This window comes from Scyliorhinus canicula, chromosome 7 (assembly GCF_902713615.1).
Source record: "Scyliorhinus canicula chromosome 7, sScyCan1.1, whole genome shotgun sequence".
In the NCBI taxonomy this organism is placed as follows: Eukaryota; Metazoa; Chordata; class Chondrichthyes; order Carcharhiniformes; family Scyliorhinidae; genus Scyliorhinus; species Scyliorhinus canicula.
The window spans coordinates 174,362,440-174,434,528 of record NC_052152.1 but is presented as its reverse complement, the minus strand read 5'-3'; the positions used below and the strand labels follow the sequence as shown (position 1 = coordinate 174,434,528).

General features: G+C 43.1%; 1 long non-coding RNA gene across 2 annotated transcripts; it reads right to left on the bottom strand.

Moving 5' to 3' along the window:
* Positions 1 to 12,826: 12,826 nt before the first annotated feature.
* Positions 12,827 to 36,075, bottom strand: LOC119969557. Of its 2 annotated transcripts, none has more exons than XR_005461407.1 (4): positions 35,906 to 36,075; positions 30,452 to 30,701; positions 26,758 to 26,850; positions 12,827 to 13,169 (listed from the first exon to the last, which is right to left on the bottom strand). It is a non-coding gene; the product is annotated as an uncharacterized LOC119969557 (long non-coding RNA). The 2 variants fall into 2 exon arrangements; XR_005461408.1 differs by lacking the exon at positions 35,906 to 36,075 and adding an exon at positions 33,473 to 33,663.
* Positions 36,076 to 72,089: the final 36,014 nt, after the last annotated feature.

Sequence of the window (72,089 nt, the reverse complement as noted above, 5' to 3'; positions counted from 1 at the left end):
GCTCTAGGTCACTGTCCGTGTGGAGTTTGCACATTCTCCCCATGTTTGCGTGCGTTTCACTCCCACAACCCAAAATGTGCAGGGTAGGTGACTTAGCCATGCTAAATTGCCCCTTAATTGGAAAAAAATGAATTGGGTACTCTAAATTTAAAAAAAATGAAAAGATTAGGAGGTGGGCGGTGGGGGAAGGATCGGTGTAGGGAAAGATGCAGGAGGCCTCGTGCAAGGGGATGGGTTTAAGGGCAGTGTTATTAGCACCTCTCCCATTTTCGCAGGCCAGGTACTCCACAAACCCGGTGATGGTCTCATCACTCAGAGTGTGGAATCAGTGCCGGCAGCATTTTAAGATGGACAGCATGTCACTATGGGCGCCGATATGCGGAAATCATTGGTTTGTTCTGGTGAGATTGGAGTCCACATTCAGAACCTGGCAGAGGGTGGGGATAGAGAGCTTTGGGAAACTGTGGAGACTGTGGAGCTAGGACAGCTGGAGCAAGATTTCAACTACCGAGAGAAAATGGGTTTCGGTACCTGCAAGTCAAGCACTTTGTCAGAAAGGAGCTAGCTACATTTCTAAATCTCCAGCCCCAGTTACAAGATAAGAATCTGTCTGGGAACGAGATTGGGGAGGATAGGATGTCGGACATATACCGGGACCTGATGGAGAGAGGGGTCATCGGTGGAGGAAATAAAGCAGAAATGGGAAGAGGAGCTGAAAGGGACATAAGAAGCAGGGCTACGGAGTAAGCCCCTGCGAAGGGTAAACTCATCGGGCGCGATTCTTCGCTCCCGGGAAAAATCGGGAGGGCCATCGTGAACTCGGCCGAGTTTCACGACGGCCTCGGAGGCCGCTCCTCGCCCCCTATTCTCCCCTCCCGGCGGGGCTAGGAGCAGCGCTCCGTAACTCTCGGCCTCCGGGCGGCACGCCGAGAGTGATGCGACAGCGGCGCCTATGTGACGTCAGCCGCGCATGCGCAGGTTGGCTGGCTCCAACCCGCGCATGCGCGGCTGACGTCACGACGGCTGACAGCTCCAACCCGCGCATGCGCGGTGGCCGTCTTTCCCCTCAGCCGCCCCACAAGACGTGGCGGCTTGATCTTGCGGGGCGGCGGACGGGAAATAGTGCGTCCGATTGAGACGCCGGCCCGACGATCAGTGGGCACCGATCGCGGGCCTGTCCCCTCCCGAGCACAGTCATGGTGCTCATTCCCCACCAGGCCCCCTACAAGACCCAAACGGGCATCTCACGGAGTTTTCACAATGGCAGTGACCAGGTGTGGTTGCCGCTGTCGTGAACCGGTTGCGAACGGCAGGCCGCTTGGCCCATCCGGGTCGGAGAATCGACGGTCGCCGTGAAAAACGGCGGGCGGCGATTCTTCTGAGCGGGGGGGGGTGGGAGAATCGCGGGGGGCGCCAGGTGGTCGTGAAATTAGTCGGGGGGCCCTCCCGTGATTCTCCCACGCAGCGTGGGGAGCGGAGAATCACACCCATCCTCTTCATGTGCGACACTAAGTCTCACTCAGTTTAAGGTGGTGCATAGAGCTCATGTGACGGTGTCAAGGATGTATCTGTTCTTCATGGGGGTGGAGGACAGGTGCCGGCAATGCGCAGGTGGTCCGGCAAATCAGATCCACATGCTTTGGGCATGCCTGAAGTTCTGGGAGTTCTGGGAGGCCTTTGCGGGAACCATGTCGAAGATTCTAGAGGTGAAAGGTGGCTCCAAGTCCGTGGGTGACAATATTCGGGCTGTCGGAATATCTGAGAGTGCAGGAGGGAGAGAGGCTGTCGTGTTGGCCTTTGCATCCTTGATATCCCAGAGGTAGATAGTGTTAGGGTGGTGAGACCCAGCGCTGCCAAAAGCAGAAGGGTGCGATGACCTGACGGAATATCTGCACCTGAAAAAGATCAATTTTGCTATTAGGGATTCAGAGGAGGGGTTCTTTTCGAGGTAGTGGTTGTTCATCGACTTCTTTAAGGAATGGTAAGCTGTTATAAGGGGAGGTGGGTTTGGGTGACGGGGGATTTCCTTTTGGGTATTATAGTTAGAAAAAGGGCAGGTGATGTGGGTTGGGATATAGGGGTTCTTTTTTAAATTTGGAGTTTGGTTTGGTGGCAATGGTTATTGGTGCTGTGTGTTGTTTGTAAATAACTGAAAAGATCTTGAATAAAAATATTTTTTTAAAAAGACGTCCTTTCACATATATTATGGGCAAAATTCTCCGACCCTCACGACGGGTCGGAGAATAGCGGGAGGGCCTTCCCGACATTTTTCCCGCCCTCCCGCTATTCTCCCCCACCCCCCGCCCAACTCCCGACCCGAATCGCTGCCGCCGTTTTTTTACGGCCGGCAGCGATTCACAGCTGTTCGATGGGCCGAAGTCCCAGCCCTTTACGCCGTTTTTACGAACGGCAAACACACCTGGTCTGGCCGTTCGTAAAAACGGCGTCACAAACTCACTTTTCATAACCATGGCACCGATTGGCACGGCAGTACCACGGCCGTGCCAAGGGTGCCATGGGCCCGCGATCGGTGCCCACCGATCACGGGCAGCGGGCCCGATGCCCGCGCACTCTTTCTCCTTCCGCCGCCCCGCAGTATCCATTCGCGGGGCGGCTGAGGGGCAACCCGGCCCGCGCATGCGCGGGTTTCGCGCAAATACGCGATGACGTCATCCGCGCATGCGCGGGTTGGAGTCTTCCAATCCGCGCATGCGCGGCTGACGTCATATGACGCGTCAGCCGGCGCTAACTCCGGCAAGTGGGCTTAACGATATTCGTTAAGCCCATCATGCCGGAGCCTACGGCGTCGGGCTGCTAGCCCCGACCGGGGACCAGAATCGGTTCCCGGTCGGGAAGGGGCGCGCTGGCGTCAAACCCGCCCGGGTTTGACGCCAGCTTTACGATTTCTCCCGTTTTGGGAGAATCGCGCCCTATATATTCCAGCATTCTCCATGGCCTGCAGTTCCCTATTTTCTCTTTACTGTTACTCCTGCCGCCAAGCAGGAAAGTGTCAGGTACGGCGGTGCATGCGCAATCGGCCCGCACTGCAGCCACTGGCACATATACAACTATTGCTGACACCTTTCTGGTCAGTGGGTGTCTGGAGTTTGGTGAAGTTTGAAGTCCACTGAAGACTACAAAGAACTGTTCCAAACTACCTTGTGAAGAAGGTTTGTTGATCAAACCAGCGGCGGGGAAAAGTTTGAAAAGTTTCAGGCAGTAAGTTGTGCAGCTGCCAATACCTTGTGGACCAAGTTCCTGTACAACCTGACTAGCTCAGTTTAAAGTTAAAAAAAAAATTTGCCCAATGATTTTTCCTCCAATTAAGGGACAATTTAGCAGGGCCAATCCACCCACACTGCACATCTTTGGGTTGTGGGGGCGAAACCCATGCAAACACGGGGAGAATGTGCAAACTCCACACGGACAGTGACCCAGATCCGGGATCGAACCTGGGACCTCGGCGCCGTGAGGCAACAGTGCTAGCCACTGCACCACCGTGCTGCCCTAGCTCAGTTTAAAGTTAATGGGATTCTAAAATCGCAGGGTAACGGTGTCCAGCATGATGATGACTTTTGTTTAAAGAAGGTAATAAATTGTGCTCAGTTAACTGAATAAGAAACTTTTCGGATGAGGTAGTTTGGGCACAGTTTTATTGGCAGCTATGATTTGTTCCATTATAAAATGTTATAGCTGACATATTCATTGGAAGACATCTGGATTTAGCATTTGAGATGTTTCCCAGAAATTGTGAAAGGGAAGACTGGCGATTGGGACAGATATGATTGTGGGTGGTGGTGGGGAGAGAGATTATCAGGAAGACCAGAGATCACGGTGGGGGAACTGGGACGAATGGCCTTGGAATGGACATCGTGCTTGAGCTGGGACATCTCTCATCATAGCAGGAGGGAGTGAGTGACTGCAATTGGCAGAAGAAATCTTCCATGAGGAGCCCCTGCACCTCCTGGTCCACAAATAGTGCTGTCGAAAGCTTGTGGAGATGGCAGCTCCCACCTCCCATTTCAATGCTGTTTTTTCCCCAAACCCATGGAAGCCCACATGGCAACTGGTAAATTTAATTCAGGGGCTGGAATCTCCGGTCCCCCAGCCATGTGTTTCTTAGTGGTGTCCCATTCGCTGGTGGTGGGATTCTATCTGCCCACCGCTTGTCAATGGGATTTCCCATTGATGTCACCCCATGCCGTTGGGAAACCTGTGGGTGGGGGTGCGCTCCAAGTGGGAAAAGAGAATCCCAACAAGCGGAGTATTCTGGCCCAGACTACAGAATTGTGGTGTGGGGCCCTGATATCAATATGCTAATTAAATGCCCTACCTCTCCATGGACATGAAATAGAAAACAGTGAACATGAACAAGGTAGGAGTGACAAATGGAAACCAATCAAAGAGCAGAGCTTCTTCCGGGTGGGCATTACCTGGAAGAGAAGTGACAGTGAATTAAACACTAATACAAATGCAAAATACTGCAGATACTGGAAAACAGAAAATTCTGCAGACACACAGCAGGTCAAGCAATGTCTGTGGCAAGAAGCCGAACTAACGTTTCAGGTCTGTGACTTTTCTTTTTCTTTTAATTTAAAGTGTCCAATTCTTTGTTTTCCCAAATAAGAGGCAATTTAATGTGGCCAATTGACCTACCCATGCACATCTTTTGGGCTGTGGGGGTGAGACCCACACAAACACAGGGTGAACGTGCAAACTCGACACGGACAATGACCCACGGCTGGGATCGAACCCGGGTCCAGGGTACCATGAGGCCGCAGTGCTAACCACAGGTTTGCAACTTTTCATCAGAATTAATGAAAGTTGGGGCAGCACGGTGGCGCAGTGGGTTAGCCCTAATGCCTCACGGCGCCGAGGTCCCAGGTTCGATCCCGGCTCTGGGTCACTGTCCGTGTGGTGTTTGTACATTCTGCCCGTGCTTGCGTGGGTTTTGACCCCATGACCCAAAGATGTGCAGGGTAGGTGGATTGGCCATGCTGAATTGCCCCTTAACTGGAAAAAATGAATTGGGTACTCTAAATCTATTTTTTAAAAGGAATTAATGAAAGTTGTCAGAATCAATGCCAGTTTGGAAGGAAGATCACAGATCTGAAACAATTAATTGTGTTTCTCGCTATCGATGCTCCTGACATGCTGAGTATTTCCAGCATTTTGTATGTTTATTTCAGATTTCCAGCATCTGTGGTATTTTGCTTTTTAAAAATCTTATACTCTTAATTGCTATAAGTATTTCAAACCTAGCTTCAATGCCATCACAAAATAACGGGTATTCAAAGAATCATCGAATTTACAGTGCAGAAGGTGGCCATTTGGTCCATCGAGTCGGCACCGGGCCTTGGAAAGAGCCCCCTACCCAATGCCGTGCCTCCACCCTATTCCTGTAACCCAGTAACACCACCCATCCTTTTGGACACCAAGGGGCAATTTATCATGGCCAATCCACCCAACCTGCACATCTTTCGACAGTGGCAGAGTTTCTAAAAGTATTTTGGCTTGAAAGTTCTATTCAGTGCTGGCAACTCGAGTGGAATCACGACTTCTTGCCATCATGATAGAAAGATGACATAAAGTGCAACCACCAAAAACACTTCTTAAATGGAAAGAGGGAAATTGCTACCAGTTTATCCAAGCAGTGATGTTTGATAAAACAATATCCATGCACAATAAAATTATATAATCTGATTATGCTTTAGCTGGGGGAAATTTAAAATCTTTTAATCAAAAATGGAGTCTGAAATGTTTTATACATCCATTGAGTTCACCATCTACATAACTCCAAAGTAGGCAGAGATAACAGTGTTGTCACACTTGTACATCTGTAAGTCACAAATTACAATTCAAATGGAAATCTTAAGAGACTCTGTAGAATGGACGATGAAGGATTAGAATCAACAGTCAATAGGGAAATATAATGCTGGCAAACCATATTAAAGAAGATGAGACCTTCTGCAAACATCAGGGTGGAAGTTCCCCTCGAAACTATTTCCCTAGAAACAATTACAATGCTCTCACTCTACACTATTGACTGACAACTTTCACAAATATGGATTGATTGACTTTACTTTTTCATTTTTCCCTCTAATATTCTCCCTTACTCTCTGGAAGGTACTTACTGACTTGTACTGGGTACAATTCGATGACACCAGCTGCCCGAGTCTCCATTCTCATTTTAATCAGCACCAGCGAATATTAATGGTTATTCATTCATGGGGGAGAAACACAGCTAAATCCAACCCGATACATCCGCATATATGCATTTACCAGTGAGGGTGGGGTGGGGGTGTGTGCAGGTGGATCGTGATTAAAGGAACCATTCAAGCAAATGGAAAGTAAAATTGGATAGGATATTAAGCAGATAGTCAATCTGATCCTGAAAAATTCCCAAGGGTGGGTTAAGTTAAAATTACCTTCATAAATTGTAATTTTTTTTTGCTGAAAAGCCTGCTTTCAAATCAGCGAGACATCAGTATTCATTGTGCAGGACTTCTTTATAAACCTTTTGAGTTTAAATTCAGCAGAAAATGGACGATAGCATATCAGCTGCCCATTTTGCACTCTGAACTATTTTCTTTCACAATTAAGTCAAATTTATACCCCCTTTTGTGTCGAACTAATGGATTTTGATAGTCCAAGTAAATTATCTTCATCTAATTACTTTATCCACTGCTACCTCCCCAAACAGTTTCAGCAGATTAGTGCTGTATTAATAATTTCTTCTAAATCCAGATTCACTTTTCATGCTTAGAGCTATAGTTCACTCATAGTTATATTATAATATGCCAAAGTATTTCCTTCACTAAAATGAAGATGAACTGATTTGTAATTTCCTGGTCCAGGTCTCTTTTCTTTCAATTGAGTAAATGCACCATGTGGTGAGGCGCTGAGGTATAATTGTATCGTTCATTGTCGAAAAGATGTGCCATGGAGATTGTCTGTTTGGAAATTCCCACAATCAATCCTGGATCTATGCTGAGTTAACCATTCTTGTAGTGGTAGTGAGGGTGCTATAACTGGGTTAATACCTCATGACCCAAGGACAGATAAAACAATAAGGTTACCTGCTCCTAATCCTATCCAACAATCCCTGCTCTAAATGTAACCGTTTGCATATTAGCAGAAGCCAAGATTGGGTAAGGCCTACCAGATTCATGGTTAAACAACCTGCTGACTCGCCACACATGTTCATCCACGGAAATGGTAATTTTGGGTGGAATACTACCTAGGGAACTGTATCTCAGGGTGAATGGCTAATTTCAGGAAAGGAAATTAGAGAAAATCGGAAGGAAAAAGTGAAACAATTATAAGAGTCCTATCCCTAAACTGGAGGAACAGTCGCATGTATGAGAATACGCCAGACAAATTTGTAAATCTTTACAGCTCTTTGAAGTGAAGACTTCCCAGTACCCAGTTACCCTGGCAACTGTCAATTGCTCCACAGGAACATTTTCTGTATGTGAATTGGATAAAAAAGAGAAAAACAGACAATTTTTATGTCATGTAAAAAAATGACTAAAAACAATATCTAATTGTTAATGCAGTAGGTGTATTCTGTGTATTTTACTCTCTTAATCTGTCCTGCCTCTTCCACAAGGAAGATTAGGCTCATTGACTTTCCAGTATGAATTTGGGCACTTCTAATGGATGTTCAACATTGTATTTCAGCATCAGTTGTCTTCCTATTCTTTCTTTCTTCTCTCCCTGTTCATTAAGCATTGGAGTCCAACAGATTTTTTAAAAAATGGTATTTATCGCTGCGATTGGTTTCATTGAGTTGGTCACATTATACAAAAGAGGCTCAGATTTGAAATAATAATGTTTTTAAATTATTGTTCTACAGCCTATATATTTAGCATTACAACATTTAATCTTGTGAACAAATGGAATATAAATGACAGCATATTCCAAGGAGAGTGAATATCTTGAACATTATCAATAAAAAGTGAACAGGCTGGTCCGTCAGGCCAGAGCCTGAGTTTTGTACAAAAAATTTAAAACCTAATTCTTAAAAATTGAACTTTAAATCTTCCACCAACTTTTCTGCAACAGGATTTATTGACACTAAAAAGATCGTGTTCATGTGCTACGCCTAAATGTAGGATTTTATGTAGCTCTCCCTACTGATTTAAATAATCACACGATAATTATGTTTGAGATAAGCCATCCAATCCATAGAAATTCCAGATAGCTCCCTTTTATTGTGTTTAATTACTTATTAAATGATTCCAGGATGATAAGCATGCTGATGCAGTTGTTAGCACTGCTGCACCATGGCGCCAAGGACCCGGGTTCGATCCCGGCCATGGATTACTGTCCATGTGGAGTTTGCACATTCTCCCCATGTCTACGTGGGTCGCACCCCCACAACCCAAAAAGATGTGCAGGGAAGGTGGATTGGCCATGCTAAATTACCCCTTAATTGGAAAATAACATTGAGTACTCGAAATTTTAAATCCTGAATCATCTCCTCCATTGTGCTGCCTGGAAGTTCATTCTAAGTGTTGATCCCATTTTGTGCAGAACTTCTGAATAACACTCCTCCTTCACCTCCTTCCTTCTCACACATTTTTCCATGACGGTGCAGGAGGTGTAATGCCTGTCCTTTTACCTTCTCCCTTCTCACCGTCTGGGGCCTCAAACAATTGCAGGGGAAACAAATATTTACTTGTACTTCTTTCAATTCAGTATATTGTACTCGCTGCTCCCAATATGGTCTCCTCTCCATTGGGGAGACCTGATGCAGTCTGCGTGAGCACTTTGCAGAACGTCTCCATTCCGTCTGCAAGCACGACCTTGAGCTTCCGGGGGGGCTGTCGTTTTAATTTGTCACCTTGCTCCCATTCTGACCTCTCTGTTCTCAGCTTTCTATTGTGCACCATTAAAGCTCAATGCAAGATCAAGGAACGACTCGGCACTTTACAGCTTTCTGGGCCTCAACACTGAGTTCAACAATTTTAGATGGTAATTTCTGCTCTGACTTTGCTTCCTTTATCTTTGTTGTTTGTATTTTTCTCTCTTGTTTCTCTCTTTCCTTTTGATTGACAACTGTTCAGAATCCTGCCTTTCACACCTCCTCCAGGCACATCTTTTGTTTTGTTACTTGCCCCATTACCAGTCTCGTTGGCCTTGCACCATGGACCCTTTTATTATTTATTCTCTCTGACACAGACATTCCTTTTGTTCTTTTTCCACTCTCTCCCCTTTCACTTGCTCAAAGCCTATTACATTTTTACTTTTCCCAGGTCTGATGAAAAGTCACAGACATAAAAGATTAATTATCTTTCCTTTCCACAAATACTGCCAGACCTGCTGAGTATTTCTCACATTTTCTGTTTTTATTTCAGATTTCTAGCACCTGGTTTGCTTTGCTGCTGAAGTTGCCTTTTACTAATTTAATTCTATGTCTCCTCATACTACACCCCCAAGTTAATTAAAAATACTATTGCTGAGTTGTTTTTATTCCACTTCTTTAACTATCGTATATACCTCAATCTGATCACCTTCCTTGATGTCTTCTTTCCAGGATGAAAAGCCCAAAAGTGTCTGCAATTCAGATACCTGGCATTAGGGGGCAGTCTCCTCTTGAAGGTCGCTGATTCAAGTGCTCCCATTCCTGGCAACCAGACCTGTTTGGAATAATAAAGGGTTGACTGACCAAAGCGCGATAGCAATTGCTTGTATTCATGATCCAAGAATTCCTTCCTCCATGTTAACAGGGTAATGCCACTTCATTTCTATCATGCCACTTTGCATACAGTCCTTAACTGATTGTTTCAGGAAACAACAACACCTACAAGAAGTAAGCCTTTAAAGGGGACATCTGCAATTTTACAGACTTCACATGGATGGCCTAAGGGCTCATATGGTAGCACTCTGCCCTGGACATGAGAGATGTCCGTCAGCAGCATATTTTCAGTACCACATTGGTGAAGCCACATGCTCCCCACTCCAATTCTTTCTGTTTAATCCCAAGTTGGTAATTTGCACCCATACTTAGCTTGTATCTTCCTTTCCCACAGATCTACAACAGGTAGCATTGGGAGAGTAAGAAGACAGATGTATGATTTCAATTATATTGATGAAGAAAATTAAATGGTTGATCATGAAGAGGGAGATTAATTTGGCCTCAATTCCACCCATAATATCTTGCAAGTATCTCCCACCCATGTGTCTTTCCTGAAGCTGCATATAATCGTAGGATGATCCAGAAACACCATAGCTGGATGCCGACTCTGATGTCATCCTCTTCGGATGTGCAGCACTGACAACTGTGACTCTAGAGTCTACAATCTTATTTTTGTGACGAGGGATGGCAGATGACTGTCATTTTAGGTTCTTGGGTTGGCATTGACATGAGCTTGCCAAATGTCACATTACTGTTGTACTCTACTCTCACACAGAACAGCAGCTCCCAGATTGACAGTATGTCTGCTATCCTGCCACTCGTTCCGTTGGTGCTATTACCACACGAGGGAACTGTCTGCCCAAGTCAAGATGCTGCAGTCTGCTTTTCAAGGTCGAATGCTGCTCAAGATCACCCACCGTGGTCTCCTTATGGTCCTTAACACTAGCCACTATGTAGCCAGTGGGTGCGCGAGGAGAGACAAACAATCACACAAGAAAGCTTGTAGGTGGAGGGAACTAATTGAAAGAGAATTGCAAAAGAACCAAAAGCAACATGAGGGAAACCTTTTTTTAATGCAGTGACTGGTTAGGATCAGGAATCGACTGCCTAAGAGTGCAGATTCAATTGTGGCTTTCAAAAGAAAATTGGATATTTATCTGAAGAGTAAAGATCTTCAGAGCAATGGAATAAAGCACAGGAGTGGGACAAGCAGAGTTGCTCTTGCAGAGAACTGGGCAGGTACAACAGGCTTATTTCATAGAATTTACAGTGCAGGAGGCCATTCAGCCTATCGAGACGGCACCGGCCCTTGGAAAGAGCACCCTACCCAAGCCCACACCTCCACCTAATTCCTGTAACCCAGTAACGCCACCCCACCTTTTGGACAGCAAGAGCAATTTAGCACAGCCAATCCACCTAACCAGCACATTTTTGGACTGTGGGAGGAAACCGGAGCACCCAGGGGAAACCCACGTAGACACGGGGAGAACGTGCAGACTCCGAGACAGTGAATCGAACCTGGGATCCTGGAGCTGTGAAGCAACTGTGCTAACCACAATGCTACAGTGCTGCTTAATGGTCTTCTGTATTGGAACTATCTGTGACTGAGTATTTTTGGTCAACCTTGCAATTATTTATGCATTTATGTTATGGGTGTTGTTGTTAGGTTCTTTAGAGGTGTTTGGAAAATTAATATGACCGCTCATTAGGGGCTGATTTAGCACAGGGCTAGATCGCTGGCTTTGAAAGCAGACTGAGGCAGGCCAGCAGCATGGTTCAATTCCCGTACCAGCCTCCCCGAACAAGTGCCGGAATGTGGCGACTAGGGGCTTTTCACAGTAACTTCATTTGAAGCCTACTCGTGACAATAAGCGATTTTCATTCTTTCATTTTTCATTTCATTCAAACCAATTTGATAAATAGCTTTCAGTCGTTTGATTATTTCACCTTGTGTTTGTTTCTGAATGTTCACAGGTAGGTTCTTAGTGAATGTAATTTTTTTAGGAACAATTGTGGTGATTTTCTTTTGCAAATAATTGGGTATGATTTGTTTTTAAAGCTAAATGTTGCTTTTTGTCCAAACAGCATTTTTCCACACCCTCTGCTGGACAGTAAAAGGGAATATTTTCTGCTTCAGTGATGTCAGGAAACATTCATTTTTGTCATCTTATTTAACACCCATCTGACACAATATGCAGTGCTCCTAGTTGCCCTCTCCACTTTTTCATGCTTCCACAGGTTGTAAAACGTATCTGTAATTGTACTGATATCCAATTTCATACTTCTCAAAGTAGTCAATGAATGACTAACTAACATTCTGAAATAATGGTAAATTGAGCAATGCATAGGGTGGCATGGTGGCTTAGTGGTTAGCACTGCTGCCTCACGGTGCCGAGGGCCCAGGTTCGTTGCCGGCCCCGGGTCACTGGCCGTGTGGAGTTTTACATTCTCCGCGTTCCTGTGTGGGTCTCACCCCCACAACCCAAAGATGTGCAGGGTAGGTGTATTGGCTACGCTAAATTGCCCCTTAATTGGAAAAAAAGATTGAGCTATGCATGGAGGAAAACCCAAGGCTGACTAATGACCGTGTGTAGGTTGTAAATCTCAATTTTCAGACAGTGAAATGACTGTCAATATTGGCACCTTGTTAAATAAACTTGTTGGCTTTTTGGGGCAAAAGGCCCACTTTATTCGGGAACAGAGTCAGGCTGGATAAGGTTGTTGGCTTCATCAGCTCCGGCACAAAAATATCAATGTCTGAAAAACCACAGAAATGCGAATGTTGGCTGCCTTAATATGGGTAGCACGGACTAAATTTAATTGAAAGCTTGAGGCACTGTAAAATTAAGTGGTAGAAAGCTCAGTGCTGGACTCAAACAACTTAACTGAGGGAAATCTCGAAATGAAAGGTGAAGTTATTAGAAGGTTTTCTTGTGGTATTTGCATTGAAGCTGCTGTGACAGCAGATAAAATATTGTTTCAATTTTGTTGAACTCAGCCTGTGCTAATGCCCATTTATGTTGCTTGTCCAAAATAAAAGACCAAGACCACCAGCAGAGAGAGACCTGCCATGAAGAGTGTCGTAACGGCCTTTAAACAAATGATGATGCTACCATTCCCATTGAGGTAGTGGAAGGCACTGCTGGAGACCAGATGTTAAACATTTAAGGAACAAACTCGTGATTGTAGAACCATTAACGTCAATGTTTTTATAGTCTCTTGTTTTACACTCAGAACAATATTTTTGAAGTTCTGTACATTCAAGGCCGACGCGCATTGGGCAAGTGTGATTATACACTCATGAAAGAATCCCTTTGCTTTTCTTCATGGTTGATGGTCTAGAAGAAATTGAGTTGCAGAGGAAATCTAAAGATTGCCTATTGGCGTAATACTCTCTGTCACCACTGGGTGCTGCATAGTGCATCCTGAAAATGCAGAAAAGTGCTGACTCATAGGTGACCAACAGTTTCAAAAAGGAGATGAAAAACAGAAAAGGCTGGAAAACACTCAAGAGGTCAGGCAGAATCTGTGGAGAGAGAAGCAGAGTTAATATTATGGGTTGATGACCTTTCAAAAGAAATACCTATTAGAGATTAACAGTTTTTAAGCAAGTACAGAGGTAAGGAAAGGGAGCAAGGAAGGAAAGAATGAAACGGAAGGTGATAGGATAGAGGTCAAGAATGATGACATGGTTAGGTGGATGAATGCTGATCTAGGGCTGTAAAATGCCTAAAAGAAAGACAGAGGAGGAAGGTAGCAAGTAGGATCTTGTAAATTGAAGGTTCCCGGGACCAGTCATGAGGCAGAGAAAGATTTTGGTTTTTTTAAATTTAAAGTGTCCAATTCTTCCCCCCCCCCCCCCCCCCTCAATTAAGGGGCAATTTAGCTTGCTTGTACCATTTGTTTTCTGCAGAAATATGTTGTGAACTGCTTTACTAATCAGAGTATCATCCCCCGGCCCCGTATGTTGGTACTGAGGGGAGGGTACCCTGTTTCTCCAACACAAAATTAGTGTTTGTGTTGTTTGGCCTTGTACATATTTTTTACTGTTTTAATAAAAAGATATAGCAATCCACCTAGCCTTTGGGTTGTGGGGGTGAGACCCACACAGACACGGGGAGAATATGCAAACACCACACGGACAGTGACCCGGAATTGAACCCTGATCCTCGGCGCCGTGAGGCAGCAGTGCTAACCACTGTGCCACTGTGTTGCCCCATGAGGCAGAGAAAGATGCATAAGACCCTAAATATTCAGACTGCTTTGCCAGTTGTGTACCAATAAGAGATCCCTTCCTCAAGCCCCACCCAATACCTCCTCCACTCCCAGTGGCTCTAATGGTGTCTAATGGTACCGGCCTCCATTACCAACATCTGATTTCCAGGAAAATGGAAGCAGTGGTTTGAATCTAAAGTTGGGAAGCATTGTAGCAAAGTGGTTATCACTGCTGCCTCACTGCGCTGAGGAGCCGGTTTGCTCTCGGCCCCAGGTCAATGTCTGCGTGGAGTTTGCACATTCTCCCCGTGTTGCGTGTCCAACCCTCACAACCCTAAAGATGTGCAGAGTAGGTTCAAAATTTTTTACCCTTATTTTGAAACTGCTGAAGGACTTGGCTGCCAAGCTGGCCCTGCTCAAGTCGGAGAGAGAACCAACATGATAGAGTAGCAATTCTTCAACTTCGTTTGCAATGGGTGGAAAAGCTGTTGGGGGTGGAAAATCCAACAGGAGTTCCCAAATGGCTTTTACGTTGGCGGGATTTCCTGTCCGTATTTTCCACACATCCCCCCACCCCCTACTAATGTCATAACGGGTTTCCACTACGAAAGGTCGGGAACCCAATGACCACACATTAACATCTCATTAGTACCCTGGGTGTGTGTGGGAAGAGTGGTGTGGGCGTGGGGGGTGGCCTTGTGTCCGTAGACGGGATCCATTTATTTATTTTTATTTTTTGTACATTGGGCGCTCTTTAAAAGGGGAACACGATTTCTTGAAGGCTGAAGTTGCTGATGGGGCAGGCTCATTCAGAACCCATTCCGTTCCTCGCGTGACATTACAGGACCACCTCTAGGATTTTCTTTTAGCAAAATGTCAAAAAATATGGGGGGAAGAAACAGCCGTGTGTGGCATACTGCTTTTTCCGCCTGATTTAACACTTAGTTGAAAAATAATGAAATTCCACCCTTTATTTAACTTAACATCTCCAAATGCATCCAGTACTTTTCAGATACTACCTTGTTTTGTTTGCACTGCGTGCTGAATTTGGGTGCATTTGAGTGCTATAGTGAGAGTTTGGTGACTGAGGGAGTTAGGTGAGGAGGGAGTAAGGAGCTCCTTTTCATTTAATTTCCTACATTTCCTCAAAGACGGTGAAGGGAGCCGGGAGTTTACCGAGAGTAGAGTTGACTGGTGCAGAGTCGGGGGGTGGAGTTCCAGTTGGTCCACAGGGCAGCTATATTCTGGAAGGTAAGAGGGGATGGAGGCTAGGGCAGTTGCATTCTCCTCCTGTAGGATGTGGGTGGTGAGAGATACCACCGGTGTCCCCGCTGACTAGACCTGTGGGAAGTGCACCCAGCTCCAGCTCCTCAGAGACCGTGTTCGGGAACTGGAGCTGGAGCTGGATGAACTTCAGATCATCCGGGAGGCAGAGGGGGTAATAGAGAAGAGTTACAGGGAGATAGCCACACCCAAGGTACAGGCAGACAGTGCAGGGATCCCTCATGGCCGTTCCCCTTCAAAACAAGTATACCGTTTTGGATGCTGTTGGGGGATGGCCTACCGGGGGAAGGCCCTAGCGGCCAGGTCTCTGACACTGAGTCTGGCACTGGGGCTCAGAAGGGAACGGGGTGAATAGAAAAGCAATAGTGATAGGAGACTCAATGGTTAGGGGATTAGAGAGGAGATTCTGTGGTCACGAGCGAGATTCCCGGAAGGTATGTTGCCTCCAGGGTGGCAGGGCCAGGGATGTCTCGGATTGTGTTTTCAGGATCCTTAAGGGGGAGGGTGAGCAGCCAGAAGTTGTGGTGCACATTGGTACCAACGACGTAGGTAGGAAAAGGGGTGTGGATGTAATAAATGAGTTTAGGGAGTTAGGCTGGAAGTAAAAAGCCAGGACAGACAGAGTTGTCATCTCTGGTTTGTTGCCAGTGCCACGTGATAGCGAGGCTAGGAATAGGGGGAGAGTGCAGCTGAACACGTGGCTGCAGGAATGGTGTAGGAGGGAGGGCTTCAGTTATTTGGATAATTGGAGCGCATTCTGGGGAAGGTGGGACCTGTACAAGCACGACGGGTTGCATCCGAACCAGAGGGGCACCAATATCCTGGGAGAAAGGTTTTCTAGTACTCTTCGGGATGGTTTAAACTAATTTGGCAGGGGAATGAGAACCTGGCTTGTAGTCCAGCAACTAAGGTAGCCGATGTTCAGGATGTCAAAGCCTGTAGTGAGGCAGTGGGGAAGGTAACATTGACAAAGGAGAGCACTTGCAGGCACGGAGATGGGTTGAAGTGTGTATACTTCAACACAAGAAGCATCAGGAATACGGTGGGTGAACTTAAGGCATGGATCGGTACTTGGGACTCCAATGTGGTGGCAGTCACGGAAACTTGGATAGAAGAGGGGCAGAAATGGTTGTTGGAAGTTCCCTGTTATAGGTGTTTCAATAAGATTAGGGAGGATGGTAAAACAGGTGGTGGGGGGGGGGGGGAGGGTTGCAATGTTCATTAGAGATAGTATAACAGCTGCAGAAAGGCAGTTCGAGGAGGATCTGCCTACTGAGGTAGTATGGGTTGAAGTCAGAAATAGGAAAGGAGCAGTCACCTTGTTGGGAGTTTTCTATATGACCCCCAATAGCAGCAGAGATGTGGAGGAACAGATTGGGAAACCGATTTTGGAAAGGTGCAGAAGTCACAGGGTAGCAGTCATGGGTGACTTCAACTTCCCAAATATTGAGTGGAAACTCTTTAGATCAAATAGTTTGGATGGGGTGGTGTTTGTGCAGTGTGTCCAGGAAACTTTTCTAACACGGTATGTAGATTGTCCAACCAGAGGAGAGGCCATATTGGATTTGGTACTTGGTAATGAACCAGGGCAAGTGATAGATTTGTTAGTGGGGGAGCATTTTGGAGGTAGTGACCACAATTCTGTGACTTTCACTTGAGTAATGGAGAGGGATAGGTGCGTGCAACAGGGCAAGGTTTACAATTGGGAGGAGGGTAAATACGATGCTGTGAGACAAGAACTGAAGTGCATAAGTTGGGAACATAGGCTGTCAGGGAAGGACACAATTGAAATGTAGAACTTGTTCAAGGAACAGATACCATGTGTCCTTGATATGTATGTCCCTGTCAGGCAGGGAAAAGATGGTCGAGTGAGGGAACCATGGTTGGCAAGAGAGGTTGAATGTCTTGTAAAGAGGAGGAAGGATACTTATGTAAGGCTGCGGAAACAAGGTTCAGACTGGGCGCTTGAGGGATACAAGATAGCCAGGAGGGAACTGAAGAAAGGGATTAGGAGAGCTAAGAGAGGGCATGAAAAATCTTTGGCGGGTAGAATTAAGGAAAACCCCAAGGCCTTTTACACATATGTGAGAAATATGAGAATGACTAGAGCGAGGGTGGGTCCGATTAAGGACAGTAGCGGGAGATTGTGTATTGAGTCTGAAGAGATAGGAGAGGTCTTGAACGAGTACTTTTCTTCAGTATTTACGGATGAGAGGGGCCATATTGTTGGAGAGGGCAGTGTGAAACAGACTGGTAAGCTCGAGGAGATACTTGTTTGGAAGGAAGATGTGTTGGGCATTTTGAAAAACTTGAGGATAGACAAGTCCCCCGGGCCTGACGGGATATATCCAAGGATTCTATGGGAAGCAAGAGATGAAATTACACATTGATGCAATGATCTTTTTGTCCTCACTGTCAACAGAGGTGGTACCAGGGGATTGGAGAGTGGCGAATGTCGTGCCCCTGTTCAAAAAAGGGAATAGGGAGAACCCTGGGAATTACAGGTCAGTTAGTCTTACTTCGGTGGTAGGCAAAGTAATGGAAAGGATACTGAGGGATAGGATTTCAGAGCATCTGGAAAAGCATTGCTTGATTAGGGATAGTCAGCACGGATTTGTGAGGGGTAGGTCTTGCCTCACAAGTCTCATTGAATTCTTTGAGGAGGTGACCAAGCACGTGGATGAAGGTAAAGCAGTGGATGTGGTGTACATGGATTTTAGTAAGGCATTTGATAAAGTTCCCCATGGTAGGCTTATGCAGAAAGTAAGGAAGCATGGGATAGTGGGAAATTTGACCAGTTGGATAATGAACTGGCTAACCGATAGAAGTCAGAGAGTGGTGGTGGATGGCAAATATTCAGCCTGGAGCCCAGTTACCAGTGGTGCACCGCAGGGATCAGTTCTGGGTCCTCTGCTCTTTGTGATTTTCATTAATGACTTGGATGAGGGAGTTGAAGGGTGGGTCAGTAAATTTGCAGACGATGCGAAGATTGGTGGAGTTGTGGATAATGAGAAGGGCTGTTGTCGGCTGCAAAGAGACAGGATGCAGAGCTGGGCTGAGAAGTTTAACCCTGAAAAGTGTGAGGTTGTCCATTTTGGAAGGACAAATATGAATGCATTTCACCCCCACAACCCAAAAGATGTACAGGGTAGGTGGATTGGCCATGCTAAATTGCCCCTTAATTGGAAAAAATGAATTGGATACACTAAATTTATTTTAAAAAAGGAGATTTGATAGCAGTGTTCAAAATCATGGAGGTGTTTTGATCAGAATAAATAAAGAGGAACAGCAGGTTCAATAGCCAGAGGACACAGAATCAATATGAATGTCCAAAGAGGCAATATGAGAAGATAAAATATGCAACATTATAAAAGTAAAGTAAAAGTCGCCATAGTCCTTTTGAGAGAGAACTGACTGGTGGTGTTTTAACCCGAGGGTCAACACACCTCAGGCGAGGGCAAGGTTGAGAAGGCGGGGCCTTCATGAACAACCTCAGCCAATACACGAATTGAATCCATGCTATTGGCCTCACTCTGCATCAGGAACCAGCTGCCCAGCCAATTAAGCTAAACAAGTCCCCTCTGGAATATATTGCCTGAAAGGGTGGTGGAAGCAAATTCAGAATGAACTTTTGCGATGGTATTACTGATAGAAATGAGGCTATGACAGGTGAGGACTTTGAGAGGCTTGTTATCACTAAGGAGGGAGTGATGGGCAAGCTAATGGGGCTAAAGGTAGACAAGTCGCCTGGCCCTGATGGAATGCATCCCAGAGTGCTAAAAGAGATGGCTAGGGAAATTGCAGATGCACTAGTGATAATTTACCGAAATTCACTAGACTCTGGGGTGGTCCCGGTGGATTGGAAATTAGCAGACGTGACGCCACTGTTTAAAAAAGGAGGTAGGCAGAAAGCAAGAAATTATAGGCCAGTGAGCTTTACTTTGGTAGTAGGGAAGATGCTGGAATCTATCAACAAGGAAGAAATTGCGAGGCATCTGGATAGAAATTGTCCTATTGGGCAGACGCAGCATGGGTTCGTAAAGGGCAGGTCATTACCAGTGCAGTAGATAACGGGGAGCCAATGGATGCGTTATATCTGGATTTCCAGAAAGCCTTTGAAAAGGTGCCACACAAAAGGTTGCTGCATAAGATAAAGATGCATGGCATTAAGGGTAAAGTAGTAGCATGGATAGAGGATTGGTTAATTAATAGAAAGCAAAGAGTTGGGATAAATGGGTGTTTCTCTGGTTGGCAATCAGTAGCTAGTGGTGTCCCTCAAGGATCCGTGTTGGGCCCACAATTGTTCACAATTTACATAGATGATTTGGAGTTGGGGACCAAGGGCAATGTGTCCAAGTTTGCAGATGACACTAAGATGAGTGGTAAAGCGAAAAGTGCAGAGGATACTGGAAGTCTGCAGAGGGATTTGGATAGGTTAAGTGAATGGGCTAGGGTCTGGCAGATGGAATACAATGTTGACAAATGTGAGGTTATCCATTTTGGTAGGAATAACAGCAAACGGGATTATTATTTAAACGATAAAATATTAAAGCATGCCGCTGTTCAGAGAGACTTGGGTGTGCTAGTGCATGAGTCACAGAAGGTTGGTTTACAAGTGCAACAGGTGATTAAGAAGGCAAATGGAATTTTGTCCTTCATTGCTAGAGGGATGGAGTTTAAGACTAGGGAGGTTATGTTGCAATTGTATAAGGTGTTAGTGCGGCCACACCTGGGGTATTGTGTTCAGTTTTGGTCTCCTTACTTGAGAAAGGATGTACTGGCGCTGGAGGGTGTGCAGAGGAGATTCACTAGGTTAATCCCAGAGCTGAAGGGGTTGGATTATGAGGAGAGGTTGAGTAGACTGGGACTGTACTCGTTGGAATTTAGAAGGATGAGGGGGGGATCTTATAGAAACATTTAAAATTATGAAGGGAATAGATAGGATAGATGCGGGCAGGTTGTTTCCACTGGCGGGTGACAGCAGAACTAGGGGACATAGCCTCAAAATAAGGGGAAGTAGATTTAGGGCTGAGTTTAGGAGGAACTTCTTCACCCAAAGGGTTGTGAATCTATGGAATTCCTTGCCCAGTGAAGCAGTTGAGGCTCCTTCATTACATGTTTTTAAGGTAAAGATAGATAATTTTTTGAAGAATAAAGGGATTAAGGGTTATGGTGTTCGGGCCGGAAAGTGGAGCTGAGTCCACAAAAGATCAGCCATGATCTAATTGAATGGCGGAGCAGGCTCGAGGGGCCAGATGGCCTACTCCTGTTCCTAGTTCTTATGTTCTTATGTTCTTATGTGTATTTTTTAGAGTTCTGCGTTTGTTTATATATATTCTCTGTAGGTAAGGGTAAAGCTATATCTCTGTGTCCCGGGTTAATCAAAGGAAATGTTGTTGGAGTTAGATTGTCTGTGCAATCTAAGGGATTAAAGAATAAAAGTGTTACCTTTCACATTTTGCAATGATACCTTATACTTGCAAGTAAACGGAGTAGATTTGACATTTGCATTTGGGGATAAGCATTGAAATTGATGTGTAGTTGCTGCATTTCAAAGGACACTCAAAGGTGACAAAAATAACAGCTGCGTTTTTGAGGAGAATTGTGAATAAACAGGCGTAGATGTTTTGAATTTTGTTGACCCAAATTAAAGGTAAAATAGGGACAGTGGCACAGTGGTTAGCACTGTTCCCTCACAGCGCCAGGGGACCAGGTTCGATTCCAGCTTGGGTCACTATCTGAGTGGAGATGGCATTTTCTCTCCGTGTCTGTGTTTGTTTCATCCAGGTGCTCCAGTTTCCTCCCAGAGTCCAAAGGTGTGCAGGTTAGGTGGATTAGCCATGCTAAATTGCCCCTTAGAGTCCAAAAGGTTAGGTGGGATTGCGGGGGTGTGGTGAGGGCGTGGACCTGGGGAGGATGCTCTTTCAGAGAGTCGGTGCAGACTCAATGGGACAAATGGCCTCCTTCTGCACTGTAGGGATTTTATGATATTATGAGAGATTTTATATTTGAGTTTTCAAAGGGCTACTTAAAGACAATAGAAAACTGAGATGACAGAAGTGAAAAGAGCATTTATGACAACAGGGCTTCAGCTGTAGTGAGTTGCTGTGCAGAGGTATTTCACTGAAAGCCAGCTCATATGTTTTAGAGTGTGCTGAAAAGCAGTAAAAGTATTTTAATCAAAGAAAAGCAACTCACTGTTGGGCCAGGAGAATATTTGTTCTGAGAAATTGTGTGCCTTGAACCTCCCTTTGGAAAGATCACATCAGCGTGGAATTGTTCTGGGAAGTTGTGGATTGTACTATTCAAAAGGAAAGTAATCTCTCAAATTGGGTGGTATTTCCTGGATTTTATGGTTGAGAATCTATAAGGGCTGTTGCCAAAAAGATTGTTTTACTGTGCACCTTTGATATCGCATTTTTGGGATTATTTTGCAAGAATTTGTATCTTTTATCTTGCGTTTAAGTTGTTTTGATCACTTTTACTAAACATTTGAATTTTTAATGTATTAAAAGTTATCACTGAAGTCTGTGCTTTCATGTGCAGTACCTTTTCCTCCTTGTTTCAACAATACAAAAAGAAACAATCAAAAGAGACAGATTTCAACCTGATGTCTGGCTTGTTGATCATTAACATAGGCTGCTTTTTTTTAGAAATGTATTTGCGGATGTCGACGTCACTGGTTAGGCCAGCATTTATTGCCCATCCCTAGTTGCCTTCAGAAGGTGGTGATGAGTTGCCTTCTTGAACCGTTGCAGTCCCTGAGGTGCAGGTAGACCCACTCAGTGCTGTTAGGGAGGGAGTTCCAGGATTTAGACCCAGGAACCGTGAAGTAACGGCAATATATTTCCAAGTTGGGGTGGTGAGTGACTTGGAGGGGAACTTCCAGGTGGTGGGATTTCCAGGTATATGCTGCTTCTTCTTAGATGGTACTGGTCGTGGGTTTGGAAGGTGCTGTTTAAGGAAACATGGCAAATTTCTGCAGAGTGTCTTGTAGATGGTACACATGGCTGCTCCTTTTCATCGGTGGTGGATGGATTGAATGTTTGTGGAAGGGGTAGTTTGTGCAAGCTGCTTTGTCCTGGATGGCGTTGAGCTTCTTGAGTGTTGTTAGAGCGGTACACAAGTGGAGTGTATTCCATCACACTCCTGACTTGTGCCTTGTAGATGATGGACAGGTTTGGGGGGTCAGCAGGTGAGTTGCTTGCTGTCGGATTCTAGCCTTTGGCCTGCCCTGGTAGCCACAGTATTAATATGACTAGTCCAGTTCAGTTTCTGATGAATGGTAACCCCCAGGATGTTGATTGTGAGGGATTCAGCGATGGTAACACAATTGAATGTCAGGGGCAATGGCCATGTTCTCCTCTCTTGTAGGAGATGGTCATTATCTGGCACTTGTAAGGCACACCAATGTGGTTGACTGTTAAAAATGCCCTCATAGATGAACAATAAATGCTGGCCCAGCCAGCAACACCCACATCCCGCGAACAAATACAAAAATAAAGAATGTAGCTTTCTACTTGTCAGCCCAAGCCTGGCTATTATCCTGGAGCTGAGATGATTGACCTCCAACCATTACAACCATCTTTCATTCTCTCACTCCACAGTATAAATATTTCCCACTTTCTCTGTCTTTTAGCTTTGACAAAGGGTAATCTGGACTCAAAACGTTAGCTCTTTTCTCTCCCTACAGATGCTGCCAGACCTGCTGAGATTTTCCAGCAGCTTCTCTATGACTACAACCATCTTCCTTTGCGCGAGGTATGAAACCAATTAACGGAGAGTTTCTCCCCTGATTCCCATTGACTCCAGTTTTGTTAGGGCTCCTTGATGCCATACTTGGTCAAATGCCGCCTTTATGTCAAGGGCAGTCTCTCTCACCTAATTTCAGGCGTTCAGCTCTTTTGTCCATGTTTGAACCAAGGCTGTAATGAGGTCAGAAGCTGAGGGATCCTGGCAGAACCCAAACTGAGCATCCATGTGCAGGTTATTGCTGAGTGCTACTTGATAACAATATTGATGACTCCGTCCATCACTTTGCTGATGATGGAGAGTTGGCTGATAGGGCGGTAATTGGCTGTGTTGGATTTGTCCTGTTTCTTGTGCACAGGATACGCCTGGTCAATTTTCCACATGCCCGGGTAAATGTCAATGTTGTAGCTATTCTGGAACAGCTTAGCTAAGGGTGTGGCAAGCTCTGGAGCACAAGTCTTCAGTACTATTGCTGGAATATTGTCAAGGCCCATTGTCTTTGCAGTATCCGGTGACTTCAACCATTTCATGATATCACGTAGAGTGAATCATATTGGCTGAAGACTGACATCTGTGATGCTGGGGACCTCCCGTGGAGAGCGAGATGGATCATCCACTCGGCACTTCTGGCTGAAGATTGTTGTGAAACTTGTAACACTTTCCAAAGAAAATGAATAAAAACTTGACGGAAAAAACCTACAGAGCTTTTCTTTTATAAATTTAGAGTACCCAATTCATTTTTCCAATTAAGGGGCAATTTAGCATGGCCAATCCACCTACCCTGCACATCTTTGGGTTGTGGGGGCGAAACCCACGCAAACACAGGAAGAATGTGCAAACTCCACACGGACAGTGACCCAGAGCTTGGATCGAACCTAAGACCTTGGCGCCGTGAGGCTGCAGTGCTAACCCACTGCGCCACTGTGCTGCCCTAAAACCTACAGAGCTAAGGGGAATGGGGAGGGCTAAGGGATCTGGGGAGTGGAACTAATTGGACGGTTCTACCAGACAGCCGACACATGTACGATAGGCTGAATGGCCTCCTTCTTTGCTGTATCATTCTATAACTCAACATAATCTTCAGTTCACTCCCTTTCACATGGTCAGCACTAATGTATCTACTTGGATTCATCTTTCTGTTCACAGTGCAAGTATGTGCTATTCTTCTGTGCTCTAGATTAGCTCCTGTTATACAGTCAGTGTATCAGGATTTCTTATCAAATTCCATGAGAATTTAAAGGGCGGCAGGTTGGCGCAGTGGTTAGCACTGCTGCCTCATGGCGCCGAGGACCCAGGTTCGATCCCGGCCCCAGGTCACTGTCCGTGTGGAACTTACACATTCTCCCCGCGCCTGCGTGGGTCTCACCCCCACAACCCACAAAGTGTGCAGGGTAGGTGGATTGGCCACACTAAATTGCCCCTTAATGCGAAAAAAGAATTGGGTACTCTAAATTTATAAAGAAGATTACAGAAGAACTGAACCCTGCAATTGTTAGCATCTTAGGCATAATCTGCATCCACAAGGATAGCTATTTTTAAAAGTTTTATCTTGCAAACCTTTAAATTCAAAAATGGCTTTCTATATTTCTGCTTAGATGGATTAATTAGTGCAACATTAATATGTACAAAAACTCGAAACTAGTTACAAAGACCTCCTATTCTCTGTTGTCTTTTCTCCATCGCTTATTTATTTCTTATAGCATGACTGAATTATTTTTTAATTTTTTAATGTGAATCCATCTTTTTTTATAGAAAAAATGGAATTTACAGTCTGCACCGGCCCTTGGAAAGAGCACCCTAATTAAGCCCACACCTTCACTCTATCCCCATAACCCACGAACCCCAATTAACCATTTTTTGGGACACTAATGGCAATCTAGATTGGCCAATCCACCTAACCTACACAACTTTGGACTGCGGGAGGAAACCGGAGCACCCAGAGGAAACCCACGCACACACGGGGAGAACGTGCAGACTCCACACAGGCAGTGACCCAAGCCGGGAATCGAACCTGTGACGCTGGAGCTGTGATGCAGCTGTGCTAACCACTGTGCTACCGTGACGCCTTTGCTGACCCATTGCCTATTTTTAGAAACTGTGTAACTTTGGTGAAAGTTGATCTTTAATTATCTAAAAACTGATTTAAAAAATAGTTTCATTTAAATTCCTAATCGAACACAAATCTTCCATGAATCTCAGAAATATGAACGCTAACCTCCCTCAGTATTATCTGCTCCCTACAGCTTAGCAACTTATAAAATTCAACCTTGGTTTGGCCAGATTGCCATTTCTTGATTTTCCTTATCTCCTTTCCCATCTGGTCATGTCTTACACTTTCTACATTAACTCCTTCATTAAAGCTTTAAAGAATAATAAAAGGATTGCCACCAGAACAATTGGTGACCCTTTTTATAGCATGCATATTTCATAACTAATTCAAAGAATAGAAAGTGGAAGTTGGAATAACGTGTTGGTACATCAGCTACTGGGACTTGCCTAAAAACAGGAGTCTCACTTAACATACAAAATATTAATCTAGATTTTTTAATGTTATAGGTACTTATTAAATTACCAGGTTATTATTCCATTATTTGATATTAGAAAGCTATCTGATGACAGCGGCACGGTGGCGCAGCGGTTAGCACTGCTGCCTCACGGCGCCGAGGACCCGGGTTCGATCCCGGCCCCAGGTCACTATCTGTGTGGAGTTTACACATTCTCCTCGTGTCTGCGTGGGTCTCATCCCCACAACTCAAAAGATGTGCAGGGTAAGTAGACTGGCCACGTTGAATTGCCCCTTAATTAAAAATTTGTTTTTAAAAATCTATAAATGGTAATTTTTTTTACACAATCAACTTGAGAATAGGTGTTGACGAAAATAGAGACAAAGCATATGTTGTCAATGTTGTGTGATGGGATTCCTAATCCTCCAATGAGAAGACGTGACAGCATTATCATATGCCTTAGCAAAGAGAAGTTATTAAATTACCAAGTTTCTAATAGTTACTTTCCTTGTGTTGTACAAATCTCTTAACTCATTACCTAAATGTGAAATTGAGCATTCATTTCGACTACAGAAAGATATATTCTAAACCTAGAAGTACCTCCTGAGCTTTGTTCTACATTTAGTGTCCCTGGTGCAGACTTTGCAAGATTCAGTTAGGGAATAGGGGGATTCGGAGACTTGGGGAATAAAGAACAGTGAACGCTATTCATATTCTGCATCATTTACTTTCAATTAATCCTGAATTGCTGACGTGTTCTCCTATTGCAGAACATTCAGCACCAGGAGTGTTAAATCATACTAGGTCAGATCTAAAGTCATGTGTGCATTTAACAGGGAAAATCGAGAAGTGCCCTGACTTTGTATTTGAATATGATTCCATTCATCCTGATCGATGATAAACATCAGTCATGTGAAATAAATTATTTCCCAAAGGTCTTCATATTATATTCTGTTTATACCATGCATTAAAAGTTAATGTAGTAAATAATTAGGTAAAGTTAATTAGGTAAATATGGGTTCACTGGCTCACTGTATTCCTTTGTGATTTAATAAGTGCCTCAGGAGGGAGTGCCAGCATCAATTAAGCTTTTGTTGCCCCTCAGTGGTTCGAGTGTACTGTCTTACGTATATAGACCAGGTTCTCATTTAATCCCCATCTGTACTGAATTAGTAATTGCAATGTCACCGGTGGTTAGTAGTTTGCCTTAGTGTCCTTGGGATAGAGAAAAAAAACAGTAGATAGGAGACATTGCCCCTTCTGCTTGCTATTTAGTGATACCCAAACTATTTTATGACAAGTGTTGGATGAGGGACAGTTGTGGTACCTCCCATTAGCCAATAGCCTGCCCTTACTCACTGTCTAGGTTGCATAAGAAGGCTGTCCACTTGAATGAGTTACCGAAGACTGTTTTCATAGAACCATACTCCTCTGTGAACCATTGTGCTCCACCTTTAGGAAAGGAGAGGAGAAAATTTGCACAAAGAAAATTACAAAGAAATATTAATATCATACATTAACTTCATCATATTTGAAAATATGTGTCATGGAAACAATCCTCAAAAATAAATGCTATTACTAAAGCAAATGGCAATTACATTTACCAGTAGTTTCAGAGATCAGCTATTGTGCCTCAGAGTTGTTAAAGTAACTGCATGCCATCTGAATTGCTTAACTGTTTAAAAGTTCATGCAACTCAATTTTATGTTGTTTCTAAGTGACAACTTTTCAGTAGAGGGATGCACATATACCGATGGCACAAAGCTTTTTTGGATGAGCTCCAATGTAAAAATGGTCCTATAACTTAGGGGTCAAGTCAATGATCTGACTCCAAATGTGCTGAACATTGAGAAGTAAAGACACTTGTCAAGTGCAAAGCTCATTCAGGCTGGAGTCCAGAAAAATGCAATAGTACTTCAAACTAGTACTAAGCGACATTTTAAATGTAGCCAGATAGTCTATGCATGTGTCCAACCTAGTTCTCCTGTCAATGTGACCACGATAAGGAATTTGTTTACCTCACCACAGCTCATACTGTACAGATACAAGTCAGATTGTATTTCTGGTTTAGCCTAGGTATTCCTGTTAGTGACATGAATGTGTTGCATGGGGGCAGCACAGTGGCGCAGTGGGTTAGCCCTGCAGCCTCATGGTGCTGAGGTCCCAGGTTTGATCCCGGCTCTGGGTCATTGTCTGTGTGGAGTTTGCACATTGTCCCCGTGTTTGCGTGGGTTTCATCCCCACAACTCAAAGATGTGCAGGCTAGGTGGATTGGCCATGCTAAATTGCCCCATAATTGGAAAAAATGAATTGGGTACTCTAAATTTTAAAAAAATAATAAATGCGTTGCATGTATTCATTTTTATTGCTTTATCCTTTCTTTAGGTGAGCAGTAATCCCAATCATTTGCTAAAATTGCCAATGTTCAGGCCACAAAATACACAAATATTTTAAGAGTAGTTGCCACATACCAAGAATCACATTTTTAAAAAAAGATTGGAAGTAAACAAAATAATATCAGTGATTTCCTTCCGGTTTTATATCGAATTCTCCAACAGCAAATACCCTTCAATTGATACTTCTTAGAGCAATTAGTTTTTAATAGAATCATAGAATCACTACAGTGCAGAGGTTATTTAGTCCATTGAATCTGCACTGACCCTCCGAAAGAGCACTCTATCAAAGCCCAATCCCCCACCCTATCCCCATAACCCCACCTAACCTTTAGATACTAAGGGACAATTTATCACGGCCAATCCACCCAACACGCAAATCTTTGGACTATGGGAGGAAACTGGAGCAACCAGAGAAAACCCACTCAGACACTGGGTGAATGTGCAAACTTCACACAGTCACTCAAGGTCGGAATCGAACCTGGGATCCTGGCACTGTGAGGGAGCAGTGCTAACCACTGTGACACCCAATAGATGAATAAATATGGAAAAGAGATAGGGCTGCTACCCTAGAAACACCAACTGGCTTGGGCAAATGGACCTGCTTGTTTTGCCATTTGTGTGTAATTGTGTGAATGAAGAAGGATGATCACACACTGTAGCCAACTCGACAGAGAGTGGCAGTAATGTTCTTCTCTGCATGCGAAAAAAAAGAGGATGTGGAAAGCAGTTAGATAGCTATCACAGATTTCGGGCAATTGCTCCAATGTTCACTGGCGACCAAATCCACTTTGTTGTCATTGTTTTTGTCAGCTTCCCACTCATCCTACTCCGCTGACCATACCTGTCCATGGAAATCTATTGTAGTGTGCGGAGCAATATTCAAAAGGCTGCAGTTTTGAGAAAGAATCATCCAGACCCGAAACGTTAGCTCTCTTCTCTCTCCACAGATGCTATCAGACCTGCTGAGATTGTCCAGCATTTTCTGTTTTTGTATTGAAATAGGTTTGTTTTATTCTCCCCGTGGTTGCATCACTACAACCCAAAGATGTACAGGGCAGGTGGATTGGCCACAGTGGTTAGCACAGTTGCTCCACAGGTCCCCGATCCCAGGTTCGATTCCCGGCTTGGGTCACTGTCTGTGTGGAGTCTGCATTTCTCCCCGTGTGTGCCTGGCTTTCCCCAGGGATCTCCGGTTTCCTCCCACAGTCCAAAGATGTGCAGGTTAGGTGGATTGGCAGGTTAGTTGGGGTTACTGGGTTTAAGGGGATAGGGTGGAGCTGTGGGCTTAAGTAGGGTGATCTAGTGCAGACTTGATGGGCCGAACGTTCTCCTCCTGTAAATTGTATGATTCTGTGAAATCACCCCTTCGTTTTGTTTAACATCGGTTAGATGATGAAATAAATTAGTGGTGTTGGGGGGGGGGGGGGGGGCGGCGGTGAGGGGAGATCTCAGATAATCCAAAACGTGAGCGTTTGAACGTGGTTATCGGAAGCACGTGTAAGTGAGTAGCGAATTGAAACGAGGAATTTCATTTCATTGAGTGATAAATTGAAAGTGATAACCGGGTTACCATTAAATCCAGGCTTATGTGAGTGATAAAAGGGCGGGAGGAGCATTAAAGCTGCCGCAAAGGTATACAACATTAAGGATGTAGAAATACGACATTTTTGTTAAAGCTACTGTGTTCAGTCACATGGTAGAGATTGGCCTACCTAAGTGTTGATGGCTCTAAGGAGCAGAAGCAGGCAGCGTGTTGTAAGCAGAAAATCATGTACATCGTACCAATCAGTTGTAGAGCAACATGAAGCAAACTGGAATTTACCTCATGGTCTGAAAATTGAGAAATGTCAGATGTCTACAGAGATGTTAGATTATCAGCTGCAAAGCCTCAATCTATCACAAGTATAGCTATGTGCAGTAAGGCCATGTAGAACATACAGAGATGTTACAAACAGCTGGAAGAAAGCTCGTTGACCACAAACGCGGGATATGCGTTGTTGGGAAATGTTATAGGCGAATCAGCTTTTTTTTTTTGAATTTAAGGTGCTGCCAAAATACAATGAAATCATGTTTAACACATTTAACCAGTCACTGGGCTGTTAGGTTCATGAACAAAATCATTTCACAAAACGAGTGTCCCATGTTGAATAGGCAAAACCTGACAATGGATCAATAGTGAGTTTAGCGCGGTTACTGGGGATTCTATAAACAAGTGCAGGACAAAATCTGCTTTGGGGCAAATAAGTTCGCATCAGCGTTATCTGCACTTTACAAATAGCATTCCTCTTCATAATTATATTTCTTTATTTTACCAAGCCACTCATTCCACTCATTCTAAATATTATTCTCGGTAGATCCGATGAAAGATCACAGTTTGACTGCTGTAGCCACTTAACAAGTTTCTAATGAATCAAAGAATTTATAGAAATGTCGACATATTTTTAAATCGCTAACTCGGTTTAATGAAAGCAGGTTTCTCCTTTAGAAAACCAATCGATACTGACGCCCTCCAAAGAGTAACTCGATCATTAACCGGTAGATGGGGAGCTGTGTTTAAACGTCGACTCCATTCACGGCTGAAACTCACAATGATAATCTCCACAATCTGTACATATGTTATTTCCAAACGCTAACCATTCCCCAATATCACCGCTTACCGGAAAACCTCGAAGTGACCTTGTGAGGAGGAGAAATTGGCATCACACTGCTCAGTGATTTGGTGTCTGCCGCCTCTTCAGCTCAAAGATTGACTTCTTAAGCGGTTTCTTTATCGGCAATCGAGGCGTAACTTTTATTTATCGATCTGCAGTTGCCTAAAGGCTTGCTTGACCCGATCCACGAATCAGGTTTTATTGGATGGCAATTTTTAATAAAAGTGCTGGAAATGATCAATAGGCCGGGCAGCATCTGTGGAGGGAGATGCGAGAGTTAACGTTTCAGGGGCTATTAACTTAAAAGCTGGGGGAAGGTCACCGGCCACCAAGGTTCACTCTCTATCTCCACAGCCAGACCCGCTGAGCATTTCCCGTGTTTATTTCAGATCTCTAACATCCGCAGTATTTTGCTTCTGAATCAGTGGATGGCGAAACTGGGTCAAATCTGCGGGGGGATTTTTTTTTGGGATGAAACATTTGCGAACGCGGAAAATGAGACCCGCACAAATGCACAACCTCGAATCGACAGCGATATCACTTGATTCATTTCGGGTTTTCGGTTATTATTTATTATTTACACAATTGGTATTTTGTTTGTGTCTGGCCAGATTTGAAGTCAATAATAATAGTAACACTGGGATGAAGCGATAAACAAAATACTCAGTCCAACAATGTATAAAAGACAGAACTGTCTCCACAAAACACCAATTGTACAAATAAATTAGAAAGCCAACAGGTAAAGTAGGAATGGAAACTAAAGAAACAATCCATTTAACAAATAAGAAAAAACAACTTTTCATTTTTAGTTGCCTGGGAATTATTAAATGGTTACGTACCAACGTACTTATACTTCCCAAGACAAGTTATGGAATGAACAGGAAATAGTGTAACCACATAGCAAGATTCGTAAAGAAATATAGGTTCATGTTCGGAGTGAAGATTGATCCGAATTTGGGGGGGGGGGGGGGGGGGGGGGGTCAGTTATGGTGAAGGAAGCCCATCCTCAACAGTGGCCTGCCTTCTCTTGAGGTGCTGACGGAGCCGCTCTCTGTATTATCTACATTTTTGGGTTCCTTTTTAAATTGTTGATATAATGTAGTTTTTCGTTGATATAATTGAAAGCTTAAAGGAGGTACAGTCCACGTTTTCCCCAAGACAGTACTGATGTGTTTCTTCATTGCCTATTTCAGAGGTTAAGGCAGAAGGGGGACAAACTGCCTTGATGTGTTGCTGGGACGCCCGTTAACGGTATGGAGTTACAAATAAACCAATCTTATTTTGTTAACCATTCGAATTTAACTTAAACTTTTTAAAATGGAAAACCAGTCGAAAACAATTGAAATGTCCTTTAGTCGATTAACTGTAGGTATATTTGTATTGCGGAAATAGGGAGACTAAAGTGGGACCTTTAATTACAGACACACAAAGAGCTAAAGGCATATTAACTATATATATCATGACGTTCTACATGCTCGGGATATATTGAACTATCGTGCTTGTGGCGCCAGTTTAACCTTCCTGTTGTATGACTTGTATATCGATGTTTTAAGAATCTGAGAATATGCTATTACTGGCAGAAAAAAACTAATTCCAAATGTATTAATGGCGGAAACTGCAATGTCATCAGTGTCATTTGAACTCTTATAGATTACCTTATTTTCAAGGGGGGGGGGGGGGTGGACAAGGGACAAAATGCTGATGGTAACAGGAGCTTCGGGGAGCATTACTGCGCTAAATATACCCTGGATTGCAATTCAGTGATCTTCATAAAGAGCGATTATTTTTGTAATCCTTCCTGAAATTGAACTATATCAATTCATCCGTGCTTATATTTTTAGCATCCTATTTTTGTTTATCCCCAAATGGCTGGTATCTATTTCAAAATTTACCTCGGGAACACAAAGGGGTATCAAATGTGTGCATCTGATCCTGTCATTGGAAAATTAAACTATTGAACGGGCTTACAATATCAATCCTGCAAAATGCAGTATTGCATTTTCATTCTATTGTGCGCCCATCATACAGTTCGTTGTATTCAGCCCATTTGTAACATTAAATATTCAAATTTCCACGCACATATTCGTTTAACCTTCATAAGAAATGTTAGATTTGGTGCGGCACGCTCCCATTCAGTAAATCACATCTGGTCAAGGTCTCAAAATACATCTCATCAATTGTTAACACTCTACCCTCTGAGCTAAAACGTTTCCGACCCCAGCCCGTTCCCAGGAATTAGGCACTGCAATGCAGGGCTGAGAAGAGTGCTGCGCTGTTGGAGGTGCTATCCTTAGGACAAAGGCCCCATTTATATGTAGCAGTGGTTTGGGAGAATGTACAATTGGAAGCTTTGGGGAAACAAAGCCTATTCCAGGGTCGGGCCTATGATTCCTCCCTCGAACAACTAGCGAAAACAAACTGATCGCTCATCTATATCATTTTGGCTTATGAAGCTTGCTCGGTGTACCTAGAAAACATTTCAAAGCAATTCCTTGGCGTTGAGACAGAAGTACACGTCCGCAATGTCCATGTTGTTTAGCGGATAATTTTGCTCTAACCTTGCTTTGTTTCGTCGTACACCAGCAGATAATTAGGGGGCTAAAATTACCGTTTTTAAATTCTGGTAGGTATTAATGCAAATTGGAAAAACAAGGGTGGAGGGGGACTTGATTCAAAGATGGAAGTGTCCAGGACTGTAATGCTGTTGTGAGCTTGAAGGGGGCGCTCTATGTACAGCCGTCACTGCAGTTAGAGTGAGGGCCAATTCTCCTCTGCACTGGTGCAATGGGACAGGAAACTCAAAAAGCTTCACTCCTACACCATGTTGAACGAAAATATAAATTTTCCAGCATAGCCAGTGAAGATATCTCGTTTGACTATCAATGGTCTCTTCGAATTGCTGCAAATAGGAACAATTTTGTTCATCGATGCGGCACTAAAAATGTGATGGACATATAGTTCCACCCAATACCAAAAACAATCAGGTGCTGCAATGGACCATTCTGCTAAACGGTGGTTTATACTAACCAAGAGGTAGATGGAGGAGAAGACAGCGAGTGACAAACGTATGTCAACCGGCGCTGTACCATTGAAATGAATGGAAGCAATGGATAAAATTATGTTTTGCGAAAACCTATCATTTTGAATCTCTTTTTTGGGGTCTAATACTGTTTCTCGGTTCCTTTTCACTGGCTCAGTATCCAAGACCATTCAGTGCGTCTGCTGGCGGCTGTCCTCCATCTGCACACACATACACACACAAAACAAAATATCAAAACGGGTATTCTATTACTTGTAATTTTGTACATATCGGAATAACTGTTAGAATAGAGATTTGCAATGCAAGACAAAAGAATCGCAGCAACTCCCGCCAGTTTCAGCATACGGTGGAATAGAATCTTCGCCAATCAAATCTTCCTATGCCCACAGAAGTGGCGAGCACAATAAACACTAGTAACCAACCACACGAGGGCCCTTTTAATCACTGGAAATGTTCAAACTAGGTGTGCAGATCTGACAGGGATCTTGACAATAAGGATCTTGAAGTTGTCCACAGCGATCTGATGTTTTTTCAAACAATCCGATGATGTAAGAGCGGCCTCAGCTAGAATGACGTAAAGCTGATGATGATTACATATCCTCCGATCGATTTGTCAAAATGAATGAATTCTCTGCATCTGATGGTGCAGATTGAATTCAACGCCAATTTGTCCCAATGCGGCTTAATTAACCTGGCTGTACTCTTTTCCTAGTCCAGTATTTACACACACATGCTTAGCAATTGAGGTAGCACAACGACAAATGAGCACACAGTGACACACTTTAAAATAACACTTTCTGCACGTTAGAGGAGAAAATTCGACCTGCACCCAACACATTAGGTCGAGTTTTGTTTTGCTTTGCTGAATTCTAGGTTGGACAATAACATGCAATTTTTTTTAAAGCTCATTGACATAGGCCAGAAACGCAGTTCCACCATCACAGATGGCACTTATGATATCGGCCATTTCCGGATCTCTTTTAAATAATCCGCTTACAGCAAATTCGTGGGATATATGCGACTGTATATTGACATTTGTGAATGTGTTAGTAAGATTAACAGGAGATATCCAAGAATTTAATATTATTTGACCAGGACTAGATTAATAGTGTAGGATTTAAAAAACATTTTTTAAAGCTGCCCTTTATTTCAAATGTTGTGCTGAATTTCTGTAAATGCGTAATAAAAATAAAACGCCTTTGTGTTAAACATAGCTAAACCCATTATTTAGAATCCTGCAGCATTTTACGAGGTTCTTGTAATAATGTAACAATGGCATTGAACAATGAAGAAATTATTGTCATTAACCTTGAGATTCCATTAAGTGAATTGACTTCATTCTATTTGTGGCTCCTGGGGAATGGAGACTGGTGGATAGAGAGAGAGAGACACACACACACGTACGAACGCAAAATAATTTCAACTGCTGAAACCAGGGTACTTTTTGTTCAAGCAAATCTGCTATTTAATCAATTGAGATGGTGAAGGAATACATGAGAGAACTCGCCTGACCTAGCCGAGAATTGATTTTTTTAAAAGTACAAGATCTACCAAACTGTGTATTTACAAGACCGCGCCTCACTTTACAAATACAATGTGGTGATAACTGGGAGAATTCACAGCCAATCGTCAAAAAGAATAACACAGATCACAACAGCAATCGCAAGCTTTCCGCTTCGATGTTTGCGTCCCGACCCATGTTGCAGTTAATTTAATGACCGCAGATCGGGCAAGCAATTTCGCGGCAAACCCTCAGATACTTGAACTGAAACAATGCTTCCAAATTTGTTCAACAACGAAAAAAACACTGGTATCTTATTTATTAAAAGAGTCGGTCTATTTGATTAAATAGGCGTATGATGCTGCTGTTGAGTGTTGCTTTAAAGGCTGTTGCGTCCAATTAAAGTGGAATTGAAGTTTGATGGTCCCTCTCTTGGCATTCACCGCGTGCCTTAATTGTATGGACATTAAATCAAGGTCCGCTGTGAACACGTAGAGCAGGACTCAGCATCGCCAAGTGTGACACACACTGCCCGTTTGCCTAGAAATCCCGAATCAAACAAGGTATGATTTAAACAAAACAAAAATCCACATTATTATTTCTTTAAAATACCCACTGGCCGAATGTTCGGATAACAATACATAACACACGAAAGCAACAACACCGTCATTCTTCCGGATCCTAAGGTCCGTGCTTCTGTAGTGCAAAGATACAAAAATAAAACTTTAAAATTTAAGGAGCCCTTTGCTCTTGTTTCCAGTTAATCTCCACGCTCAAGACCAGCCCGTTATGATCGATTGCAAAATCCGGCTTTTCTTCCCAAATTACAGTGTAGACAGGACATTGCACATCATTATTCCGCCTAAACCCGTAATTACAGTGTATAGCACCATTAGCGTTTTTTTAATAGCAGATTTACCGATTCCATTGCCGAATAGCCTCTGCGTCAGATGAGAATGTCCCTGACACATCCATTGTTAACGAACTCCAATGCGCTGGCTTTTTGTTTTGCTCCACTTGAACAGAGCGGAGGGGGGAAAGGGGGTGGGGGGGGGGGGGGGGGGGGGAAGCGATTGATCTCGCGGCAATTCACTGTTTTCACGATTATCTCGTTCTACAATGCCGAGGAGAAGGCATCGGCAGCTCTTCACAGGCACCAGCAATGGTTAAGGGCTGCGATCAGCGGAAGAACGTCGGTCTTCTACTCTTCTATCCCAGACTGTTAAAGAGGCGAGAAAGCTTCTGCAATTTATCCGGTCTCTTTATCGGACTAGAGGCAGTTTGGTCCAGTCCTGGCGTGCAGCTGATCTGATCCAGTCTAACGGATTAATCGCTCTCCATCCAGACAAGCGACACATCTGCTGATTGGGTTCAGCACAAGAGGATTACATTGGACCCATGACGTCATTGCTGGGCCAGAAGTTCTCCTCCATTAACCAAATCCTGATCAGCAGGATGTCCTTGAAACTAAAGGAGTGAAATTCTAAACGAATACCATCTCGTAAACAGTTCCGTTTAATTGACGTATTACTAAATCGCAAAACCCCTCTCCTGTAAAACAATTCTGTTTGGGGTCCAAATCTGGCACAAGGTATTATTCAAGCACAAATGGGCACGATTCTAATTTTTAGAAAGAAATATTTTCCATTGTCCCTTTTGGCACCAAATATTAACTTGCCGCATTTCTGGTCAAAATATTAACTCTCCCCACGTTGCTTTTAATGTCAGATATGCATTCGCCGGCTGCCCCTGGATACATCGACATCGCACATTAATTGTCTTTAGCAATGTTAATATTTTTGAATTAACATTTGGCTTTAGCTATCTTTAATTATCCCACCCCCCCCAAAAAAAAAGCATAAACAGAAATGAATGCATTGTATAGTTGCACCTTGTTCAAATTAGATCAAAGTGCTGAAGGATGCACGGATCTTGGTAACACTTTGAGAACGGAACAGATCGCTGTCCATGGTATTGAAGCGAATCAGCACTTTCTTAACCTGTAAGGGTGACCTCATTGTTACTTCATCCGGACATATCTCTGACAGTGCTGAATTTCTGCTGGCTAAGAAATTAAGCAGGACCTCTAACTTGCATCTAAATGCGTTTGTTGAATGGAAATGCTCTATTTAGTGCATATGTTACATATAGGCAAATCGGAGACAGGTCCATTCTAAGGGCAAAAATAAGGAATGCGACGTTTATTTAAATTTAAGTATTTATGCATACGAGTGCAGCAAGAATGGGGGACAATACCGTTCGCAGTAATATATATGGATACAAGTTGGACTATTTTGTTTAAAGGAACTATTCTATGTTTTAAGCCACGTATCGTTCAATACACAGGTCATTGATGCTGAATTCTCTGCTGTTAAATCAGTTACTTTTTAAAGACGGGTCTGTGATGTCACTTAATATATGTTACCAAAATTACATTTGCGGAAATGCTGGATGACAGATTTATAACAAAACACTAAACAGATCAATAGATTAATTAACATTTACATATCGCCCATGAGGTATCCAAATTATTTGTTCATGCAACAATGCACTTGCATTGTGTTAGATTTGAAATATCTATTTAAAATAACCACAAAAATATTTTAAAGCCTTTAGTTCTGATAAAATATCTTTAAAGCCCTTAGTTCTGTATCCTTCAACACATTTTGTATATTTTGAAATGGACAATTGAAATAGAAATTAACCGTGGCTTGAATTTTAAAACAGTAACTTGGGAATTGCAAAAAATGTTTCTTGATTTCAGGTAAAAAAAAACAAATCTCAGAATTGAAATTGATTGACAGGATTTCTGTAAAATGTTAAATGAAGTGGCATAAGTATGTAGTTTCCTCTGGTGTCACATTAGACACTATAGAGCACAAGCTTACGTATATATTATGCATAATACAAAAATATATTTATTCTATATAGATATATAATAAAACCACTTAGTTACAGATTCTAAACATTAAGCACCTTCCTAAGACTCTGCACTTCAATTTCTATAGACCGCAGTGGAGGGCATGCAAACCCCATTGATGTACCGGAAGAAAATGTAAATGATTGCGACTCGCCATTTTCTCCCTTTCCCCATCCTACCACCCACTGTTAGAAGAGAGACAAAGAGCGAAGCTATGTGCAGCATTTCGGATCGTAATATCGATTTTTTTGTTGTTTCTTTAAAAAAAATCTTTCGAGATGTCTGTATTTGACTTTAAAACTAACACGATTCAGAGATCACAGCAACATAGAGCATTTGCACCGCTCAGTCTGTACTCGGCACAGCCAGGCCACATGTACTGGTTGGAATTCAGATTGTCCGATAGACATTGAAGTCAAAGGAAGGCGCACTTCTCCCTCAATTCCGCACAACCTATTAACTGCGGAAATCCGCTTTTCCACAATCGGAATCGCAAAGCGCCCAGATTTTGTGACTATTGTAACATATTAAGAGAGACAGGACCGAAACTCAAAATCTGAATACACAGAGGTCGAGGAGGCCCATGTGCGCCTCTTGTACGGGCCTCGGGAATTTGCATATTTCCGCAAATCTAGTTAGATAGGCCCGACATCTACTCTCACATCTATCATTATCAATGATTTTTAAAAATTTTGTTTCATGCCGGAAACACGCGCTGGTATTTGACAATAGGTTGGACAAGGCGTCCCTGCATTAAATAGCACAGTTACTCGCCTGGGTTTTCTTCATTTGCAGAGGGCGTTTACCCCGTCCTTCAGTCTGTGGTTTTCTTCAACCCTCATGTTTCATATCTGTAAAATAAGCTGATATTTTACTGGAAAATCGTTTAAAGCTGGGGCCAAATGGGTCGTTACACGCCCGATGTCCCGGATTACCGGCTCCTCGGCCCGCACATCTCCATCTGAACGAGGCTGCGCCTTCTGCATTGCAATGACACACACGCTCTCTCTCTCGCTCTCTCTCTCTCTTGCTTTCGCTCTCTCCCTGGCCTAGGCAGCAAATAAACACCATCAGGGGGTCAAAAACCTTTTTACACGCCTCCATAGACATCCTTCAATAGCGTGCATACAAGCGGTGCTTATTGTTGGGGTAGTTATGTAAGCATCTGCATTGGGAGCTTGGGCACAAATTATAATCGGGGATTTCATCACGAATTAAATATTCGAACCATGCTTTTTACATTTTTGCAAAAGTCCCTGTCATTGTCATGGTTGGACGCACGCCCGATATTCGTTCCTTGTCCTATCGTTGCAAAAATATGTTGTTGGTGTCAAAGATTGAATTATCCGTGGAATTGTTGCTGGTTGGAAATGATGGGACACACCTTACAGCAGGATTCTTTAGTTAACGACTGCAGTTGGAGAATTTTTTTTTTTAAAAAATGATACAGTATTGACGAGCTGTAAATCAGGTTTAAGTCGAGTGACATGTTTTGTAACTTTAATTCACACAAAATTCAGTTCAGTTAGTAATGTGTTGAAAGTTATGATACCAGATAGATTACGTCACCGAATATTTACATTAAAACAGGCTGTCAGTTTATCTGCATTAAATAATTGTAAATTTTGAAATGTGGTTTTCGGTATTGTTTGTTGTTCAATTTTAATCGTTTTGTTTTAAAGAAAGCCCCAACTTGTAGTGTCATCATGCCTGGTCTATCACTTTTGAACTGGGAATTTCTGCATAGCCAAATTTCAGCGGACATTATTGTTTTACCTTTGATGTGGAAGTCTATCGGAACAGTATATCCCTTTTCAAGGCGGATTATACAACCAGCGTTAAATAAAACCCCAAATAAAGGGAAGGCCGAAGAGTTCGGATAGACAATTGTATCCTGTGGCAGGGAAAACAAAAGTCATTTTATTGTGGGCAATGTCTACCACAGATTAATTTCTGTCAACAATGTTCATGATGTTTCTATTCTAATTTATTCATATAATGTATTTTGAAAATATTCTGGGAACTGCTTCCTATGTAGTCGATTTATTAAAACAGTCAACATTCACTTCTTACTGCAGAAGGATATTTGAAATGTGTTATTAAGCATAAAGAAGGCAGCGGGGTACTTACTGTCATTTAAAATTTAGGTAAGTCAAGATTTGAAATGGATATGCAATAAACGTATGTCCAACACAGGGCATGTTCGCCTGCCAGAGTTATTTCAATTCCTATCTAAACTATCTGATACACTTAATTATTTTTAATAAATACAGCTTTATTAAATCGAGTGACGCCTAATTTATTGGGTTTAAATAACAAACAAAAATATTCTGCCTGCTTTAAAAGTACAGATATGTTTGTTAGAATATACTAATGGAGACACTGGTTATAGTGGCTATAGTGGAAACTATAGCCTTCTGATTTCCACGCGCATACATCTAAAAGAAAAATCACATCAAAAAATGTGCAGAAGAAGTCAATATTTATCCATGGGAAACCACAATTTCTATACACAGATGAAACGTTATCACCAGCTCACAAATGCTTAAAAAGTGTTATGTTAGTGTGTCTATGTAAGCACGAACCTCCCCTCCATATGTTCCTGAGCTCACACACAGGCTGCTTAAACGAATCCAGTTCTTGAAGCAACCGCAATACCTAGCAAAACGCAAACCAATAAACCGCTAAGCAATTTACCACATCCATTGATTGGGTCAATAGGTTACTCAGGACAACCATCCTATAAACAAAATAATACGCGGCTAACCTCACAGTGCTTAATATTTTCACATCTAGCTGTTCAAACAAAACATAAAAGTCAGACCTTTCGTAGCTGATTAACCCCAAATAATATTTTGGTAGTGTGTGCTTTGACAATCAAATCTGGCCTTATTTTAATGGGCTCTTTTCATGCTTAGCACTTTTCTCGTCATTAGCTTAGAGGACAATACCATGTAACTCTCCATCCCTGGGAATAGCTCAGATGCTGTGGTCACTGATTTTTGTTGTTGTTACTGCTGTCCGGGGTGATCATGCCTACATTCTTGGCCCAGTGACGGGTCCGCGGTCACAGCGGGAAATCCCTGCCTAACAAATCATTCATCAATTCAACTAAAGATGGATACAAGTTCTTCTGGATTTGCAAAAGGCCATATTTGATTTACAGCTAAAACCAAATCAGACATATAATTGTTTCACAGCAGATGTCTAGAAAACGCACTGCTAGACCGGCTCTCGCCGAAAGTACATGCGTTTTTTTGGGGGGGCAAGGCAGTTTCTCTTTCGAATGTAAAGCTTTAGATAGCACGATTTATCCAATGTTACAGTTTGTTTTTCATGTGATCGCCTTGATCGTACCTTTCGTTAACGAATGTTCTGAGGACAGTGCAGAGCACCACAAGAGCAAACATATTCCTAGCGTACTTAATCCCAATTAGCTTTGATTTCATAAGGTGTTATTTTATCAACCAATAATGCATGTTGCAGATTATTACCATGTTTTAAATATCGGTCACACCCAGTTAATGGTTGGCCTTTTGCTAGCGCCCTTTTAATGCGTTTCGGAGTTTTATAATCAAATTAGGTTTAAACAATGTTTTGGGGTTTGTGGTAGGCAAACCGTTTCTGAGTATAAGATGTAAAGGTATAATTTTGCAAACATTTGCAGAGACCTGGGCCTGAAGTACCATCAGCATTATCGTGGAGCATAAAAGAAGGACGCAAACAAAAGAATTCATTGTCAAGATGGAACAATTCAAGGCCTCAAAGCCCGTCTCTTACAATAAAGAGTGCGAGCGGTGATTTGAATGAATGGAGTGCAGTGAAAAGGGGCCAGCTTCAGCTTGGGACAAAACAAAATGGTAATAGGGCCACATTCCTTGTGGCCACCGGCCACTACAACCCATAACAGGCACAGGCCAAGTACGATCACAGATACTTTTAACTTTAGTTTTGTATCATTTAGAAATATATATACACATGGACCAATATGGAGTTTGGATGTTGCTTTTAGTCTGATTCTGAGGCAATCACCCGACTTGAGTTCCCGCGGGAAATATTGAAAGCTTGTCAGTTTCAGGTAAGAAAGGCGCATATTCTTGCCTCTGCGTTCTACTGGTCTGTCCATCACAAAGGCCTCTCTCCAAAGATCACTTTAATGCACTTAAAAAAAAACAAGATAAGACAGGGTTCAATAAATCCCAAATGGCTTCCCAGAATTTGAAAAGTATAATGTTCATAAACTCTGCTAAGCACGCGGTAAATAGCGGGTTGTTAATTATGTCAGAAATGACCTCCATTAAATAATACGACTTGCATTTGGAGGGCCGACTATGCTGTTTCTTAGTTTCGGGAATAGTAGCTCCAATGCCCCGGTGCAACATGCGATGTATGATTTCAATCAAAATGGCTCTGCAGGAGGATAAACGCAGTTGTATCTAGGTTAGATATTTATTAAGCACCGTGGGTCTGGAAACATCTGCGTTTCTTTGAGAGCGAACTCAACTCCTGCATCTTTGGTGCATAAATCTTTCCCCTTACAGTTTCTAAAGTGATGCAGCGAAGATTTGAAGATGATCATATTTCAGCAATAATGTACATTTGAAAGGGTGTCATGTCATTGCAATCAGCTGAACAAAGGCGAGACGTGCACGACGCATTAATTCATCATAGTTTTAGTTTTCCAACAAACTTTATTTGGCCTCGCGTGACTCATACACCCACGCAGCCTATCATAACCCGCTGGAGGCAAAGTAACAAATTGCGACTTCGAAGCCAATTCTGCAAGTTTAATACTACTGCCTACTTTTCAGCACTAACTTTGGACAGATTAATTAAAATACCAGCCATCTCTTGTACCCATTGGTGCAAAATCTTCTTTGCGTGACATTTCCTATTTTGTCTCATATTTTGTTTCATAAAATTGAAACAAACGCAACAGCAAGTTAATCCAAAACCAAGCAAGGAACTGACACGAATAATTTATCTTTTATTTAGAGTTTGGAATTACATACTAAGTTTCATTTCCAACCAATGTAACACTGCTGTTCTCCGTTACAAACCACTGAGAGAATTACATTGGGAATGAGTTGGGCAAAACTAGTGAATATGTTTACTGGTATCCAGGCTAAGCCTCTGCTTTCCGTAAACAGATTTACCTTTAGCCAACCAGAGAACGTGCATTGATTCTTTGATTTGCAACAGCAATTTGGCGTCCACGAGCTATATAGGAAAGCATACGCGTAAACACTGCTGTGGTAAGTGAGAAGATTTTGAACAACAGCACCTGCTTAAACAGTCACAACCCAGCAGAGTGCTGCCGTCTGTTCAAATCAAGTTGGTCAACTTGATAATGTCGCGCTTAAGTTCAGCAGACGGAATAAGGAAACTGATCAATTGGAAGAAATCTACACGCAGCCGTGCATACTCGGCGGAAATGAAAGAATCAGAGGAAAAATAAAGGAAAACGGATTTTTTTCCTCTGATTGGGTACTTTTGAGCTATTATTCATACTGAAAGGGGATGTCAGAACAAAGGGCAGAAATCCATTCTATCGCAGAGCGCAAACTGTAATTGTAATCTCTTTTCTGCCCTAAAATACTGTTCATTTTATGGTTCGGTTATGTTTGTTTATACCGAATTTAAGGGAAGCAGAATCAAAGAAAGTTGTCAAATAAGCAATTGATGATTTGGAATAGGAACTCTAATTTTTGTTACCCAGGTGAAATGGCCGGAGACCCTCCACCTACGGGTTAATGGCTGTAATGGCTAACTCAGGCTATCGTTCTCTTACCCAGTGAAGATGCGCTTTCCGATCAAAACTTAATTAATATTGTTAGCTTGGGCACGAGAGGTACTTTCTTAAATGAAGAAATTGCGCTTCGCCTTAACGGTAGTCACAGGTTTTATACAACATATTGGGCTTTTCTAAAGAAATATAGACCTTTACGAGATTTTAGTCAGATTGGAAGTTGCCTTTAATTATCACGTCTTGGCTATGACGTTACTGTACCTCTGGAAAATGTGGCCATGTGCATTGACCATGCAATATTGGAATAATGGCACATTGGCGCTGTGGCTCGGTGCAGTGGATCACAGGTCTGATGTCGCCAAATAGTTCATAGGGCTAAAATTATAATGCCCAGAAACAAATAGCTCAGTTTTCTTGCTATAACCAGGAGCAAATAATTTATAGAAGTACTTGAAAATGAAGCCATGTCCCATTTTAGAAGAGGTTAACGTTTTGTGAGATAAATAAATACTGTCCAACCGAATGATGCAGACAAATCAATACTATTGACACTTATTATACCATAGTGATAAGTAATTGGTGTCACCTCAGTCCATGATTAAAATCTTCTGCTTTAAAAGGGCCAATCTCCTTGGCTTTTCAAATGACTAAACACCAGACATCATGTATGGAGAATATTCAGATTCTAGGTGTATTTCCATGCAGTTCAACGAGTTTCCATTTCTAAAGATAGGATAAGAAAATCCATTGCACAATGTTACCTATTCCAGCGCAGTAACCATCCCACACAAACAAAATACGGAGTGTAAAGCGAATGGTTGTTAATACATGACATCAAAGGTGTACATATAAAAAATAAATGGTAACGAAACTAATAGTGTAACAGAATGTCGTATAATCAGGTGAATTTAGAATTAGTACAGTAAATAGATACCCCGTTAGAGTTCCCACTTCATGCTACACCATGTTGAGTATCTCGGTTACTGGTTGCTGCTGTGTGTTTAACTGTCATGGTCGAGCCCCCCCCCCCCCCCCCCCCCTCCCTCCCTCCAATATGTCAACAGCAGTGCATGTTTCTTGCAGTGATCTTTGAACTCGTGACTCGTCAGCAGTAAGAAAGGTTTACATTTTTCGACCACTGCAATCGCATCCTGTATTTACAGGCATCAAAATGCTGCATCACTTTGTCTAAAGTAACAGAGGTGAGCGTGGCCTAATGCAAAAAAAGTCGAAGAAGGAAAAAAAAACATTCACATCACTGGATTACATTACAACTAGCCACGAGGTTAGCTTAATTAAAAATGAAATTCATTTAATCTCAAATTACTTGGTATGACTCTTATCGTGATAAATTCAAAAATGATCCAATTCATTAAGTGGTAATAAGGAGGAAGCGATGAATAATGCATTCATATTTTAACTTTACACAGAAAATATATTGCATACACCAGCGATTTACAGAACACCCATGATAATAATATACTTTTCAGTATTTTTTAAATCGAATATAAGTTTTTTCTATCGCTTTTTGGAAGATATTAATTTTATTTAGCTAAAACCCAAATGCAAGTCTTGACAAGTCATTCACAGACTAAAAATTGCAGAATTATATAGCAGCATTATCTCCCATGTAGTGAAAATGGAATATCGCCACATTGTGAGCCATTCGCCTTCAGTATTACGCAGTAGATCGTTCATTATATAACGGGAAGATTTCGATTTAGCAACCAGTCCACGAGCAAAAGAGGTAGAAAGTGAGCATGAGCAGAATGTTAGAAAATCTAAGGAGAAAGGGTATGGTTCAGCCAAAATAAAGGTGACTGACCGAGACCCTTCCTTTCACTTCGAGGTAAAGGGAAGGTTGAGACATTTTCCACGCAGCGAGCATCAATTTTCTCCGCCTTTTGTCAAAAATTATCCCTGAAAAAAACACAACCTACTATTTTGAAAGGGGGCGGGGGTGATATCCTCAGCCCACGCGAGTTTCTTTGTTTCACTGAAATGTGACATTGTAACATTATATTTTCTTTAGGTGCATAAATCAGCTTGCACCCAAACTCAACAGGGAGCGGGGTTTGGCACCAATATGGAGGGTTGATTTATTTCCCCTCCCCCGCACCCCACCCCTTCCGAAATTTAACAAAATGTCATCCGCCAAAGAAAATATAACATTTAATTGACTCGCACGTGTTTATTCCGATACTTCAAAAGTTCGTCAGTAACCTCATCTGCATTTATTTAGCTTTTACGAATGCGTTTCTGGACAGCTGTAGAAGGCACGCCTTGTTAATCCACCTTCAATATAAAACACAAATCTGGGTACATTTCAATGGAAATAGATAAACCTGGAATTCTTAATATGTATAAATAGGCTAGGTCATTTCAATTGATTCATTCAGGGCTCGCTCGTCATAAAGTGTCCCTGTTCAGTGAAAACAATGACAACCACGTTCAGTGAAGCAATGGTCACCTGGAGTTAAGTCAGAATTTGTGGAAACTCCGGTAATTATATTTCAGATGACATCTCAAATTGTCCATCAAGCCACAAAGGGCACGTAGCCAACGATTGTGCCGTAAAGCGATGTTATCTCATCAACACATGCAAAAGAAGAACTTACTTCAGGTAGCTGTCTACTTAAGAGGAGCACCACAGCAATATGTATATTGTTAATTGAGAGCAGGACATCAGATTCGGCGTGGCTGAATGAACTCAGTCAAAGAGAAGCAAATTCAGAAGCGGAATCTGAGAATAAGACAGGGATAAATTACTCCAGCGTCATTGAGATACACACACAAAATTAACGTTATCTTGTGGGTAACTTTATTTTGGTCTTATTTGCATCGATCGCACTTCACTACATCAACATTCCAGGAGAGCATTAGAAAGATTGACTTTCAGCGTATGCTTCATGAAACTATCAGTATTATATATGAATGTGCTTGGTCTCCAAATTTAATAAATTCCATAGATATATTTATGAATGGACTGACAATTTCATATGATATTGATTTGTCAGATGATAGTTGACCGCACAATATCGTGACCATTTGCATGGGTATAGTTTATATTGTATTTGCAGAACTTGCTGCGGTTTTAAACCTACATATAACATTGCGAACTTATTTAATGTGTATAAAGTTCCGTTATTAAGGTGTGATACAACTGCAAGAGTAGATATCGATTAGTGCATTTTAATACATCATTTAGGGTGCAATCTTACAGACATTTTCAATTGATGCAAAATGCTTTGGGGGTGGAAGTGGCACTATAACTCAGAAGACAGATTCTGGTTCCTTGTACACTAATGCCAAGTAATAGAATGTAAGACCCTCTTTCGTCTGCAGTGTGGGACCCCTCCAATTCATGGCGTGAGACCTCCTTCAGTTCACAGTCTGAGGTTCTCACCAATCTGGTGTGAAATAAGATTTAAAATCTGCTTATGGACTAAGTTGGATGTTCTACATATACTATAAATCCTGTTTTAAACAATTTTATTGTGTGAAAATGAATGCTGTGCACTGACATAAAAAAATAACAGCTGGGGAAACATAGTCGTCTTGCCTGGTTAGTGGAATAAGAATCATAACCAAGAGAATCCCAAAGGCTTTAAGGTTGTACTATATGTTGTGCAGTTTCAGGCTAGTTGTGTAATATAAAGAATCCTTCCTTGCCTCATGACATCCCATAGAACTTTGCAGTCTGTTAAACGCTTTTGATGCAGTCATTTTTGTAATGTAGGAAACAGCACCCTGGATGTCTTTTTTCATTTGTGTTGTTGCAATGCAGACTATTTGTTAAATTATCATTCTTTACTATCCATTTATGTCACAATAGGATTTCTGTGTCAATACCCTGAAACTAATGCAAAACTCTGTCAAGTACTGATCTTTGTACTATGCTGTACAGTACACCACCATGAAGTGTGGGTAGATAATTAAAATGTTTTGTGCCACTCATATGGTAAACAGTAAAGGTATGAAAGGCAACTGGAACTCTTTATTCATGCCCTGGGGCGACACTTCTCTGAAACACCCTGGGAACTATTATAGTAGCAATCATAATTAATTCCTAACCTCCTACAGCCACTTCCCCTGCCTCAGCTTCCAAACATGGAAACCTCAAGATGTGGTCCCTTAAAATTTGTCACCATTACATTCTTTTCCAATAGAAAAATAATAACATAAATAACTAATATTCCATTGGGTGTGGCCAATTTGGAAGGTCTGGGGCATCCGCCTATAACAAGTATTAGGCTTCTTGCTGATGTTAATGAACAATCTACTGTTTGTTTTCAGATTCCTTGGGAAGATTGGCTGCTCAGGTGAAATAAGGTGGGCCTCTTTGGCTCTGGTTGTGAATCTGTAGACAAGCAATTGCGACCAAAACCGACACTATTTATTTTTTAAAACGTGGAGCCAAGCGGCTCAGGAGTGCTCCTTCTGGTGGTTGCTCTCTGCTCAGATCAGCCCCATTCCTGCTACCCACCTCACATGACTTATCTCAGGCTACTGTCAATGTCTGGTGAGGCAAGCAACCCAAACTTCAATCCTCTTGAAGGGTGAAGCCAGCAGCTCAGCCAAGATATTTTGATGAGGCCTGAGGCCCTATTTTGGACTGGCTTTAGGTTTTCCAATTTTTGCCCACGTTTCTGCTCCCATGTCTTTTTTGTAGACGGTAGTTTATAACATTAATGTAGCTTTATATTTGAATATAGCTTAATTAAAATCTAACATTGATTTTAGCACGGGGGAAATGGTCAGTTCTGAGTTCTGATGAAAAGTCATTATCCTGAACTGTTAACTCAGTTTCTCTATCCACAGATCATCTGTGGCATGATGAGTATTTCCAGCGTTTCTTTTTTATTCCATTATTCTTGTCTGTACTATTTTAGGCCTCTCTTGGCAGTTCCATTTTTTTGTTTATCCCCAAACTAATCCCATTTTATGTCTTTGTTCCTCTCCCCTTTTATACTCTTTTTAAAAGTCATTATCCAGTATCTTTTTAAATGTCGTAATCGATTTAGCATCAATCACCACTTGTGGCCAAGCACTCCACATTCCAATAACTCTTTGAATGAAAACATTTCCTCTGATCTCCCCTTTATGTATTTAGTGCTTAACTTGAGATCATGGCTCTTATCGCTCATTTATCTACCACAGGAAATAATCTACCTATATTTATCCTGGTTATTTCTTTTAGTTTTTTTTGAACAATTCTATCAAATCCTTTCTCTGTCTTGTTAGTTCAAAAGAATGCAATCCACATTGGGTCTAGCCTTTCCTTGTGAACTTGATCCTTGCTTATTATGATTAATCTGAATTGCTTCAGCCCCTTCTATAACGAGAACTTACCACTGCATGCATTTTTGCAGATGTGGCCCGAGCGCAATTTCTTTGCTTTTGTGTTCAATCTCTTGACGCAAACCTTCCAGTACATTCCATTTTCCTTCTTACCAGATTTATAAACTATCCAGTATTTTTGGAGGTTATGCATTTGTCCATCCAATTCCCTCTGCTCTTCCATTGTGCTGCATTATTTACCATATTCCTGTTCTTTATTCTTGTTCTCAAAATGTACTACCTTGCAGTCCTCTGCATTCGACTGCAACTGCGATTTATCTGTCCACAAACCTTGTAACCTTCTATCATATATTTTGCTGCTGCATTTCCTACCTTACAGCAGTAACTCCAGATCAAAAGAACTTCATTGGATATAAAACACTTGGGGACATCCTATGATTGCGAAAGGCCCTTTATAAATGCAAGCCTTTCTTTTTATGCTGAAGAAAACTTTTAGAAATAAGTTTATGAATTTAACAAAGCTCTGCTAACCACAATAATGAATGTCCCTCCAAGTTTGGTACCATTAACAAGTCTGATATTCATCACAGCCTTGGGAAACTATAGATGTTGTGAACAAAAGAATTCTCAACATTAGATATGAGTCAACAGTAGTCTACGCATACAGCACGCAAGAGTGCAAATAGATTATTTATTTCAGAGTTACTAATCAGTTATTACTGATTCACACTGTGAGTGTTTTGGGGGACATCCACACGGACAGTGACCCAGAGACAGGATCAAACCTGGGACCTCGGCGCCGTGAAGCAGCAATGCTAACCACTGTGCCACTGTGCTGCCCTGATTGAGGGATACATATTGGCAAGAACACTGGGAAAGCTCCCTTGTTCTTCTTTTAAATAATGCCACAAGATCTTTTACGTCCACCTTAGAGGCAGGCAGGGCCCTCGTTTATCATCACATCTGAAAGGTGGATTATCTTACAGTGCAGCACTCTCTCTGCACTGTGCCACAGTGCCTGCCTTTATTTTATTCTTGAAATGTTATGTACTTCCTAATTCTTTTCTTCTGGCTCCATGATATATTATTTTTTTAAAAATATATAAATTTAGAATACCCAATTATTTTTTCCAATTAAGGGACAATTTAGCATGGCCAATCCACCTACTCTGCACATCTTTGGGTTGTGGGGGCGAAACCCACGCAGACACGGGGAGAATGTGCAAACTCCACACGGACAGTGACCCAGAGCCGGGATCAAACCTGGGACCTCAGCGCCATGAGGCAGCTGTGCTAACCACTAGGCCACCGTGCTGCCCCATGATATATTATTGTTAATTTAGAGTACCCAATTCATTTTTTCCGATGAAGGGGCAATTCAGCGTGGCCAATCCACCTACCCTGCACATCTTTGGGTTGTGGGGGCGAAACCCACGCAAGCACGGGGAAAATGTGCAAACTCCACATGGACAGTAACCCAGAGCTGGGATCGAACCTGGGAGCAATGGTAACCACTGTACCACAGTGCTGCCCCTGCCTCCATGATATTTAAATGTATAGAATAATCTTAAATCACAAAGTATCATTTAGAATCTTATGAATATATTTACAATTAATAGAAATTGTTGATTAACACACTTGTGCAAGTGGATATGTCAGAGGTAGTCATGGACTGTGAAAAATATTCCAAATTGATGCAGCCTTGTAATCGAGTAAAGGAAAAGTCTTAAATAAATTTGATCTAAAACACGAAAATGCTGGGCATACTCAGCAGGTTTGGCAGCATCTGTGGAGAGAGAAAGAGTTAATGGGCTGAATAATGCCCTCGGCAATCAGGAGCATTGCCTGCTCTGCGGAGCGTATTATGAGGTGTGATGATTTTGGGCAACGTTTATAACGTCAGCACATGGACGGTGACAAAGTTGGGAACCCGTCCGCATTATTTAAATATCAATTTAAAAGGCAATTCAGCATATTACCTGCCCATCTCATTGCAATAATTGTTTTCTTAAATTTTATTATTTTCCCAGTTAAGCGGCAATTTAGCATGGCCATTCCACCTAACCTGGGTTGTGGGGGTGAAACCCATGCAGACACGGGGAGAATGTGCAAACTCCACACGGACAGTGATTCAGGGCCGTGATTCGAACCTGGGTCCTCAGCGCCGCAGTCCCAGTGCTAACCACTACGCCACATGCCGCCCCCTCATTGCAATAATACGGTCAGAAGACAATAGTACGTCTTCGGGGTAAGATTCACGACAGGCTGGGAATCCGTTTTATTTCAAGGATGAGCTTGTTTGAGTGGGGTTTTTAGTAAAGACAAAGGGAGTCACATGAATAACACAAAGAAGACGTATATTTATACAACGTACTATTTACAAAGGGGCCCGGTTAGACCTCACCGGGTCCTCCATCAGTCGGTTCCGATCTGGCCAACCCTATAAATACATGGTAGTAGCCTTGTAGTTCACGGGAAATTTATCCTCCTTGAACCACATGGGCAAAACAATCAAGCCACTCCAGTGTGCTCCGTGTGGGTTATTGCAGGTTTAAAACTACAGCTGAGACCAGAGCCTCAGCTCTGCAGTTCCAACTCTGTTGACTGCAGGGACTATTTATTCCAGTGTGCACAGTGACATTTTGGGCATTTTTTCATAATTCAGAGAGGTCTTTTGATTGTTCATTGAGTATCCTCTTGTCTGCAATCCAGGTGTGAAGCAGTGAAAACTCCCAGACAGATGGGGATTGTGGTCTAATTTGGAGGAGAGGAGGATTAGGGGGGAGGAGGAGGAGGAGAAGGATGAGAGGCGACCCCAGAGGTCACAAGAAGCCCAGAAACCCTCATCGAAGGTGCAGATGAGCTTATGCCATCCCGAGGGTCTACAGGCAGCGATTCAGCAACCTGCAACTGAATGAGACTCAGTGAAGAGGACTCAGGCTTTTGAGAGAGACTGTGACAACACTATGTGAGAGGCTCCAAGGGGAAATGTCTTCCAGCTGCACTGGGGGCCACCTGGTGCCTGTCACAGTGTGGTGACAGTGGCACTTTGCTTCTTTACAACAGACTCATTCCAGGCAACCTGTGAAGAACTCGGTGGGTTAACACGGCCTGCTACACACCATTGCATCAAGGTGTTCACAGATGTAATGCTCTAAGGGCTGGGAATCTCCTTCACGCAGAATGTCCAATGTCAAAGGGTAGAGCCTCAGGATTTGCATTAACAAACAGAAAGAAGTCTGACAACATCAGGTTAAAGTCCAACATGTTTGTTTCAAACACTAGCTTTTGAAGCACTGCTCCTTCCTCAGGTTCCTCACCTGAGGAAGGAGCAGTGCTCCAAAAGCTAGTGTTTGAAACAAACATGTTGGACTTGAACCTGGTGTTGTAAGACTTATTACTATGCTCACCCCAGTTCAACACCAGCATCTCCACATCATGATTAACAAACAGAAAACACTTGATCAGTGTGCAGCTGGTCTGCAACTATAATCAGTGGGTCAGTGTGCAGGTGTGTGCTAGGTACCTGGGCAGCAGTAATGACTCATACAACTTTAGGAACTCACGTATTCCAGTCCTTTTCACTGGCATAAATTCCTTGGAGGGATGAGGTGCTAGGTGATGAGGGCTATCCACTGTACAGATGGCTAATGACCAGAGCTGACACAGAGAGGGCGTACAATGAGAGGCATGCCAGCACCAGGGCCATTGTGGAGCAGACAATCGGTCTTCTAAAGATACAATTCCTGTGGCTGGACAGATCTGGACGTGCATTTACTCCCCCTACATTGGTCCTCGATGGTTGTGGTTTTCTGTACATTCCATAACTTTGCCATCCAAAGAGGAGATGCCCTGGAGAATGATAACATGCTAGATGAGGACCGATCCGCTGAGGACGAGGAAGGTGATGAGTTGAGGGATCGTGGTGATGCTCCTGCTGATGGCCTTGGCTGTGATCAAGTGGATGGTTGTGACACAAAGGACGTCTTAATATGCAAAGGTCTCCATTGTATATCTTGACACAGTTACAGAAGGGCTTTGGTGAAATCTCTTCCCTCCTTTTTCTAACCCTTGCCATGAGCTCGTCAAGTCGATCATTTTGCTGCACACAGGAGGGCACCAAGCGTGGCTCACTGAATGGGACGGGGGAGGAGCTTTGCTCCTTCTAGAAAGCCTCTTCCCTCACTCTGATGTGCAGACGTCTATGCATGGCAACATGTAGTAAATATACAGCTCCCAATGCAGAAAAGTGGGAGACTTGCTGATTTATAAAATTTCTGCCACCTATGAAGATTAATATAGTTGGCAGAAATTAGCTAAAATTTTTAATTATTTATCTGGCTAGGCTGGAACATGCACAAATCTTCACTCTGTGTAATCAGTGCACTCGATTGATCATCTTATGGGTCATCTGACACTGTCCTGTGCCAGGGGCCCTTTATTGGGCTGGGCGCTACTTTGTTCCAGATCACAGCCTGCAGCCTCAGAGACCAGAACCCACCGTTGTTGTGCAACTGTATTATTCAGCCCAATGCATCAGAATCAGGTTTGTCAATTGTGGTTAATGAGGTTTGTCAATTGTGGTAAACTGTGCATAAACTGTTTCATAGAATCACGACAGTGCAGAAGGTGGCCATTCGGCCCATCAAGTCTACACCGACCCTCTGAAAGGTACTTACGCTATCTCCTTAACCCAGTGACACCACCTAACCTAACATTTTGGGCACTAAGGGGAAATTAATCATGGCCAATCTACCTAACCTGCACATCTTTGGGCTATGGGAGGAAACTGGAGCACCCGGAGGAAACCCACACAGACAAAGGGAGAAAGTGCAAACTCCACACAGTCACCCGAGGCTGGAATTGAACCCGGGTCCCTGGCGTTGTGAGGCAGCAGTGCTAACCACTGTGCCACCATGGTGTTGATAAACACATGAACCAAGAATACTTTGGATACTTTTAAGTTATTAAGTCATTCCATTCAGGCATTTGTTTCCATGGCAGAGGAATGGTATCCAACACTGCCTTGTGCTTGGGCCAGAGAGTAATGGATTATCATGTCATCACACCTAAGCATCGCCAAGCTACACATGGAGCGGTACTTGACCTTATGTAACCCTATATCCAATCATCTCCAATAAAAACATTTCAACAATTTACTAAGCCTGACACAAGTCTAAAACTCCTTGAACAGTATCAATGAATATATTCTGAATGGGCAATGGATTATTTTTTTAAAAACTTGTAGAGAACTTTTGGTTAATCGCCAGCAGTAGATCTCATTACAGACTGTCATGGGTAGTACATTTCAAATTGACTTCTAGAACTGTCTGAAGAAAAAGGCATAAACTTAACAAAATTTGCATTAGCTTCAAATCAAACTTCATAAAAACAAATCACAGTTAATTACTTAGGTCTTTATGAATAGAATATGAAGCTTACATAGTCCTGTTGGTGATATTGATGGGGGAATGCTTAATACATATTGATTAATTTCCACTCTTTGCTGTGGAGGTGATAAACTATTCAAAATAACCAACTTTGCGTTTGCGTTAAAATAATGGACTAACAAATGTTATGCGACAATGTTAGACACTCAACCAATAAGTGTTTTCATTAAAATACATCAATATAAGGAATATATTTGCCAGATTGAGGAGTTTGTTATTTGGTGTTACACAAGTGGAGTATTGTGCAAAAAGTGTTTAAGATTTCGAAGAGTAGCTGGTATGTTACTGAAATGGCAAGGTTTTAAAATACTGCAACTGCATTGTAGATCAAGCATGTAGTAGGGCTATGGAGAAAAGCAGGATCAATTGGATAGCTCTTTCATAGACCCTGCACATCCACAATGTATTGCATAAACTCCTTCTGTGCATATGATTCTATAATTCCATGTAGTTAATAGAACAAACAATTAATTCAAATCTTTTACATTTTCTTTTCAACAGGTACATTTATATGCTTAGTACAATAGCCATAGTCTTTTTAAGTTTTGACCTATTCAATGCTGAAAGAACCACCCTTATAACAATTAAAGGACTTAATTGAATACTTTGGCCTCAATATTAACAAGGGTGCAAGTAAAATGTGGAGCAACCAGGTAGCGGGCGACAAACTGACAAGGCCAGGGATGTGGAGTACCTGCCAATCTTGATGGTCAGGCAGCTTTTATATAAAAATATGCAGAGTGCCTGCCACCTCGTCAGGTGGACAACCTGATCGCAGACAGGCCAGGGGATTTGTGGCAGGATGCTATAGCCAGGAATCTGTGGGAGTTGTCCCCTGCAGTTAGATGGAGGAGGATGACATCAAAGAGCACAATCTACTATTTTGTATCATATAGACCTAGTTAACGCCCCTCATTATCAGTCTCAGGAATCCACCATGACCCCCCCGCCACTGCCCCACCCCCTGCCATCCTCACTCCCTTCCTCTACCCGCCCCCCAACTGGCATTGTTTGAACTGGCAGGTTTTCATTTAATTTTGCAGTTTGTGGAAATACAGTGATGGCACGTTGTTCCGGGGGTATTTTGCTGATTTGCTTCATTTTCAATGTAGTGGTGCTGCATCCTGTCAATAGGAAATTTGCTTCAGTTAGGGAGGCTATAGCAGCAGTCCCTCTTGAGCTGCAATATGGTATACTAACTGAGCATTGGCTCAAGAGAGAGAAAGCAGTACACAGACGAAGCTGAATAAGAGCTCTAATTTGAAGGCCCACCTAACTCCACCTGCCTTTATCTCAACCAGCAGCAGTGTTTTGGATGCCTGCGTTTCACCAAGGATATGGTCACTGAAGTATACCACAACCTACTGCAACCTGACCTGCAGCCTTGAGTCAGGGTGAAGGCGAAACTGCCAGTGGCCATCAAGGTCACTGTCACCCTAAATTTCTATGCATTTGGGAGACGGTGTAATCGGCAACATCTCACAGCACGGGGCAGCACGGTAGCATGGTGGTTAGCATAAATGCTTCACAGCTCCAGGGTCCCAGGTTCGATTCCCGGCGGGGTCACTGTCTGTGCGGAGTCTGCACGTCCTCCCCGTGTGTGCGTGGGTTTTCTCCGGGTGCTCCGGTTTCCTTCCACAGTCCAAAGATGTGCGGGTTAGGTGGATTGGCCATGATAAATTGCCCGTAGTGTCCTAAAAAGTAAGGTTAAGTGGGGGGCTGTTGGGTTACGGGTATAGGGTGGATACGTGGGTTTGAGTCGGGTGATCATGGCTCGGCACAACATCGAGGGCCGAAGGGCCTGTTCTGTGCTGTACTGTTCTATGTACTGTTCTATGTTCTACAGTGTGCTGCCCGTTAGTGCTTCAGGGAAGTCATAGACAGCAGAAGAGAGGACTTATATCTTCTCACTGACCATCGTCCACAACTCTGTCACCAGGCATCAGGAGGCTTCTTTGAAGGTGGAGATGGAAAAAGAGGAAGGGAGGAGACATCCTGGACAGCTTCATTCTGTTTGAGCTGCCTGTGAGCCAATACCTAAACTCTGCTTCCCCAAGACATCACTCCATCATTGCAGTTGCTTCACAACTCTATCTTTCAATTTGTCTGCCATGGATCATCGCAGAGTCCTCTTGGCCAAAGCTCTAAAATAAAAGACACAACAAAAAAAAACTTGATTCCAAAACTCGTGAAATAATATATTCAGTACAGAACTATTCACTCATTGGTGCCTGACTCATGGGTGTCGTTGCCTGCCCTAAACCTCTTACACAGTGGCTACAGCATGACTTTCACATTTTCCCACTTTGACTAGGGGGGACTGCAGATTGCATTGCAGGATGCCATTGAGCAGCTCTTGGCATTCGAAAGGTTCTGATTCAGACTGCACCATCTTTTCATGGGTGGCAGCCGTCAAGGCTGCATGGTTGACAGGCAACAGGAAGGGCACTGGTGAAGTGACAGTTGTGGGAGTACAAATTTTGTTATCCTGAGAGAGCTATTGAATTCACTACTGAGTTCGTCATCAGAGGTCTCTGCAGCAGAATTTGTCTTTGACCTCACCCTCCAATATGCTGGCACACACACTCTCCTTTTCCCCGGCTTGGCTGCAACCCAGTTATGCCCAATGACTCACCAATGACTAGGGCAGCATGGAAGCACAGTGGTTAGCACTGTTACTTCACAGCGCCAGGGTCCTGGGTTCAATTCCCAGCTTGGATCACTGTCTGTGGGGAGCCTGCACGTTCTCCCCATGTCTGCGTGGGTTTCCTCCTGGTGCTCCTGTTTCTTCCCACAATTCCCGAAAGACACGTTTGTTAGGTGAATTGGACATTCTGAATTCGCCCTCAGTGTACCCAAACAGATGCCTGACTGTGGTGACTAGGGGTTTTGCACAGTAACTTCATTACAGTGTTAATGTGGGCCTACTTGTGACACTAGTAAAGATTATTATTATAGAGCTCAGCAAATCAGTGCACCATGAAAGCACAGTCACTCCATTGAGGCAGCACCTCAGCATCCAAATAATCTGTAAGAGGTCGGATTACTGGGAGAGCCTATTTGCTCCTTTGAGCACTGCTATTCGCAGCTAGAATGGCTGAACCTACACAGAAGTAAGTAGTGATCTCATGACCACCATCTGAAATTCCACTGCTGTACTTGGACTTTGGGTACCTTCAACCAAATCTGAGATATCAGCCAACAGAAGCTGCATCACAGGCACATCCACAAATACTGTCCTTGTAGTTGGCAACCACTATCAAGCTGGAAAGGATGGGCTCCAAACTCCATGTGAATCTGTGCTCGGCGCTGAGGACCCAGGTTCGATCCCAGCCCTGGGTCACTGTCTGTGTGGAGTTTGCACATTCTCCCCATGTCTGTGTGGGTTTCAGTGCCATAGCCCAAAGATGTGCCAATTAGGTGGATTGGCCACGCTAAATTGTCCCTTAATTGGAAAATAATAATTGGGTACTCGATATTCATTAAAAAAAAGAAAATCTGTTCCATGTTGGAGATAGACTCCATGCTTTGTGAAAGTGACACCAGGCTTTATAACAGGCCTATCAATGGACCAAGTATCTCTGTTCATGACATCAATGTATGCCTCCCTGTTGAATTCATCATCAGAGTTCTCTGCAGCAAAACCCATCTTTGACCTCACCCTCCGATGTGCTGGCACACACACTTTCCTTTTCCCAGGTTTGGCAGCAACCCAGTTATGCCCAATGACACGCTGATCTGATATTATCCTCTAGGGCACATATGGTGACAATGAGTGAACTGGTGGCTGCAAATGTCAGATCAAGTAATGGTGCTTCTCCGTGAGAGGTCAGGTGTTGCGTGTGCACTTCCTGAGACTGCAATGGCTGTCCAGGAGGCAGTTTCTGCGTATCTGAAAGCAGAAATAGAGAAGGGGAGGATCAGGATGGGGGAAGGGGGGGGGGGGGGGGGGGGGGGGGGCGTGAAAAGCAAGAATATGTCCAGGATCACACAATTTGTAGCTTGCACCTTATGCCAGAGAGCAGCATGAGGGTGAGGTGAGTTTTGATAAGGGGTATAGGGCAGGAACATATTGTAATTCTGAATGTTCTCAGCTATACTAAATAAATATGATCACTGTGACAGTTAGCCCCATGATGTACAGCATCATCTCCTCGAAAGGGCTCAATTGCCTGTACCCCTTCAGTTCTGATCTGCTCGCTCTGGTTTTGGGCCGCATTGTCCTGCAAGAGAGGGAAATATGTTGATGAATGTGTTGCAATATGCTTGGATGACATACCTGAAATATCTGAGCACCTGGAAGTATGAAGCTGAGAGGTGGAGCGTGTGGCTGGAAACATAGGTAGGTGTGTTAGAGTGAGGTAGAGTTTCTGAAAGTTAGACCTGCCAGAGATTGCTGATGGGTGAGTGATGGCACACTGAACAGTGCGAGAGACTAGGGGAATGATGCCATATGAAGATACATTTATTGGCCATGTCAGATAATTTCATGTCTTGTGGCATTGCTGCCAGGTTCTCGGAGCCAGATTGAACCACCTGCTCTCATTTCACTCTCAGATCTTTCCTTGAGCACCTCCTGCCCCCCTGTGGAAACACGGCTTTTCCCGTTGTTTCCATCTCTTGTACTATTGCCCCCAGCATCACATCAGAAAACGAGGGAGCTCTTTATCGTTCCGGTCGTTTGATTTTCTTGCGTTTTTGCTTCTTTCGAAGTTTTCCATAGCCAGTCTGCATCAAATTTGTTTCAATGAGTACAGTTCCCCATGAACAGGGAAAGCTTCTTTTAAGACATGCAGACAAGCTGTAAAGGGGCAGCACGGTAGCATGGTGGTTAGCATAAATGCTTCACAGCTCCAGGGTCCCAGGTTCGATTCCGGGCTGGGTCACTGTCTGTGTGGAGTCTGCACGTCCTCCCCGTGTGTGCGTGGGTTTCCTCCGGGTGCTCCGGTTTCCTCCCACAGTCCAAAGATGTGCAGGTTAGGTGGATTGGCCATGCTAAATTGCCCGTAGTGTCCTAAAAAGTAAGGTTAAGGGGGAGTTGTTGGGTTACGGGTATAGGTTGGATACGTGGGTTTGAGTAGGGTGATCATTGCTCGGCACAACATCGAGGGCCGAAGGGCCTGTTCTGTGCTGTACTGTTCTATGTTCTATGTTCTATATGCAAGCCATGCATACTGCTAGACCGTTGTTCAACATACAGCTGACCAACAATGCAAAGATGCTGCATAAAGTTTGCGTGCTGCCTGTCTGAGAGGGTCTGGGCACAGGATGATTGTGCATCATAATCCTTGCAGCTGATAATAGGTCTAAATCAATTTGTTGCCAATTCCATCACTCCCACCCACCCCAGTGTCTCCTGAGGCCAATCATTTATGCTGTGAATATTGCATCTGTCTGATTGTTTTTTTTTTGGTTAATTCGTGAATCTTTTTCTTCCAATTGGATGTCATTGCCAAACATATTGCACATAGTTTTTCTCCTAAATTTAAATTTTCAGTTATGTTATTGCAAAAAGTTTTGCAAAAGTACCTTTCACCAAATGATTCTGCCAAGTTGTTCCCTAACATTTTGTGTTTAATCACACTCTGTACAAAAACTCTGCCAAATCGTATTTCCTTAATAATAATAACAATAATAATCTTTATTAGTGTCACAAGTAGGCTTACATTAACGCTGCAAGGAAGTTACTGTGAAAAGGCCCTAGTCGCCTTATTCCGGCGCCTGTTCAGCTACATTGAGGGAGAATTCATAATGTCCAATTCACCTAACAGCACTTTCGAGATTTGTGGGAGGAAATCGGAGCGCCCGGAGGAAACCCACGCAGACACAGGGAGAACATGCAGACTCCGCACAGACAGTGACCCATGTCGGGAATTGAACCCAGGACTCTGGTGCTGTGAAGTAACGGTGCAAAACACTATGGTACCATGCACTCTACCCAATCAGAAAATATCAAATCATCTTCCATTAAAACATTCTGACAATACCAATTTGACTTTCACCAAACTTCTTTTCATCAGAAAATGCTGCCATTTCATATTCTATCAAAAAATTAGAATAAGTCACAATCCACCAAAATTATATTCCACCAGAAAATTCTGCAAAATCAGGAAATTCAGGAAATCAGGTCCATTCAGGAAAATGCTGCCGTATCATATTGTAGCAACAAAAAATTGCGTTCATCCCTGGTTTTAATGATGGTGATGTAGTGCTACAAAAGTGGTTCCAAGGAGGATTGTTCTCTTTCAAACCCTGTGACACTATGCCCACCACTTCACAGGCAACAGCATTGGTGCAACAGCTGATCAATACTATTACTGGATGTACTTATTGGCATCAAGTTTTCTGAATGGACATAGCACAGCATCAAAACTGCTCCTGATGATGCCAGATTCTGTGCAAAACGTTTTCATGGTCATTGCCAGGTAAAAGCAAGAATGCCTGCAAATATAGGTGATGGCATGCTGGTCATTATAGCCAATCAGTGTTTTCTGGCTGATGTTATTTCTTTCGTGCAACATTGTGTAAAATGTTATAAACTGTGATTGGGTGCTTCTGAAGAATTATTCAGCATAACAATTGTTCAGACATGCACCTCTATCTATGCCATTGGCAAGCTGTCACAGCCTACCTCTGTACATATCTGTGATTTGCCAAAGCAAGTATGTTCACGTCTTTTTGTGGATGCAAATACAGTCAGATAGGCATACAGTATCGCTTGTGGTGTCGAACCTGCCTGACATCCCTTTCCTGATCAGCCTTTGGGCTGGTCTAGATCACATGGCTGGACAGCAGATTTCTGATGCAGAGTGAGGCCAACAGTGCAGGTTCAATTCCCACACTGGCTGAGGTTATTCATGAAGGCCCCGCCTCCTCAACCTTGCCCCTCACCTGAGGTGTGGTGATCTTCAGGTTAAATCACCACCAGTCAGTTCACCCCCTTCAAAAGGAAAAGCAGCCAATGGTCATCTGGGACTATGGCGACTTTACTTCTTGTGGAGTTGAACCCACCTGACATTCCTTTCTTGATTAGCCTCATTTTCTGAGCTATGGAGATGAGACAATTCCAATTCAAGAACCCATAGGTTCTGGGCAGAAAAGGGATAACTTAGACATTTGTCAAAAAGGATCATAAGAACAGAATTGTTGGCAGATCTTTTAAAAATCAGAACAATGAACACCAATGAAAAATTAGCTTTTTTATTGTCTATGTCTTTCTTCCACCTGCTCTAATCCATTTTATCGGACGAATATTGAGCAGGATAATATGAGAACTATCTGGCCATTTTCATGTATGAGGTATTTTATGTCCATTTGACTGGCATTTTGTGTCTCAGTTTAACATCTCACCTGACACAGAGGCCCTCTATAGGCCCTCTAGGTTTAGTGTATCATCACACACACATATTGCCCTTCGGGAAATAGTGGGGAGGTCATGGAACGATTCCCCAGCTGATTATCAGCCCATTGAACTGCATCATGTTCCCTGCTACTGCGACCAACAAGTCCAGTGTTGGACTTGAAGCCAGAGCTTCTGCTCCAGAGGTAGTGACAGTACCACTGTGCCACTAGACATCCAAAGCCCCTCTGATAATGCAGCACTCCTTCAGTACTGCACTGAAATGTTATCACAGATTATATGCTTAAATCCTTAGTGGGGCATCAGTCTACAATCAGGGGCAGAGAGTTCTACCACTGAACTAATTTGGCACAAATAGATAATAATTTGAAGCAGAGAAAAATGCAGAACTATGGGGAAAGCAAGGCAGTGGATATAGCTTTGTGGGTTCTCCTAGCAAAGAGCTAGCCCAGATACCTTTGGTTATATACTTCCATCTGTGCTCATAACATCTATAGCTTTGTAGTACCCTTTCATTCTTACTATTACTCTTTTGAGAAGCCAGGACAAAGTATTCACTTACCTTCGCCACCATTCCTTGATCCTCCACAAAAATGTTGTATTTTTCATCTGTTAGTGGCCCTACAAATATTTCATTTGTCTTTTACTTTGTTTTGTAAAATTTTTCCGGGCTTTGATCCCGGTCCCAGGTCACTGTCCATGTGGAGTTTGCACCCAAAGAATGATAAGCCTGTGAAATTCATTACCACAGGTTGAAGCTAAGACATTGAATATATTCAAGAGGCGGCTAGATATGGCACTTGAGGCAAATGGGATCAAAGGTTATGGGGAGAAAACAGGAGTAGGCTATTGACTTGGACAATCAGTTATGATCGTGACAAACGGCGGGGTAGGCTCAAATGGCATCCTCCTGCTCGAATCTTCTGTGTTTCTATATTTTTATGCACATTCTCCCCGTATTTAAAAAAAAGAGGGTGTAGTTATGGGCAGTGTCCCTATGGCTGACAGGTAGGGACAGCCTTGAAAGACCACCCGCATTGCCATGTAAGATAGATTTTCAATATTTTATGTCATATTTGTGAGCATTCAACATCAATGTCCAATGCTGCATCCTGCATATTCTCCCCATTTCTGCATGGGTCTCACCCCACAACCCAAAGAAGTGCAGGGTAGGTGGATTGGCCACACTAAATTGCCCCTTAATTGGAAAAAAATTGAATTGGATACTTTATTAAATAAATAAATAAAACCTTTTAAGATACCTCTTCATGTTTCCCTCATATATTTTCTATATTCCATAATTTTCTATTATTAGTCTTACATTTGTCATACTATTTTAAAAGTCTAATTATACGTTACATCATTTCTCATCATTGCACCAACTCCAGATTTCATTGTACCCCTTATCCATCTTGTGGCGCATGTCCAGTCGTTACCCATGCCTGTTTGAAAAATTCCTATTGTCTGTCTATTGTTTTTTAAAATAAAATTTTAGAGTACCCAATTCATTTTTTCCAATTAAGGGGCAATTTAACGTGTCCAATCCACCTATCTTGCACATCTTTGGGTTGTGGGGGCGAAACCCATGCAAACATGGGAGAATGTGCAAACTCCACACGGACAATGACCCAGAGCCGGGATCAAACCTGGGACCTCGGCGCCGTGAGGCAGCAGGGCTAACCCACTGCGCCACCGTACTGCCCTGTCTGTCTATTGTTTAATCAACTAATGTTTCTTTCCAGTTGATCTGAGTTTGTTTCCTTTTTATATAATTAAAATTTTCTAGCATCTTCATCTTGATTTTCACTCTCCTTTTAAATAATTATTGTTATGGATACAATTATGTTATGGCCACAGTTTTGCTGAATTTTCCTACCCTACATCAGTGTTTTTCAAACTTTTTTGCCGGGGACTCATTTTACCAACTGACCATCCTTCAAGACCCACGCCGGATGACCATTACGACTCATGCCGCTCGAACTTTGTGACCCACCATTTTCACTTACCTTTAATATGAGCCTACATGGTCCTCACAACCTCACTTGCTTTGTTATTCAATCTCAAAAAAAATTATTTTTTAAAAAAATTTATATTTCCGAAAATGACTTTGCGTGATAATTTAAGATCTTACTGCATCCATTGAACAAAATAAAGAGCTTTGTCCTCGAACATGCCATGCTTAGTCTTCAAATGTCTTTGAAATTTTGAACTTTAATTTGCCAGCCCTTCCCTGCATGTAACACACATGAATTTTGAATCCTGATTTGCATGGGCACAATTAATAAACCACACCTCAAGTAATCACCTTCATGCTAATCCTGTTATGGCTGGTAAATTTCGCCAGAGGGTCATAATGGAATTTGTCCCAGCGAGACTTTGTTTGAGATTTTCCTGCCTGCCAGTGACTTGATCAGGTTCACGCCCAGAAAGGGTGTGGACAAGTTGAACGAGATTTAGATAAGTTGAACGAGTGGGCAAATACAAGACAGATGCGCTGTAATGTGGATAAATTTGAAGTTATCCACTTGGATGAAGAAACAGAATGACAGAGCATCATTTAAATAGTGATAGATTGGGAAATATTGATGTACAAATGGAAAAGAGCGACCTAGTATATTAGTAACTGAAAGCAAGCATGCAGTCAAAGCAAGCATTTGGGAAGACAAATGGTATGTTGGCCTTCATTGAAAGAAGATTTGAGTACAGGAGCACGCGTGCTTTCCTGCAGTTATACAGGGCCTTGGTGAGACCACACCTGGAATATTGTGCACAGCTTTCATTTCCAGCGAATGCAGCGAAGGTTTACAAGTCTGATTCTTGGGCTGGCAGGATTGTCGTATGAAGAGAGGTTGGCTTGACTGAGCCTGTACTCACTCGCATTTAGAAGAGTAAGAGGGGATCTAACTGAGATTTATGAAGGACAGCACGGTGGCGTCGTGGTCAGCCTCACGGCGCAGAGGTCCCAGGTTCGATTCCGGCTCTGGCTCATTGTCCGTGTGGAGTTTGCACATTCTCCCCGTGTGGAGTTTGCACATTCTCCCCATGTCTGCGTGGGTTTTGAGGTGATTGTGCATAAAGTCTTGAGATTCATATACAGGGCTCTGTGAAAACAGTACTGACAACTTCATTCTAGAACAGGGAATTCAAATTCTAATATCAGGATATAGATGTAAAAGACTGTCCAAAGCTTACTGAGGCCTGCATACCAGAACAGGCATCTCCACTTGAGATCTGCCTGCATCGATCGAAGAAGCACATTTCACTTCTTAATCAGAACATTTTTTGCCAGTACAAAATAGAAATAATTGACGAGATTCTCAGGCCTCCCTGTGGCATATTTCTTGGTGGTGGCGGCAGGATTTTCTGGGCCCTCTGCGGTCAATGGGATTTCCCTTTGAATCAACCCCACACCATTGGGAAATCCATGGTGGAGATGTACCATTGACAGGACTGGAAGATTCCGCCAGCCTGAACAGCCAGAAGGTCTCGCCCAATAATTATTTACAAATTGTTACAAAGCCAGACATTTAAAAAATTTTTAGAGTACCCAATTCTTTTTTTCCCAATTAAGGGGCAATTTAGCGTAGCCAATCCACCTAGCCTGCACATCTTTGGGTTGTGGGGGTGTGACCCACACAGACACGGGAGAATGTATAAAACTCCACATGGTCAGTGACCCGGTGCCGGGATCGAACCCGGGTCCTCTGTGCCATGAGGCAGCAGTGCTAACCACTGTGCCACTATGCCGCCCCACTACAAAGCCATTCTTCTTTTACTAAATGTCTTTATGATTTACGGGCTGCAAACCACTGGATTTAAAAAAAGCTGAAGCCATATTCCAGTGATTTGAAACCGCAGCTTCTATGATGGATGAAATTTTGTCTGTGTAGGTTTACTCCGGGTGCTCTGGTTTCCTCCCACAGTCTAAAGATGTGCAGGTTAGGTGGACTGGCCATGATAAATCGCCCGAGTGGCCAAATGTTATGTGGGGTTTTGGTGATAGGGCGGGGTGTAGGCCTGGGCAGGATGTTCTTTCACAGGGTTGGTGCAGACATGGAGGGTCGAATGGCCTCCTTCTGCAGTGTAGGGATTCCATGATTCTAAGACAAATCATGATCAATTCCATAGCCATTAAGTGGAACCAACCTCTCTAGAAAACCCCAGCGGAGACAATTAACTGTGGATGGGATCATCTCCTAACCCATTCACAAAATGCTATGACAATCCTCTGGTTGGAGACTATGCACAAGATATAATCACCTGTTAATGGAACGAATCCACCCTAGACACAATTTAATCACTTCAAAACCATTCACTTGGTCAGTCGGAGAGAGAGAGGAAGACGTGACAAAGCAGTTGGCTCCTTTTGTGTTTAAAGAACTGTTTTCTGCAGACAAGACACAGAAAAGAAGGTACTGAAATGGCAAAACCCCTGTATGGGTCTCATTCTCTCTTTTCGCCCTGATGAAGCCTATTGGCTATTGGATAAGTTATGTGCCAAAGGCAGAGATTTTAAGAAGAACTCAACCCAGCAGCTGTCTACAGAAGAACGGATTAACCATTTTTCTATGCCGTTAAACCGCCTCGACACCAAAACCAGCAAGACTACCGGACCAAGTCTGGGTCCACCAAAGTCATGAAGCAACAAGAACCATATCATTTTAATAATTGTTGGACTTGAAAATATCACTTAATCCAAGTGTGTGTGAACGTAAATAATCTGTATGTGTGAAAGTATTTGTATCATTTCTCTTATACTGGGTTAAGTATAGTAAATGCAACCCACTTTTCTTTTTAGAAAATTGCAAGGTGAAATGGCAGTTTGTTGTTTGTTACAGTACTTGAATGGATAAGCACTCTGAATTGACAACCAAGTCCTTTTTTAAAAAATTGTTTGGTCAAACAAAGAGTCGGGGAAGAGAGAACCATTCGACTCCTCGTCATCTTAACGTAACACTATCTAGGTGAGGAGGGGCGAACGAACCCCTCACTTTTCCCACTCCCTGGTTGGTTCTAATAGTGATTTGAATTTAAAAAGAGATAGGATATTCTCAATTAAATATGTTTTTGAGTGTGTGAGATCTTGTAAGAGAGTAGCAAGACAGGTATTCTTTTTTTGAAATAAATTTAGGGTACCCAATTCATTTTTTCCAATTAAGGGGCAATTTAGCATGGCCAATCCACCTACCCTGCACATCTTTGGGTTGTGGGGGTGAAACCCACGCAGACAATGTGCAAACTCCACACGGACAGTGACCCAGAGCCAGGATTGAACCTGGGACCTTGGCGCCGCGAGGCAGCAGGGCTAACCCACTGCGCCACCGTGTTGCCCGGCAAGACAGGTATTTTTGCGTTCAACAAGAAAGGAATTAGCTTTATCCATAAAAATAGTAAAAAAGGTGCAAATATATGTGGCTTCCCACTAACACCTGCAAACACACAATCAAACCGCGAGTGTGAAGAAAAGAATACATCTTGCATCAGATGTTAAATTGGCCAAGTAAAGTGCAGATTAAAACGGTAAGATTAAGGACGGCACAGTGGTGCAATGGTTAGCACTGCTGCCTCACGGCACGGAGGACCTTGGTCACTGTCCAAGTGGAGTTTGCACATACTCCCCGTGTCTGCGTGGGTCTCACCACCACAACCCAAAATGTGCAGGGTAGATGGATTGGCCAGGGTAGATGGATTGGCCATGCCCCTTAATTGTAAATTTCTTTTTAAAAGGTAAAGTTATTAAAAATTAAATGATTGTTTATCCAGAGGGATTGGTTCTTCACTGTTGTGGCTGGTATGCCATTTTACTCCAGTGGTGCCATTGTCTGTGTTGAGGTCTCGCTAGACGTTGTGGGTGCGATCTTCCCAAAAAGGAACAAAGTTCCCGAGCAAGCGCGTTTAGCCATGTGTATCCCGGTACTCACAATTTTGTTTGAATTAGTGCGCTTGTGGATATGGAATGGGATTCTGCTGCGAATCCCTGAATAAACTGTTAATCAACAATTTCAGTAAAAGTGGGACATCGTATCATTAGGAACTAATGGGTTCATGTACAATTACAATAATCTTTCAGAAAATTTCCTTCCATAATCAACGGAAAGGTTTATCCATAACATAGTATAGCATAGTTTGTAAAAATATTTAAATCACCATTAGAGAACCATAGAAGTTAAAAGACAGGAGGCTGTGATAACTCTCACAAGGACCACAGGGGATCACTAATCGATCTCACTGTAGGGCTCGTAGCGTATGCGTTCCCATGGTAGCGGGCGGAGGCCATCTAGCTGAGGCTCGTTAATGATCCCTTTAAATGCTGCTCCCAGTCCTGGACCGGGAGTTCAGGTTGCCCTGGGTTGGGACATTAGTTATGTACACTGTGGTAGCGACTTTATCTTTTCAGTTAAAGAAAATTGCTTTGCCTTTTTTGTGTCTCTTGGATTACAACATTGGCAACGAGAATCAAGTACGAGATTCACACAATCTTCCTTGAAACTCCAGTAAGGAACAAAGTGTGAAGGAACCTGTAAATGCCACTATTCGCAAAATATGATGAGAACTGGCCCCAGTATGCTGAAAGAATGGACTATTCCTTTCATGCTAATGCATAGAAGGTGATGACCGAAACAGGGTAATCCTTCTAACTACTTGTGGAGCCCTGACATTTGGCATCATTAAAGTTTTGATGCACCTGGAAGCCCCGGACTCAAAATCCTTTAATGAACTGGTAGAGATAGTGGCAAATCACAAGGACCCAAGACCAGCAATAATTCTTCAGTGTTACAGATTTAGCATGGCTGGAAGCACCACTGGAGAATCTGTGGTGGATTTCCTGCAGGCTCAGGAAACTGGCAGAACACTGAGCATGGGCCATCCCTTCCTGAGATGCTATGGGACTGATTGGTATGCAGGATAAGCAACTTTACAACAAAGAGAAAGCTACCAGCAGAACCCACACTAGAACTTACTTAAAAGAGCCATGGAACTGGAGTTGTCCCTGAAGAATGCTGAGAAAAGAGCCCAGGAACTGCAAGGGCCACACAGCATGCCTAGTGTAGGGAGGTCCCGTAAAGAAAGACCATCTCTATTGAGAGCAGAAACTATCCATCACCAGTCATCACTCAGTCACGGCATTCAAGAATATGGATGGATGGAAAACTGAGAAATTCCAAAAATATTAGGGAAGCTTCCTTAGAATACTTCAAGGAATAAGAATGCTGTATTGCTGGCCAAATGAATCACCAAAGGCAAGGCTTCCAGAATCAACAGAACGTACCCCAGCCAAGCATTTGGCTTTAAAAATTCACCAGACCAAACAGGACAAAATGATACAGTTGAACTGTGTTACCACCCCCAAGGTTGCCTCAATTAAATTCAAATTTCAGGTCAACATTCACACCTTGGAAATGAAAATGGACACAAGAGCTGCCACCTCCATTGTTGGACAACAGGCTGGAGGAACTATGGGAACTGTGACCCTGGGCCTGCGAGACACCAGGGCTACATTGACTATGTATACGGGGGAACCTTTAGGGATTGTAAGAAGCACGTGACCCTAGTTACCCATGGGCAACAGATGGTCTGACACCCTCTGATAGTCGTTTAAAAAATATATAAATTTAGAGTACCCAATTTTTTTTTCCAATTAAGGGACAATTTAGCGTGGCCAATCCACCTACCCTGCACATCTTTCTGGTTGTGGGGGTGAAACCCATGCAGTCCCTCTGATAGTTATACAAGGACCAGGGCCTAGTCTTTTGGACAGAGACTGGCTGCAACAGATCCGCTTGAACTGGTGGCAAATTTTCAAAATGGGAATGGAAGGTCTAAATGAGGGCATCAGAAAATACCCTGAGGTATTTCAACATGGCCTCAGTAAAATTAAGGGGGCAAGGACAAATGTCTATAGTCCTCAATGCTCTACCTAAGTATTTCAGGGCATAACCGGTCCATTATGTCTTGCTTGCCAAGGTGGTGGCTGAACTTGAGCAATAGCTGAGTCATGGCATCATACACCCAGTGTATTTTGTGGAATGGGTGACGTCAGCAGTTCCGGACCTCAAGCTTGACAAGTTGGTCTGCATTGTGGGGACTATAAACGAACTGTTAACAGTACCTCCTGACTAGACCAGTACCCCATGCTGCGCATTGCGGAGCTGTATGCAAAACTGGCAGGAGATCACACCTTTACCAAACTTGATATGAGCCATGCGTATCTCCAGCTAAAGCTTGACACGGCATTGGGAAAATATGTAACTATCAATACACATATGGGCTTGTATGAATTAATCCATCTGCCTTTTGCAGTCTTGTTGGCGTGCCACATTTTTCATTGTGCAATGGAAAATATCCTTCAGGGGCTGCCTAAGGTGGCAGTTCAGCTAGATGATGTGTTAAACACAGGAGCCACTGAAAAAGAATATCTGGCAAAGCTGGAGGAAGTCCTATGATGATTCACTAATGCAGGCGTCTGCTCAAGTGGGAAAAGTACGTGTTCCATGCCGGCGAGGTAACATACCTTGGGTACTGTATACTGGATAAAGACAACCTTCACCCTGTAGAGGGCAAAGTGAAGGCCATAAAAGGGGCAACGACCCCATGAAACATGTCTGAATTGAAGTCGCTCCTCTCCCTCTTAAATTATTATGGGAAATTCATCCCCAATTTGGCTACTTTACTGACACCCCTGCATGCACCATTGAAGAAGCACCAGAAGTGGATGCGGCAGGTGTCACAAGATGAAGCATTCACTAAAATGAAACAACAACTGCTAATGTCCAACAACATGGCGCACTACGATCCCACAAGATAGCTGGTACCAACGTGCAATGCCTGTCCGTAGAGAGTAGGAGCAGTCTTCTCCCATTGATGGGACAATGGCACTGAGCAATCAATTGCATATGCAACACAAACCTTGGCGGATGCGGATTATGCTATGTCCAAATCGAAAAAAAGAGGGACCAGCCGTGATATCGTGAGTAACAAAATTCCATCTGTATGTTTACAGCCGGCACTTTACAACAATCCACAAATTCACGCATGATAAGGATTGAGAACAATTCCCAAGTGAATCCCACTATCGGGCCGCCATTTTAAACGTGTGGTCCCGCAGCTGGCCAAACCTGCCCCTCATCCCCCCTTATTGCAAAGCAGCCCTCCAACGCCCTGCCCCCCTGCATCTCACAACCTCGCACCCCAAGATTTTCTGGGGCTGCCCTTCCCCAAGTACAGAGGTGATTCGACCCACCCGCCAAGACACCCCTAAATAAAGGGACCCCCAAAGACCGCCAAATAGGGGGCCCCCAGAGCATTCCTGAATATGGGGACCCCCCATAGATCACCTAAATAGGGGGACCCCCCCCAGAGATCCCTGCAATAGGGCCTACCCCAGAGATCCCCTAGACAGCGGGACCACCCAGAGACCCCCAGAATAGGAGGACCCCCCAGAGACCCAGTGAATAGAGGGAGCCCTCACAAAGACCCCCTAAGTAAAGGAACCCCCACAGAAAACCCCTAAGGATCCCCCTGAGACCCTGCAACTAAAGGAACTCCCCCCTCTTCCCCCACATACCCCCAGAAAAGAGACACCCAAGCTAGAGAGCAGTACAGACAAGACAGAGAAAATAATTCCTGTTATAAATCTCACCTGGGCATACACCTGCTGGCTCATACAGGGGAAGCACCACGTGTCCATTCCTGGAAAGAGAAAAGGATTGACGTGTGTTTAAACACCTCAGATCCTTTAGCTAAAAGCCATTCATTCATTTCTCTTAGTGGGCTGTGATTGAAAGCATCCACAAACACAACTGTGAGCCTTGATTTATTCATCTCCCTTCATGGATAAATAACTCTGAAGTGCTGTAACCACAATGTTTACAAACATCAACCACTAGGATCAGGTGGAAAACAGTTTTAAATCATGTTCAATATTACTCTCCAATAACTTTAATGTCAGCAACAGAGACTTAAATTACAATTATAGTTTCTGGACATTTGACCTTGTTGCTACTGAAGGTTTGGATATGATTAATGTTAGATTGCTGTTTTTAGGTTAGATTAAGCATGCAAGAATTTACAAATCTCATCGTAGCTTAAAGCTAATGAGTGTTGGGTAGGAGCAAGAGGTGTATTAAATACAGACAGCTCGGCTTGTGGAATATCTTTTTACCACATGCCTCTCCAACTCAAAACAATAAAAGGTTATTGAGTCTTCCTCATGAGATACTCAGACTCATTGTGTTGTGAAAGACGATTCATTTAAAAAGCAGTAGGAGTTAATACATTTGGGATTCCACCCCGAAGGCAATAGTCGGTATGATTATCAGTTCC